The sequence below is a fragment of the Oryx dammah genome, unplaced genomic scaffold, assembly GCF_014754425.2.
Source record: "Oryx dammah isolate SB20612 unplaced genomic scaffold, SCBI_Odam_1.1 HiC_scaffold_11, whole genome shotgun sequence".
Lineage (NCBI taxonomy): Eukaryota > Metazoa > Chordata > Mammalia > Artiodactyla > Bovidae > Oryx > Oryx dammah.
In genome coordinates this window covers 16890252-16962340 of record NW_024070195.1, presented here as the reverse complement: position 1 = coordinate 16962340, position 72089 = coordinate 16890252, and the positions used below count along the sequence as shown (strand labels likewise).

At 39.5% G+C, this 72089-nt stretch overlaps 2 non-coding genes and 1 pseudogene across 2 annotated transcripts; 2 read left to right on the top strand and 1 right to left on the bottom strand.

The window, feature by feature from the left end:
* The first annotated feature begins 1909 nt into the window (after positions 1-1909).
* LOC120870646 lies at positions 1910-2016 on the top strand. The gene has a single exon (XR_005722846.1). It is a non-coding gene; the product is annotated as a U6 spliceosomal RNA (small nuclear RNA).
* A 42507-nt stretch (positions 2017-44523) lies between these two features.
* Positions 44524-61925, bottom strand: LOC120870253 (annotated as a pseudogene).
* Positions 52090-52196, top strand: LOC120870670. The gene has a single exon (XR_005722869.1). It is a non-coding gene; the product is annotated as a U6 spliceosomal RNA (small nuclear RNA).
* Positions 61926-72089: the final 10164 nt, after the last annotated feature.

Below are 72089 nucleotides of genomic sequence, written 5' to 3'. Positions count from 1 at the left end.
AGTTAAGGTTTTGTCCAGTTGTCAGTTTATCCAAAATACCAGAGGCTGGGTATTTGCTTTTAATTATAATATTTACCTCAGAAAGAACAAATGACTGGCTCAATAAATAGTAACTTCAGGACATTTGGCATACCCTTGTAGCCCCAATGGAACTGAATGAAAGGAGTGGGAATTGGTGTTGTTCAGATAATTAACCATAATGTAAGTCAGAAAGTGGTGAGTGAGATAAAAATGGTGAGAATGACATTAAGAAGCCATAAGGAGGAAGATGGCACTTTCTTCTAGGAAAAGTAGGTAACGATTCATTAATGAGGTAAATTTCTTTTGAACCTTCAAAGAGAGATTAGGTATTTGTGTATAATGTAAGAATATTTAATTTGTAGGCTCTGCTTAAAGTATTTTTATCTGTCATGATCAGAGAGTACAGCTAAGAAACTGAACTCCTCTAGTGAAGGTGAGAATCCTATGGTAAAAAGGAGACTCAAGTGGCAGGTTCAGAACACTGTCTCTAGTTCTGTCTTATTCAGCATTTTAGTCAGTGACTCGATTATCACGTTATCTTAGCACATGAACTGCAAGGGCTAGTGTATGTGGAATAAAAGACTGAACATCCAGGGTTTTCCATCTAATAGGGTAACAATTAAAAGCAAATGCTTCCACGGTTCTGTAAAAATGAAAGTCACTCAGTCGTGTCTCACTCTTTGTGATCCCATGGACTATAGAGTCCACAGAATTCTCCAGGCCAGAATACTGGAGTTGGTAGCCCTTCCCTTCTCCAAGGAATCTTCCCAACCCAGGGATCAAACCTACACTTCCCACATTGCAGGTGGATTTTTCACCAGCTGAGCCACAAGGGAAGACCCCACAGTTCTAGTTCTGTAATTATGTCCAAATAATCAGAGTATGAGGGTTTGGATGGGGAGAGACGTCCTAAATGGTTTTAGTTCACTGTATGCCATGATAGCAGCAACAAAAATTCATTGAAATTTTATTCTGCATGAATAAAAGTGTTTCATTAAATAAATACCTAAAGGAAGACCTGCTGGATGCAAAGAATGGACAGCAGTGAAGAGCACACATGTGGACTTGGTGAACTAGGACTTAAATTTTAATAGAAAAACAGAAAGAGGTAAATTTCAAAATTAAATGTTGCACCACAGCTGGGACATGAGTTGAGAGGGAAAAGCACAGAATGCCATATGTCCACATAACAAGGAGACCTGAGCTGTGTCAGAGTCAGGAATGGCTGCTTTGTGGAAGTGGTTTTTACTGAGATCTGAAAGATGTCAGGGAAGTCATGAGGTAAAAGAGAGAGGGTCTTCCAGGGAGAAGGAATGGCATGTATAAAGAGCTTTAGCCATATGAGAGAATAAAAATTGAGAAGAACAGACATGCCAGGATTGAACCTTCAAGGAATTTAATTTACTTGGTAAACTTATGCTAACTGGACAATGAATATAAGTCAGAATATGATCAGTCTGTGAAAGAGATAAGAATCAAGTTTTGCAGCGCATAGGAGATATATCCATTTGCCGGGTAATTTGGTTAAGATTCACTTAAACTTAGGAAATGTGGTTTCTATCGCTACTTTTGCATCGAGTTTTATAAGTTTAGATAAGCGACTTAATCATTCTTGGATCATATATCTTTAATATGGGAGGATTGTCTAGATAATTTCCATAGTTTCTTCCTTTTCTAACACCCAGTGAATCCCATTGGTTATTATCTGGAATTAGAAAAAACCTTTTACATACCAAGAGTAATGGCTGAAATATCTACAATATTATATTAAAAAGCACTGAAATTCTTGTTTTTTTTTCTTTTTTCATTTTTTCAAAATATAATTTCCAGATAAAATGGCAAGATATTTAAAGTATACACAATAGCACTGTTTATAATAGCCAGGATAGTGCTCACTTCGGCAGCACATTTACTAAAATTGGAATGATACAGAGAAGATTAGTGCGGCCCCTGCGCAAGGATGACATGCTAATTCATGAAGCGTTCCATAGTTTTTTGAAAATGGAAACACAACAACCCAAAACCTGTGGGACACTGTAAAAGCAGTGCTAAGAGGAAAGTTCATAGCCTTACAGGCATACCTCAAGAAACAAGAAAAAAGTCAAATAAATAACCTAACTCTACACCTAAAGCAACTAGAAAAGGAAGAAATGGAGAACCCCAGGTTTAATAGAAGGAAAGAAATCTTAAAAATTAGGGCAGAAATAAATGCAAAAGAAACAAAAGAGACCATAGCAAAAATCAACAAAGCCAAAAGCTGGTTCTTTGAAAGGATAAATAAAATTGACAAACCATTAGCCAGACTCATCAAGAAACAAAGGGAGAAAAATCAAATCAATAAAATTAGAAATGAAAATGGAGAGATCACGACAGACAACACAGAAATACAAAGGATCATAAGAGACTACTATCAGCAATTATATGCCAATAAAATGGACAACGTGGAAGAAATGGACAAATTCTTAGAAAAGTACAACTTTCCAAAACTGAACCAGGAAGAAATAGAAAATCTTAACAGACCCATCACAAGCATGGAAATTGAAACTGTAATCAGAAATCTTCCAGCAAACAAAAGCCCAGGTCCAGACAGCTTCACAGCTGAATTCTACCAATAATTTAGAGAACAGCTAACACCGATCCTACTAAACTCTTCCAGAAAATTGCAGAGGAAGGTAAACTTCCAAACTCATTCTATGAGGCCACCATCACTCTAATACCAAAACCTGACAAAGATGCCACACACACACACACACACACAAAAAAAAAAAAAAAAAAACTACAGGCCAATATCACTGATGAACATAGATGCAAAAAATCCTTAACAAAATTCTAGCAATCAGAATCCAACAACACATTAAAAAGATCATACACCATGACCAAGTGGGCTTTATCCCAGGGATGCAAGGATTCTTCAATATCTACAAATCAATCAATGTAATTCATCACATTAACAAATTGAAAAATAAAAGCCATATGATAATCTCAATAGATGCAGAGAAAGCCTTTGACAAAATTCAACATCCATTTATGATTAAAAAAAAAAAAAACTCTCCAGAAAGCAGGAATAGAAGGAAAATACCTCAACATAATTAAAGCTATATATGTCAAACCCACAGCAAACATTATCCCCAACTGTGAAAAATTGAAAGCATTTCCCCTAAAGTCAGCAACAAGACAACGGTGACAACTTTGACCACTGCTATTGAACATAGTTGTGGAAGTTTTGGCCACAGCAATCAGAGCATAAAAAGAAATAAAAGGAATCCAAATTGGAAAAGAAGAAGTAAAACTCTCACTGTTTGCAGATGACATGAACCTCTACATAGAAAATCCTAAAGACTCCACCAGAAAATTACTGGAGCTAATCAATGAATATAGTAAAGTTGCAGAATATAAAATCAACACACAGAAATCCCTTGCGTTCCTATACACTAATAATGAGAAAGTAGAAAAAGAAATTAAGGAAAAATTCCATTCACCATTGCAAAGAAAAGAATAAAATACTTAGGAATATATCTACCTAAAGAAACTAAAGACCTATATATCAAAAACTATAAAACACTGGTGAAAGAAATCAAAGAGGAAACTAATAGATGGAGAAATATACCATGTTTATGGATTGGAAGAATCAATATAGTGAAAATGAGTATACCACCCAAAGCAATCTACAGATTCAATGCAATCCCTATCATGCTACCAGCAGTATTTTTCACAGAACTAGAACAAATAATTTCACAATTTGTATGGAAATACAAAAAAACCTCGAATAGCCAAAGCAATCTTGAGAAAGAAGAATGGAACTGGAGGAATCAACCTGCCTGACTTCAGGCTCTACTACAAAGCCACAGTCATCAAGACAGTATGGTACTGGCACAAAGACAGAAATATAGGTCAATGGAACAAAATAGAAAGCCCAGAGATAAATCCACACACCTATGGACACCTTATCTTCAACAAAGGAGGCAAGAATATACAATGGATTAAAGACAGTCTCTTTAACAAGTGGTGCTGGGAAAACTGGTCAACCACTTGTAAAAGAATGAAACTAAAACACTTTATAACACCATACACAAAAATAAACTCAAAATGGATTAAAGATCTAAATGTAAGACCAGAAACTATAAAACTCCTAGAAGAGAACATAGGCAAAACACTCTCCGACATAAATCACAGCAGGATCCTTTATGACCCACCTCCCAGAATACTGGAAATAAAAGCAAAAATAAACAAATGAGACCTAATTAAAATTAAAAGCTTCTGCACAACAAAGGAAACTATAAGCAAGGTGAAAAGACAGCCTTTGGAATGGGAGAAAATAATAGCAAATGAAGCAACTGACAAACAACTAATCTCAAAAATATATAAGCAACTTATGCAGCTCAAGTCCAGAAAAATAAACGACCCAATCAAAAAATGGGACAAAGAACTAAATAGACATTTCTCCAAAGAAGACATACAGATGGCTAACAAACACATGAAAAGATGCTCAACATCACTCATTATCAGAGAAATGCAAATCAAGACCACAATGAGGTACCATTTCACACAAGTCAGAATGGCTGCCATCCAAAAGTCTATAAGCAATAAATGTTGGAGAGGGTGTGGAGAAAAGGGAACCCTCTTACACTGTTGGTGGGAATGCAAACTAGTACAGCCACTATGGAGAACAGTGTGGAGATTCCTTAAAAAACTGGAAATAGAGCTGCCTTATGACCCAGCAATCCCACTGCTGGGCATACACACCAAGGAAACTGGAATTGAAAGAGACACGTGTACCCCAGTGTTCATCGCAGCACTGTTTATAATAGCCAGGACATGGAAGCAACCTAGATGTCCATCAGCAGATGAATGGATAAGAAAGCTGTGGTACATATACACAATGGAGTATTATTCCAGCATTAAAAAGAATGCATTTCAATCAGTTCTAATGAGATGGATGAAACTGGAGCCGATTATACAGAGTGAAGTAAGCCAGAAAGAAAAACACCAATACAGTATACTAACACAAATATATGGAATTTAGAAAGATGGTAACAATAACCCTGTATGCAAGACAGCAAAAGAGACGCAGATGTACAGAACAGACTTTTTGACTCTATGGGAGAGGGAGAGGGCGGGATGATTTAGGAGAATGGCATTGAAACATATATAATATCATATAAGAAATGAATCATCAGTCTAGGTTTGATGCAGGATACAGGATGCTTGGGGCTGGTGCACTGGGATAACCCGGAGGGATGATATGGGGAGGGAGGTGGGAGGGGGGTTCAGGAGTGGGAAATTATGTACACTTGTGGTGGATTCATGTTTATATATGGCAAACCAATACAATATTATAAAGGAAAATAAAATAAAATTAAATTAAATTAAAAAAAATAGCCAGGACATGGAAGCAACCTAGATGCCCATCAGCAGATGAATGGATAAGAAAGCTGTGGTACATATACACAATGGAATATTACTTTGCCATTAAAAAGAATACATTTGAATCAATTCTAATGAGGTGGATGAAACTGGAGCCTATTATACAGAGTAAAGTAAGCCAGAAAGAAAAACAACAATGCAGTATACTAACGCATATATATGGAATTTAGAAAGATGGTAAATATAACCCTGTATGTGAGACAGCAAAAGAGACACAGATGTATATAGAAGAGTCTTTTGGACTCTGTTGGAGAGGGAAAGGGTGGGATGACTTGGGAGAATGGCATTGAAACATGTATAATATCATATATGAAACAAATCACCAGTCCAGGTTCGATGCAGGATGCAGGATGCTTGGGGCTGATGCACTGGGATGAACCAGAGGGATGGTACGGGGAGGGAGGGGGGAGGGGGGTTCAGGATGGGGAATAAGTGTACACCCGTGGAGGATTAATGTTGATGTATGGCAAAACCAATACAATATTGTAAAGTAATTAGCCTCCAATTAAAATAAATGTTTATATTTCAAATAAATACATAAATTGGTAAACATGATAAATGGATTCCTTCATTGATTTAATTAACACATCTATTAATATCACCTCACATCTTTACCTTTAAAGATCTTTTTGGTGAGAACTTATAAGTTTTCTTCTCTTACATCTGTGCTAACTGACTTCAATCATGTCCAACTCTTTGTGATCCCATGGACTTTATAGCCTGCCAGGCTCCTCTGTCCATGGGGATTCTCCAGGAAAGAATACTAGAGTGGGTTGCCATGCCCTCCTCCAGGGGATCTTCCTGACCCAGGGATTCAACCCATGTCTCTCATGCATCCTGCACTGGCAGGAGGGGTCTTTACCATTAACACCACCTGGGAAGCCCCACAAATCTCAATAGCACATTACAAACCATAATCACATTACACATTAGATTCTCAGACCTTATTCATCATCTTACAGCTTAAAATTTTCAATGTATGGCAAAACCAATACAGAATTGTAAAGTAAAATAAAAAATAAAATAAAAATAATAATAATAAATAAAAATTCATTCTTAAATCATTGATTTCTCAGCACTTATTTTTACATGACCTGTGACATATTCTTGTATTTATGGTTTTGGAGTCAGGAAAAAAAGATGTCCCCCTCCTGTTGTAAGCATTTTAGCATTAGATCTTTGAGGGACAATATTTATCTAGCAGCTCCATCTCCCTATCATTGTCAGAAATCAAGATGATTTATACAGATAAGGATAATAGGGAAAAGTGGTTTCCCTGGTATCTCAGATGGTAGAGAATTGCCTGCAATGTGGGAGACCTGAGTTGCACCCTTGGTTCAGGGAAGACCCATGCAGAAGGAATTCGATACCCACTCCAGTATTCTTGTCTGAAGAATTCTTTGGACAGAGATGCCTGGTAGGGCTACAGTCCATGGGGTTCACAAAAAGTCAGACATGCCTGAGTGACTAACACACAATGAACTTAAGGATTTGGAAGTTGTATCAGCACTAAGGATAGCTTAAAAGGAAGAGCAAAACTCTTTGAGACAGGCAAGAACAGGGGTACATAAACACTTTTAGGCCCACATGGCAAAGAAGACAATGGATATTGCAGTCTCTAAAGAGTCTTGTACATAGCTACAGCTAAAAGTGAGGGCCTGTGACTAGAGCTCTGGGCTCAGTGGAGAAACTTGACCACTTCCCAGCAAGAAAGGAGCCAGAGGAAATAATCAATCGACTAATCTCTTTCTCCATTGACTCACCAAGCTCTTTTGGCCATCCCTGGCCAAACTCAAGCAGAAGTCAGAGGCCAGAAGAGCTGGAGGTATAAAATCTGGTCTTCTCAGCCTCCAAAGGTTCATAACATAAGAGAAAAGGATCAACAGGGTTCCTGAGGGGCATATAAAGAATATCAAACACACCCAACATTTCTATGTAGTAGATATGTTTTCTTTATCTTATGAATCTTGTTGTAGTTATCTTGCTAGACATTTAGGATGACTGGGTAGGATTAACTTTAATGGGAGAGTTCAGTTTCTGATTTGACCTAGACTCGAGTATTTGTCATTGTATTTGTGATATCATAATATTATTACTGGAACCATAACTGACTATATCCTTGATTCACTTAAACCCTTTGGAGAGATAGGTAATGGGACCAGACTTAGGAAGGGACCAGAAACTATCAAGAGATATTTTTATACATTGTTGAATTCATTTGGTTGATTTGTATGTGTGAGAGTGAAAACTTTTAATTCCAAATTTGTGAGAGACGTTAGTCTGAAATTTCCTTTTGAACTGCCTTTGTTTGATTTTGATATAGAGCAATATTGGCCCCATCTCATTAGTAGGGAGTGGTTTCCTACTCTTTCATTTTCTTGAAGAGATTATGTCAAATTGATCTTAATTTTTTAACTATTTGTTAGAATTCTCTGGTCAAACTATCTTGGATTGATGATTTCTTTTTCAAAAGTTTTATCTCACAGTTTCAATCTCATTAAAGTTTATAGGAGAATTCAGATGATGTATCTATTTTTGCTTCAAGTATTTTGAGATTATGTTGTTTGATGTATACATATTTAGGATTATTATGTATTCCTGCTGGATTGACTCTTTTTTCCTTATGTAATGTCCTTGTCTTCCTTTGTCTTTCAAAATTTTCTTTGTTCTAAAATCCACTTTATCAATTATTAATATATGTTTTTATCCTTTTATTTTCCAAATATCCATGCCATTATTGAGTTTCTTGGGCTTTCCTGGTGGCTCAGACAGTAAGGAATCCACTTGCCTTGTGAAGACCTGAATTCAATCCCTGGGTTGCGAAGATCCCCTGGAGGAGGTAATGGGAATCCATATTCTTGCCTGGAGAATTCCATGGACAGAGGAACCTGGTGGGCTACATTGCATGGGGTCACAAAGAGTCAGGCACAGCTTAGCAACTAAACCACCACCTGGTGTTCTTTCACATGTATTCCTTGGGAGGAACAGCCCTACTCAGGCTGCCTTCTGATCTAGGTTGGAGGTCAGGAATGCTGGGCCTGGCTTGTCTTCTGTCAGATGCTGCTGTGTTGCTCTTCCATCCTTCAGGCCCTAATCTAGTTCACCTTCTTTTTGCCAACTATAAAATGTCTCCTTTAGTGGTCTCTTTTTTCCAAAACAAACAGAGGAGTGGGTGCAAGGAGATTAATGCTGTCTTGCCTGAACCAGAAGCCCAAGGTGTGTTTTATAACCTGGGGAAGAGATTTCATGGAGGGAAGTTGAGGAGGAAAGTGGCAAGGAATCCACAGTAGGCTGTAGATGAAAGTCATGGAGTCCCCTTCTTTAGAAGTCATCAGAAGCAGAGAAAGTATTTTTTCTAGGTGATATGTATATTCAGCTCTGAGTGAGTACACTTTCTGTTTCAGCAGACTGTAAGTCTTCTGTATTATTTCTTTAATTTTCTTTACAAATGCATATATATAATGATATTCATATGACATTTCGTTTATTCTTCTAGGCCATTGCTCCACTTTATTATGACTTGAGATTTAAACCCTTGAAAAAAAGAAACCTATTGTATAGTTTGGATTTTTTACCAGTAGATGAATTGAAGGAATAACAAAAGAACTAAAGATGATTACTTAATTGAGTTCACAAAATTTTATATATGCATATGAAGTGAGTTTTTCACATATAATTTATTCTTGGCCCCTTGTGATATTCTGAGAACTTTGATTGAAGCTATATGTTAAAGAAATTACTTTATTATGATAGTTAAATAACTGGTATAATTATGTGTGTACATTCAGAATCCATTAGTCCAGTGGCCAAAAAATGAGTGTCTTCATCACCTGGGGAAGAAAATGTTACCATTTCCATTTCTATTTATTATTATCTCACTGTCATTTAGTATATATTTTGTGTATATTTTTAAAATGTCATAATATATTAGAATAGCAATGCATATATAATATTTTACATAATATAATTAGGTCACTGACAGTGTGTTGAAAAATGGAAAATAACTTGGAGATTAGTTCTTCAAGAAACAGAAAATTATCAAAATTTGCTGCATATAAAGTTACTTAATTTGGGAGAGTTTACCAAAAATTTTTTAAGAAACCAGTTCAACTGAAGATGCAGAATGTTCAGAACATCCATGTTTGCTTGAGTTTGCATAGAGCCTCAGAGACAGAAACATTTTTGAAGTTGGGTAGAAGACGAAGAGACCTGCCTGCACAGGGGAAAACTTGAATCTTGAATGCAACAGAGCATGTTTGCTCCCCTCAGTTTATTCTAAGTTGTTTTTCTCTAAATCACCTCCCTTGCTTCACCTTTATTCCCCAAACCCCATCCTCTGATTACTATTTCTTTTCCCATAGTATAGATAACCTGTTAACATACTATATAATGTACTTGGATTCAGGTTTATTGCAGATTATCTGTCTTCCCCCAGATGCAATATCAGTCACATCAGAATAAATGTCTGCCTGCTTTGTTTATTGATGTAAACTAAGCACCTATAAGAGTTTCTGAGTCAGGGAGGAATTAAGTCAATGATCAGTTGGTTAAATGACCAATAGCAGAATACTGGGCAGGCTATAGGTTTCAAAATTTTGTGGTTTCAATTAACTATTGTAAATAAGCTGTTCTGCAGTTAATGTTACAAGGCTAAGACACATTTCTGTTTCTTTTATCAGCATAAACATAAACAACATTTGAAGATAAGGTTTAGACCCAAAATGATAGCTAAAATGCACAGTTGGAAAACAAAGTTATACTCTATTTGTTTTCTTTTCCAAAATATAATCATATTCCACTTCAAAAACTTTTCCTTACATAGGTGTGTGTACATATATGTTTATATATATAAATAAAATTCTATCTAGTCAAAGCTGTGGTTTTTCCAGTAGTTATGTATGGATGTGAGAACTGGACCATAAGGAAGTTGAGCACTGAGGAACTGATGCTTTTGAACTGCGATATTGGAGAAGACTCTTGAAAGTCCCTTGGACTGCAAGGAGATCAAACCGGTGAATACTAAAGGAAATCAGCCCTGAATATTCATTGAAAGGACTGATACTGAAGCTAAAGCTTGAATACTTTTCCCACCTGATGCAAAATACTAACTCATTGGAAAACACCCTGATGCTGGGAAAGATTGAAGGCAGGAGGAGAAGGAGATAGAAGAAGATGAGATGGTTGGATGGCATCACCAACTCGATAGACATGAGTTTGAGCAAGCTCTAGGAGATGGTGGAAGACACGGGAGCCTGATGTGCTGCATTCCATGGGGTCTCAAAGAGTTGGATATGACTGAGTGACTGAACTTAACTGAAGGTATGCATATGTGTTATGTATATAACATAATGATTATATGATCATTATACATAGGTCACATTTACATATAATGCTATTTTAATTTCAGGTATCATTATACATAGATAATATTGAATATAATGTTATTTTGGTTTCAGGTGTACAATATAATTATTTGATATATATTGCAAAATGATCACCACAGTTAAGTCTGGTGAACATCTGTCACTAGAAATAGTTACAATTTTCTTCATGTGATGAGAAATTTTTTTTAAGATCTCTTAGCAGTGCTCAACAGAGAAGGCAATGGCACCCCACTCCAGTACTTTTGCCTGGAAAATCCCATGGATGGAGGAGCCTGGTGGGCTGCAGTCTATGGGGTCGTGACTGAGCGACTTCACTTTCACTTTTCACTTTGAGGCATTGGAGAAAGAAATGGCAACCCACTCCAGTGTTCTTGCCTGGAGAATCCTAGGGACAGGGGAGCCTGGTGGGCTGCCGTCTATGGGGTCTCACAGAGTCAGACACGACTGAAGCAATGCAGCAGCAGCAGCAGCAGTGTTCAAATAGGCAGTAAGTATATTCCCTTTTTGACTTAGTGCAGTTAAATGAGACAAGTGGCTTTGAGTCTTAGAATCAAAGAATCATGTTGAAACAGTTGAGTTGAATCAAACTTCTCAGTGCCAACTCATATAGAGCTTTCTTGAAAAATCCATCCCTCTCTAGGCCCACCTGGCTCCCATCACAAATGGTATGGTGTACAGGCAGAGATCTGTGTTTAAGGCTTACGGTATCTTTTCCACTTGTCCATGCATTTCTTTCTTGACATCTTTCAGTGTCTCATCCATCTCCTGTCTTCACTATCCAAACAGGTTATAATTACAGCAGAAGACATCTAAGTAGCTAGACTCGGAATTGCTGCCCACTGGGCATTTTGGAAAGAGGCAGGGAAGGAGTCCTTCCAGTTTTAGAGTTTTACTTTCAAGGGATTAGAAAGCCTTTCAGTTTGAAGAGTCCATCAACACAAATATCTATCAGGAGTGAACACTGTTTGATTATTCATTTGATTAGAGATTAGCTGATGATCTGCTTAGAGTAAGGCAATGAAAGGTTAGTAAACAAGGGAAGATTCAGACAAAAGGATGAGAACCTCTTGGAGAAAGTGGACACATGATTAAGGAGACCATTACCTCTAGTTTGTTTGGAAGGAATGATACTGAAGCTGAAACTCCAGTACTTTGAAAAGGAATGATACTGAAGCTGAAACTCCAGTACTTTGGCCACCTCATGCGAAGAGTTGACTCACTGGAAAAGACTCTGATGCTGGGAGGTATTAGGGGCAGGAGAAGGGGACGACCGAGGATGAGATGGCTGGATGGCATCACTGACTCGATGGACGTGAGTCTGAGTGAACTCCGGGAGTTGGTGATGGACAGGGAGGCCTGGCGTGGTGTGATTCATGGGGTTGCAGAGAGTCGAACACGACTGAGCAACTGAACTGAACTGAACTGAACTAGGTATTGTTTAGGCTGGCTCTGTAAAGGAATGAGTTGTTTCCATTTTATTTCCATTCATCCTCTTTGCTTTACAATGTATGTGTTATTTAAGTGTTGAAAGTGACTAGTGACTTGCTGCTTGTTATCACTGGGTAGTCGTGCTTTGGTTCTGGTATTCCATAGGGTCTAGCAGAAGCTCCATAGAATACTTATTTCCATCATTTGCTGCAGAACCTTAACATTTTTTGGTGATTTCTGGTACTAAGTTGGTGAAATACAGGAAAATAGAGCTCAGATGCTTTTGGATAAAACCTTAATTTATCTCTTCCCTTCTCTCTGACTTTTCAATTATTTATTTACTCAACTCATTCCATATTGTTGGATGTCTTTTTGACTCTTATGTCTGCCTCATTCCTTGCATGTGGTCAAGGTCTATTTCATTTCCTGTATCTCTCACATGCTTTGCATCTTTTCACTTGGCAGAGCCCTCTTTGATTTTTAGTGTCATAATATTCCCAGCTCTTTCTTATCTCTTTCTCTTTCTCTACCAGCCCCAACAGCCACAATTCCTCAATCCACATTAAAGTTTCTCTTTTCTAATTCTGGACATTCTGCTCTCTTGGACTAAATATTCTTGGTTTCCTGCTGTTTTGTAGAATAAAGACAAACTCTCCAAATTGGCATATATGATTCCCTCTAGTGCATAAAAATCCATACAAATATTTCTCCATTCTAGCCCTACAATAATATTTACAGTATATCATGCAAGCATAATCATGAGAGATACAACATGAATGGTAAGAAATGAACATTTCTCGTGTTTTTGTCAGACTTGATTATTCACTGATACCTTATAATGCTATACATATTAATATCTCAATTGCCTTAATCTAGGATGTCAGAGATCCTTACTTCATAAGATAATCCTAATTGTGCTGACAGATATACTGTTTTCCTATTTTTTGCACTCAGCATCTCATCAACTTTTCAAAACTCCATCATGAAACCATCCCATTTGCGTCACTCCTATGACACACTCAGATGGCTCCTAGCTTTACTTCAATCTAGTGTAGCACAATGTTGACCTCACATCTTATTCTTCTTCAGTCTACCGTGTAATATAGCAATTTGTGCGTTTCTATCACCTTCTCCTTCTCCACAACATGAGGGCCTATTTCTGGAAAATAAAGATTTTTTTAAACCTCAGTTTAAGTCTTCACTGTATCCATGACATGTGATTTACTAATCAATAAGGTCAGTGAACTTCAAAGGTTCTTCATTTGTTCTTCATTCGGTGACCACTGCTACTATTTTTATATAGCAGGGCCATTTCTTCAAATGTAATCTTACATGGAAATCTGTAAAAGACGAGGAAATGGATGCTTTCTGGATGGCAAGGGAGTGATTGTTAAATCCTGGCCAAATATCCCCACTTTGGCTATCCCTGATTGACTCTATAGAATATCTATGGCTCTGTTTAATATTGTCTGAAACCTACAGTATTCAATTTATATGTCACAGTCAAGCAAGGAGAGAGCTCTCAGTGTCACCACCTCTGTTCTTGTTGTAAAGTCCTAAATAAATGGTTGAAATAAATTCTCTGAGACAAATACATGAAGATGTATGTGATCTATTGGTGAGTGTATGTTTCCTCAAATTGCATTTTCCCCATTATTGCCAAATGTTCCCTCTAATAAATACCTCTTCTGCTGGAAATATCTAGACATTGAAGGAAAGAAAGTTAAGCAAGTAACAAAATTAAATTAGATGTTTTGGGCAGTAAATGACTTAGAAAGTGCTTACAGAGTTTTTTCATGTTCTTTACCTTCTGGAAGAAGAAAGTGAAAATGCAAGAAAGCTGACACTTTACATGCATGAAGGAGCCTAAGGAGGGATTGATAGATTGCTTTGGGGCAGAGTATTCTGTGATGTTCTGAAAGGTTTGGGTCATCCCACGTAGAGGCAGGGGCAGGACTCAGGCAAGAATAACCCTGGCTATGAGGGAAGAGATTGGTTTTGCTGGACAGTGTTCCTGTATGTGGGTGAAAGGTGTCCTTGCCTAAAAGAAGATAATTTGGCTGGATTCTGCCCAAAAGAGTTGTCAAGCTTTGTTCATCTCTAGAACTATGCCCTTTAGTACAAACAAATAAATACTCCTAATATAAAGAACAATTTCAGAAAAAAGAAGAGAGAAGGGAAAATGGAAATAAAAGGGAATATGAGATATTTGCTCTTAAGATAATAATAAAGCATTGATAGGATACCAAAAGAGGAACTCCCCAGGTCATTAGGTGCCCAATATGCTACTGGAGATCAGTGGAGAAATAACTCCAGAAAGAATGAAGGGATGGAGCCAAAGCAAAAACAATACCCAGTTGTGGATGTGACTGGTGATAAAAGCAAGATCTGATGCTGTAAAGAGCAATATTGCATAGGAACCTTGAATGTCAGGTCCATGAATCAAGGCAAATTGGAAGTGGTCAAACAAGAGATGGCAAGGGTGAATGTCAACATTCTAGGAATCAGTGAACTAAAATGGACTGGAATGGGTGAATTTAACTCAGATGACCATAATATCTACTACTGCGGGCAGGAATCCCTCAGAAGAAATGGAGTAGCCATCATGGTCAACAAAAGAGTCCGAAATGTAGTACTTGGATGCAATCTCAAAAATGACAGAATGATCCCTGTTCATCTCCAAGGCAAACCATTCAATATCACAGTTATCCAAGTCTATGCCCCAACCAGTAATGCTGAAGAAACTGAAGTTGAACAGTTCTATGAAGACCACAAGACCTTTTAGAACTAACACCCAAAAAAGATGTCCTTTTCATTCTAGGGGACTGGAATGCAAAAGTAGGAAGACAAGAAATACCTGGAATAACAGGCAAATTTGGCCTTGGAATGCAGAATGAAGCAGGGCAAAGACTAACAGTTTTGCCAAGAAAATGCATGGGTCATAGCAAACACCCTCTTCCAACAACACAAGAGAAGACTCTACACATGGACATCACCAGATGGTCAACACCAAAATCAGATTCATTATTTTCTTTGCAGCTAAAGATGAAGAAGCTCTATACAGTCAACAAAAACAAGACCAGGAGCTGACTGTGGCTCAGATCATAAACTCCTTACTACCAAATTCAGACTCAAATTGAAGAAAGTAGGGAAAACTACTAGACCATTCAGGTATGACCTAAATCAAATCACTTATGAATATACAGTGGAAGTGAGAAATAGATTTAAGGGCCTAGATCTGAGAGATAGAATGCCTGATGAACTATGGATGGAGGTTTGACACATTGTACAGGAGACAGGGATCAAGACCATCCCCAAGAAAAATAAATGCCAAAAAGCAAAATGGATCTCTGAGGAGGCCTTAAAAATAGCTGTGAAAAGAAGAGAGGCAAAAGCAAAGGTGAAAAGGAAAGATATAAGCATCTGAATGCAGAGTTCCAAAGAATAGTAAGAAGAGATAAGAAAGCCTTCTTCAGTGATCAATGCAAAGAAATAGAGGAAAACAACAGAATGGGAAAGACTAGAGATCTCTTCAAGAAAACTAGAGATACCAAAGGAATATTTCATGCAAACATGGGCTCAATAAAGGACAGAAATGCTATGGACCTAACAGAAGCAGAAGATATTAAGATGAGGTGGCAAGAATACATGGAAGAACTGTACAAAAAAGATCTTCACGACCCAGATAATCATGATGATGTGATCTAGAGCCAGACATCTTGGAATGTGAAGTCAAGTGGGCCTTAGAAAGCATCACTATGAACAAAGCTAGTGGAGGTGATGGAATTCCAGTTGAGCTGTTTCAAATCCTGAAAGATGATGCTGTGAAAGTGTTGCACTCAATATGCAAGCAAAATTGGAAAACTCAGCAGTGGCCACAGGACTGGAAAAGCTCAGTTTTCATTCTGATTCTAAAGAAAGGCAATGCAAAAGAATGCTCAAACTACCTCACAATTGCACTCATCTCACATGCTAGTAAAGTAATGCTCAAATTTCTCACATATTGCTTCAGCAATATGTGAACTGTGAACTTCCAGATATTCAAGCTGGTTTTAGAAAAGGCAGAGGAACCAGGGATTAAATTGCCAACATCCGCTGGATCATGGAAAAAGAAAGAAAGTTCCAGAAAAACATTTATTTCTGCTTTATTGACTATGCCAAAACCTTTGACTGTGTGGATCACAGTAAACTGTGGAAAATTCTGAAAGAGATGGGAATACCAGACCACCTAACCTGCCTCTTGAGAAATCTGTAAGCAGGTCAGGAAGCAACAGTTAGAACTGGACATAGAACAACAGACTGGTTCCAAATAGGAAAAGGAGGACATCAAGGCTGTATATTGTCATCCTGCTTATTTAACTTCTATGCAGAGTACATCATGAGAAATGCTGGACTGGAAGAAACACAAGCTGGAACCAAGATTGCCAAGAGAAATATCAATAACCTCAGATACGCAGATGACACCACCCTTATGGCAGAAAGTGAAGAGGAACTAAAAAGCCTCTTGGTGAAAGTGGAAGAGGAGAGCGAAAAAGTTGGCTTAAAGCTCAACATTCAGAAAACGAAGATCATGGCATCCAGTCCCATCACTTCATGAGAAATAGACGGGGAAACAGTAGAAACAGTGTCAGACTTTATTTTGGGGGGCTCCAAAATCACTGCAGATGGTGACTGCAGCCATGAAATTAAAAGAGGCTTACTCCTTGGAAGAAAAGTTATGACCAACCTAGATAGCATATTCAAAACAGAGACATTACTTTGCTGACTAAGATCCGTCTAGTCAAGGCTATGGTTTCTCCTGTGGTCATGTATGGATGTGAGAGTTGGACTATGAAGAAGGCTGAGTGCTGAAGAATTGATGCTTTTGAACTGTGGTGTTGAAGAAGACTCTTGAGAGTCCCTTGGACTGCAAGGAGATCCAATCAGTCCATTCTGAAGGAGATCAGCCCTGGGATTTCTTTGGAAGGAATGATGCTAAAGCTGAAGCTCCAGTACTTTGGCCACCTCATGTGAAGAGTTGACTCATTGGAAAAGACTGATGCTGGGAGGGATTAGGGGCAGGAGGAAAAGGGGATGACCCAGGATGAGATGGCTGGATGGCATCACGGACTCGACGGATGTAAGTCCGAGTGAACTCTGGGAGATGGTGATGGACAGGGAGGCCTGGGCTGCTGTGATTCATGGGGTCGCAAAGAGTCGGATATGACTGAGTGACTGAACTGAACTGTACAGAATTGAACTGACTAACAGCATTTCATTCTTCACTACCCAAGTCCTGTACTCACTTTCCCTTTGCTGCTTTTCCTTCCTTCTGTCTTTCACTTCCTTCTCTCTTATTCATCCCCCTTTCCCTTCTACCTTCTAATTTCCTATTTTCTGTTTACCAAGAATTACTGCTAGAGCCCTAAAGATGCTGCAACACCAGCCCAGCCACATCACTGACTTCTTAGGAGAGCCAGTCAAGAGATTGGCCCACATCCCAGGTTGTTTGGAGGCTGTTGAACAAGCTGAACAACCCTAATACAGTCACATTGCTCCAGTCTCAGTAGAGACTCAGTCTATTTGGAGGATTTCATAATCAGGGACCTACTAGGGCATGTTTGTAAGGCCATATAATTAATGACAAGGATAGTTACTCTAAAAGGAAGAGAAAATGGTATCTCACTTCTCAGATTCATGTGTTTTTAAATACAGCTTTCTGATCTACTCGATGTCTATGTGATCAGTTGGACAATTGTCCAGAGGCTCCATGTGGGGGACAGATGCACACCAGTATTTCTGCCATTCAATTGTTCAGAGTGTTTATGATACATGGCTTTCCTGTGGGTCAGCTAGTAGGCAGCTCACTGTGGGCTGCTTAATTTTCTCCAGATGGTGCTTGCAGAGTGAAGGAAACAGAGAGGCTCTGGTGACTACTGCAGGTGGGGAGCTGTGGACTCCAGAACATTTCCCCTGATTAAAAAGTAAACTATAAAATTGGGGATCCCCAACTTGTGAATATCCTGGAAAATCACCGGGATACCCCTCAAGCAAAATGCTTGTCAGTCAGGGGGAATTTCAGATCAGTCCATCTGGACCAAGAGAAGGCTACAACAGCACCATGTAAATCAGTGATATCAAAACTTTCCCATCTTGTTACCATCTACCTTGTTCCAACATGGCCCAAGGAATGAAGATCCAGAGAGGGAGAGCGAAGGAGCCTTGCAGAAATGGACACATTTGCACTTCCTGGTAGGTCCCCTGGGCCTCAGCAGGGGAGAGGGAAACATTGGATAGCCTGAATATGAGGTGGAGCTGACACTTGACTGATCTGGACTTGGGAAACCCAGAGTAATAGAATGTATGGAATGGCTGCAAGGTGATGCAGAAAATCAGGGTGCAGTGGAGTGTGGGTGAAGTCAGCCACTGGAGAAGGATGGAGCCAGTTCACATTTGTATCTTCTATGGTCTCAACATTTGTGTCCCCCAGAAAATTCATATGATGTAATTCTGACTCCCATGGTTATGGCATCCATAGGTGGTGCATTTGTGAGGTGATGGAGTTATAAGAATGGAGCCTCTTCAATGAGATGAGTGCTTTTATATATAAGAGACACTCAGAGCTCCTGAGCCCTTCCCCCACGTGAGGATACAGTAAGAAGTGTGTGACCAGAAAGGACTCTGCATGACCATACTGTGGAAATCCATTTCCATTGTTTTTAAGCCTGTGATATTTTGTTATAGCAACCCAGAAGGACTATGACAGCATCCTAACAATCTTTAGACAGTTCAGTAAACCTCATGCTATTTATATAAAGCTGCAAAGCACTTATATTTTCTGGTGTAACACGGTGATAGTTGGCTGACAGTTTGTGGCTGGCTTTCATAAAGAATCCTGAGTATTCAGTCTTCTTGGTGGCATGACCAGAACCATGAACAATTGTCTAAATCTTTGATTCTAATAATTTGACCCAGAATAATTGGCTGTGATTCTTACATAATCTCTTTATGGTCTCTTTGAAATACCAGGTTCTGCTATTAGTGACTAACTTTAATAGGAGCTTCATTCTCTCAATTGTAGGGGTGGATTTTCTTTTACTTTTCTATTAAATGAAGATAAGAAATGTTAACAAATTGCCCTCTAGATTTTGACATCTCTACAGAGTCTGTGTTTATTTTTTTAAGAGGAGACCCATTTCACAGAGCATGCATTAAAAAGCTGTAAATTTCAAAGAAGCTTGCTATGGGTTAGATCATTATGACCACCTCAGAGCTGGATGGGATGGATGTGGATTTAGCATGTGTTGGTGATTCGGCACATCAGGATCTTGGTGTAAATGTCAATTTTACATGTAGCCCCTTACAGGCACCAGAACATGATATAAAACAGAAAAGGATGCCTTTCTTCATTTCTGAAATTCAGGATTGGAAGTTTTGCCCAGCAAGTGCAAGCTTCCAACATCTTTCACTTGACTGGAAAAATAACCTGAATACCCAATAGATAATGATCTCTTAATGCATTTTATAAGTATTTGCTTATTTTTGTCCCTTCTAATTATCAAATTAAAATTTGGGGAAGACATATGAATAATTAAACTCTCTAGATATGGATTTTGGAGCAGTCTATGAGAAAAGTATTAGGAATCTAAAAAGTAGAAACATAACTCAAGTTTAGTTTTAACTTTCTCTTTTCTTCCTTCCCACTCCCATCCGTTGATTTGAGGAGAACAGAGAAAGAAGACAAGTGGAACTTCAATAGCATACGTCCTGGGATACTTTGAAGAAAATGCTGATCTTGGAAATTCTGTTCTCTAGTTCTCTTACTCTTGAAAACATTTCAACCACCTGTGCCAAGGAAGAGACAAGCTTTTGGTGGAATTATGTGCAATTCAGGGAAGGCTGCCCATGTCAAAAATTGCAGTGAAATTTTGATTCCTTTACAATAGAATCTATCACTATGAATGACTAGGCTCTGGCTTTATGTAGTAGCAGTCTAGCATATAGAAGTCATGAATTGTTTTCTTACACAATTCGATATTTCCAAACTCCTTACGCATTACAGAGGTCACCTCTTTCATTCATAAACAAATCAAGAAAGCCCTCTGCAGCATGCTCACCTGCCTGAATTGCCTCTTTAGGAGTGTTTAAAGTTTTTATGATTTTTTAATATTGTCTCTGGTGCTTCATAGAATAACATCTGAGACATCTTTCATACTCCACAGTATCGTGACTAGATGATACACAGGTCTATGCCAGGAGTACAGTAACATGAGTATCCAGTTACTAAGGTCTTCATTCTAAGGAACCATAAGAAACGGTCTCATTAAAATAATCATAATTCAGTGGTTTTGGTAACGTAATCTTTGCTCAGAGCAGCTGACCCAAAAAAATTTTGGTTATATCTATGTGTATGCAGAGATTTTTGAAGGTAGTAAAATTTGCAAAAGTATAAAATGTAAGCTATTAGTTCACACTTTGCTAAATTATTGAAAATCTGGGTTACTTTAGGGACTAATTCTTCTGATGAGTTCTAATTATAATATGAAGAATTTTCTTTTTTCCTCTGAAATTTTACCACCCTCTCAGTGAGTCCTTTTATGTTGTATATTTGCGTGAGAGAAATCTAAGTATTTTAGGCAAGTCAGTATGTGCCTGCAGTGCCTGACCCAGGAAAGAGGGATTCCACCTGTGCCCACATCATTGTCACCCAGTGATTCATTCGTATTAATGAATCAGGTGAGTCATTTGTATTGATTTTTGATCAGTAATATGTTTTATGACATTACAACAAAGAGACAATGAAAAGACATGACATTCCTAAACAGGCTTCTCTCTTCAGCTGATCCCACACCAGCCCCCTGCTGACATCAGAAGAGTCTGTTTTGTTGATATGTGTCCGGGCAGAAAATGGCACAGCGTTGTCTTTAGTAACAGCATCAGTGGGATTCACAATAGAGGGTTTCCCCCCTAGTTCATTACTACTAGCAGAATTGAGCCTGAAAATCCCAAGGGCTGAAAATCTATAGTTAATATGCTTGATTTTTTATAGCCATGAACTGTTTTAGTGGTAAAGAACAGAGAACTGAGTAGGATTAAATATAATAATGCACATAAAGTGCTTAGTAAAATGTATGGCCATGTAGTAACTCTCAATAAACTTTAAATTTAAGCTTATTGAAAAATCCATCCTCCTCCTCCTTTTTGACCTTATCCTCATTACTAATGAGCTTAACAGAGGAAAGGAATGCTGGTATTGTTAAGAAAGTTGTAGAGAGAGAAGAGAGTATTTTAATGGGGGATGCATGTGAAAATATTTTAAATAATGTTAGGACGAAGGATAATGCAGGAAATCAGAAAGGAGACATTATAATGGTGAAAATTCAGAGGTAAATGATTGAGGCTTGATATATAAACTGTGTTGTCCTCAAAGCAGAGGCAATTGTTGTGGCCATGAGAAGCAAAGTGATGTTTTATAGGCCATTGTGGGAGAGACTTACAAGTTAAGAACAAAAGGTGACAGAAGAATCATTGAGAATGACAAATGAGAATGACAAATGAAGGAGGTGTCAAAGAAGTAGAAGCAGAATGAGGAGAGTCTTTAGAGGCAGATGCAGTGGCTCAGGTGGTGCAATATAGGACTCCCAGGTTGCAGTCACTAGTAACAGGGAGTACTCAAAACTGGGGTGTGTTTCTTACATATTCATGAATTTTGCAATCTTATATTTTACACATGGTAGTTCCTATTCACTCTTGTTTTTGTACAGTATAATGGCTGCAATCCTGTGTCTAATGCTTTGGTTGAACTAAAGTTGTCTGCATGGACAATTTATAGATCTGTTATTTATGTTGCTACTATAGATCTTTAGTCATCCCTTGATTTTGCTCATGCTTCATCAATTGCATAATTTCTCTTCAACTGCTTACAGATCTTCCACTTTTTTCTGCATGTACAGTTACCATTACCTCTAATAATCTGAAGCCTGGTAAACTACATACTGTCTCATTTGATCTGGTGAAAAATCCAGGTGAAAGACTCACGTTCATCTGTTGTATTTTTTTCTCTTTTTTCAAGAGTTTGGAGGGAATTGGTGTGGCAGTTGTTGGTTGCAATGATATACTCCGGTTTGCCCTGGGCATATTTTTCATCCTGAAAGTGATCAGGAAATTAGTTAGGGTTGTTGGGTATTCAGTAGATGAACCCATCACCAGAACATTAACATGTTTGATAGACTGGAATTTTTTTAACGGGGTTGAGGGGGGAGCATCACAAAATTTGAAAGTCATTCTTTTCCTACTTTTTCTATACATTGTCTCTATAAAAATGATTTTACATCCAGCTTTTCTAAGTTCAACCTTTTCCCTTCTCTATTTAATCATTATCTTTTTTTAAATTTTTTTGTATTTGAATCAAATATAGTACATTTGTACCAATACTTGGTGCTTCCCAGGGGACAGTAGTGGTAAAGAATATTCCTGCCAATGCAGGAGATATAAGAAGACTCAGGTTTGATCCCTAGGTGAGGAGCATCCCTTGCAAGAGGGTAGAGCAGCATACTCCAGTATTCTTGCCTGGCCAAACCTATGGACAGAGTAGCCTGTTGGGCTACAGTCAGTAGGGTTGCAAAAAGTTGGACACAACTGAAGTGACTTAGAATGCATGCATGCACCTATATTTAACCATTTAGTCTCTTGTTTACTGTGGGTTAGACCCAATATATTGCCTTATAAGGAGTAATACAGTTATGACTCTGACTTATCTCTAAATCCACACACCAAAAATCTTAGTGTTCATCCCAGGTACAGAATACAATCTTGTTTATGGTGGGAAAATGGTATGTCAGAAAAACATGGTATAAAGTTATAGGAAGTACTAAGCAACGGACTGAGAATAATAAGAGTAGAAAAATCTAGCTAACACATTGATAGAGAAAAACTAATCTTTAGTGAAAGTTATGAACATTTCAAGAGATTCCTTGGAAGAGTTGGAAAAAAAATGGGCAGTCAAAAATGGAGGATGAAGCAAAAACTAGTGAGTAAAAAGAACTATGTGAATTTAATAGAAACCTTCAGCACCACTTTTTATTAGCTGTCTGCTCTACCACGTGCTTCTTGATTGATCTAAAAGAATTAACATACAACTTTCAAATATTTTCCTCAGAAAGAGAATAATTGTTTCCAATTAGCATACTGTATTGGTGTTTTTGTTTCTGGAGTACTTTACTCTGTATAATAGGCTCCAGTTTCATCCACCTCATTAGAACTGATTCACATGTATTCTTTTTAATGGTTGAGTAATACTTCATTGTGTATATGTACCAGAGCTTTCTTGTCCATTCGTCTGCTGACGGGCATCTATGTTGCGTCCACGTCCTGGCTATTATAAACAGTGCTGAGAAAAACACTGGGGTGCACGTGTTTCTTTCAGTTCAGGTTTTCTCAGTGTGTATGCCCAGCTGTGGGAATGCTGGGTCATATGGCAGTTCTATTTCGAGTTTTTACTGAATCTCCACCCTGTTCTCCACAGTGACTCTATTACTATTTTAATAAATATCAACCTAGTATACCAGAGAATTAAAGGGAATAAAATTACAATAGTATTAGTAATAATACATTCCCCCAAATTATAATCCAGTAATGCTTCCAGTTTTAACTGACTTTCTATCCATGTGTCTTTCTATCCATGTGTAATTGAGGGAGGTCCCCTACTCATTTTTCTTTATTAGGTGTTTCAATTTTGAAATAGAATGTAGAAAAAAATGGAGTGGAATATTTTGAAAATCACCTTGGATTTTAGATACCTCAAGATTAAATATGTAATTATTAGTTATTTACAGTTAGTAGGGCTATTCTTCAGAGAAGGCAATGGCAACTCACTCCAGTACTCTTGCCTGGAAAATCCCATGGACAGAGGAGCCTGGTGGCTACAGTCCATGGGGTGGCGAAGAGTCGGAGACGCCTGAGCAACTTCACTTTCACTTTTCACTTTCATGCACTGGAGAAGGAAATGGCAACCCACTCCAGTTTTCTTGCCTGGAGAATCCCAGGGACAAGAGCCTGGTGGGCTGCCGTCTATGGTGTTGCACAGAGTTGGACACAACTGACATGACTTGGCAGTAGCAGCAGGGCTATTCTTAGCACATGTACCTCAGTGTAGGGTGATTGCTATTGAGTGAAGGATGTATACTGTGAACTGCAATCACCAAACAGATGATTGGAGATTAAGAATGCAATGCCAGGAAGACACAGGCTTCTGTTCTGGAAGGAAAAACTTACAGTGTCTGTCATCTACAGTCTAATCTTCAGATTTTTCAAACACTTACTCTTCCTTTGCTCATTTAATACTTTGGATTGCTTGATTTTTTTTTCCTACTGAGTTGCATGAGTCTCTTATATAAACTTGGATATGAAACCCTTGCCACATATGTGAATTGCAAATATCTTTTTTTCATTCCATATGTTGCCATTTCATTTTATTGATGGCTTCTTTTACTATGCAGGTTTTGAGTTTGATGTGGTCTCACTAGTATATTTTTGCAGTTCTTGCCTTTGCTTTTGATGACTGAGTTGTTTGAGATGCTTGTATTTTGGAAAGCAATCCTTTATCAGTTGTTTTATTTGCTATTATCTTCTCCCATTCTTACCAAAAGACACAGACTGGCTGAATGGATACAAAAACAAGACCCATATATACGCTGTCTACAAGAGACCCACTTCAGTCCTAGAGACACATACAGACTGAAAGTGAGAGGATGGAAAAAGATATTCCATGCAAATGGAAATCAAAAGAAAGCTGAATTAGCAATTCTTATATCAGAAAAAAATAGACCTTAATTTCAAAACTATTATAAGAGATAAAGAAGGACACTACCAAATGATCAAGGGATCACTCCAAGAAAAAGACATAACAATTTTAACTATTTATGTACCCAACATAGAGGCACCTCAATACATAAGGTAAACAATAACTGACTCAAAAGGGGAAATTGATAGTAACACAATAATAGTAGGGCATGTTAACACCGCACCTATACCAATGGACTGATCAACAGAACAGAAAGTTAATAAGGAAACATAAGCCTAAAAGGAAATATTACAGCAAACAGACCTAATTGATATCTAGAGCACATTCCATCCAAATGCAGAATATATTTTCTTCTCAAGTGCACATAGAACATTTTCCTCATCTTGAGTCACAAATCAAACCTCAGTAAATTTAAGGAAATTGAAATTATTTCAAGCATTTTCTCTGACCACAACACTATGAGACTAGATAGCGATTATAGGAAAAAAACACTTTAACGAACACAAACACGTGGTGACTAAACAACACATTTCTAAATAATGAAAAGGTTACTGAAGAAATAAGGGAAATCAAAACATTCCTAGAAACAAAGAACAATGAAAATATGATGATCTAAAACCCATAGGATGCAACAAAAGCAGTTCTAAGAAGGAAGTTTAAAGTAATAGAAATCCTACCTCAAGAAACACATTGAACAGACAACCTAACTTTACATATCTTTAACTCTTTTTAAATTTCTCTTATCAATGTCTTAAAGGTTTTGCATAACATCTTTCAACACCTTGCTTGTTTATTTCTAAATGTTTTATCATTTTTTGATACAATAGTAAACAGGATTGTTTTCTTTACTCCCCTTTCTGATAGTTCATTGTTGATATATAGTTCGGCAACTGAGTTTCGTATATTGGAATATAGTAAACATAATGTTTGCTACGTCTTTAAAGAATAGACATTTTCCCACAAATAAGACATATAGATGATCAACCAGTATATGACAAGATGCTTAGCATCACTAATAATCAAAGGAAATGCAGATCAAAAGCACAAGGGATATCACCTCATACTTATTTGAACGGCAGGTACCAAAAATGTAAGAAATGACAGATGTTATTGAGGATGTGGAGAAAAAGGAGTGCTTAGGCACTGTTGGTGGGGATGTATACCGGTGCAACTCCCATGGAAACATATTGTGGAGGTTCCTCAAGAAATTTAGAAGAGAACTGTTATGTGATGCATTATCCCACTTCTGGATATGTAGTCAAAGGAAATGAAATCATTGTCTCAAAGAGAGATCTGTATTCCCGTGTTCATTGCAGCATTATTCACAGTAGCCTTGGTAGAGGCACAACCTGGGTATCTTTCAAGAGGTGAATGGATTAAAACAATGTGATGTGACATATATTGGTAAATATTATTTATCCATTAGAAAAAAAGAGAAATCCTTCCATTTGTGGCAACATGGATGAAAGTAGAGGGCATTAAGCTAAATAAACTAAGTCAGAGAAAGACAAATACCACAAGATCTCAATTATAAGGAGTCTCAAAAAAAAAAAAATCTCTGAGAGAGTGGACATTATCTCGTGGCATACCAGCTCAATGGACATGAGTTTGAGTAAGCTCTGGGAGTTGGAGTGGACAGGGAAGCCCGGCATGCTGCAGTCCATTGGGTCTCAAAGAGTTGGACGCTACAGAATGACAAACTCAACTGAAGAGAGTGGAACTTACCTGTGTTCTCCTCAAAAAGCAAAAGTTAAACATGTGTGATGATGGCAAGGCTACTTAATAGAAAGGGAAACTCATTTCTAATACATGCACAAATGGGGGTGGACAAGATGATGGAGGGGTAGGTGGCAGTGGGGTACACCTCTCTCCACCCATGCATCAAGAACGTCTAAAGACGCAGCAGTTCTCACAGAAGACCAGGTGAATACTGGCAGGACTCCCTGACTGCTGAGAAGGAATATCTGGATCCATACAGAACTCGGTAGGACAAAGGGAAGAAGGGACAAGGAGGAAGGGGAAAGAAGGAGGAGAGCAAGAGAGACCAGCCTGCACCTCGGGGAGAGGGAGCTGAAGCACAGGAGAGAGACCCCACATCCATGGCTGTCCACTGGGACGGGGGAGACATTTGAAGCTGTTGGGGAGTGAACTAACTAGTCTGTGACAGTCCGAACAGAGTGAGAACCACATAGACAAGCCATGCTGCATCCTTTCATACCTTGGACAGGGTTGTAAGTCCACTGGTGTCCACGGATGCTGGGAGCTGGAGCCATGCGGATTGCATAATGATCCCAGGATGAGGACTCTTATGGACCAAAGGGAGTCAGCCCAATGGGATGGGATGGAGGAAATCTGCTGCATGGAATGCTTCTTAAGGAAAACTATGAGGCCATAAAATTAGGGTTCCACTGCCTGTGGAGTAGAGCTATCTCTTTCTCGATGCTGGTACCTGTAGGTTGAGCAATAGAGAAAGACTTCAGTGAGGGTGGTCCTTGAGTACCTGATGCACTAAGCAATGGAGAATTTTGAATGTCTATATACCCTGCTGCTGCTGCTGCTGCTGCTAAGACATTTCAGTCTTGTCTGACTTTGCGCAACCCCATAAATGGCGGCCCACCTGGCTCCCCCATCCCTGGGATTTTCAAGGCATGAACACTGGAGTGGGTTGCCATTTCCTTCTCAAATGCATGAAAGTGAAGTCATTCAGTCGTGTCTGACTCCTTGCGACCCCATGGACTGCAGCCTACCAGGCTCCTCTATCCATGGGATTTCCCAGGCAAGAGTACTGGAGTAGGGTGCCATTGCCATCCCTACCCTATTCAACTACCACACAATTGGACTCATCTCACATGCTAGTAAATTAATGCTCAAAATTCTGAAGCCAGGCTTCAGCAACACATGAACCATGAAGTTTCAGATGTTCAAGCTGGTTTTAGAAAAGGCAGAGGAACCACAGATCAAATTGCCAACATCTGCTGGATCATCGAAAAAGGAAGAGAGTTCCAGGAAAACCTCTATTTCTGCTTTATTGACTATGCCAAAGCCTTTGACTGTGTGGATCACAATAGACTGTGGAAAATTATGAAAGAGATGGGAATACCAGACCACCTGACCTATCTCTTGAGGAACCTATATGTAGGTCAGGAGGCAACAGTTAGAACTGGACATGGAACAACATACTGGTTCCAAATAGGAAAAGGAGTATGTCAAGGCTGTATACTGTCACCCTGCTTATTTAACTTATATGCAGGGTACATCATGAGAAACGCTGGGCTAGAAGAATCACAAGGTGGAATCAAGATTGCTGGGAGAAATATCAATAACCTCAGATATGCAGATGACACCACTCTTATGGCAGAAAGTGAAGAGGACCTAAAAAGCCTCTTGATGAAAGTGAAAGAGGAGAGTGAAAATGTTAGCTTAAAGCTCAACATTCAGAAAACTAAGATCATGGCATCCGGTCCCATCACCTCATGGGAAATATATGGGAAACAGTGGAAACAGTGTCAGACTTTATTTTGGGGGGCTCCGAAATCACTGCAGATGGTGATTGCAGCCATGAAATTAAAAGAAGCTTACTCCTTGGAAGGAAAGTTATGACCAACCTAGATAGCATATTCAAAAGCAGATATATTACTTTGCCACCAAAGGTCCATCTAGTCAAGGCTATGCTTTTTCCACTGGTCATGTATGGATGTGATAGTTGGACTGAGAAGAAAACTGAATGCCAAAGAATTGATGCTTTTGAACTGTGGTGTTGGAGAAGACTCTTAAGAGTCCCTTGGACTGCAAGGAGATCCAAGCATTCCATCCTAAAGGAGATCAGTCGTGAGTGTTCATTGGAAGGACTGATGTTGAAGTTGAAACTGCAATACTTTGGCCTCCTTATGGGAAAAGTTGACTCACTGGAAAAGACCCTGATGCTGGGAGTGACTGGGGGAAGGAGGAGATGGGGATGACAGAGGATGAGATGGCTGGCTGGCATCACCGACTCAATGGACATGAGTTTGGGTAAACTCCAGGAGTTGGTGATGGACAGGGAGGCCTGGCATGCTACAGTTCATGGGGTCACAAAGAGTCAGACATGAATGAGTGACTGAACTGAAAAATAAAGTATGAATTAAAAATAAATCAAAGATCTGGAATAAACCATAACCACATGTATAACAGCTTTCAGTGAGCTCTTGGAGTTCTAACTGATTATGGAACCTAAGAATGGTCTTGGGAGATCCCCAAACTTGTAATTGCTGTCTGAAGTGAATGAAGTCTTGAGGACTTTCCATAATGAAATTTGCATCCCTCTAAGGCCCTTCTTTTCATATGCATAACCATGATGTTTCCATGTTGTTCAACTGGTACTTTGTCTAAGAAATCAGTAATTAACTCATACTTCAAATAAGAACATGTGTAGGAGGGAGGGGATTGCTCAATGACTGATAACCAAGGAAGACTCAAGTTACTCATATACTGTTGTGAAATCCATCAAAGAGTTTGCCATCTCAGACCCTCCACATGGGGCTGCTGGTCCTTATTCAGCTTCCTTAGTCATTGGCTTCCTATCAGCACCACAGAGCATTCAGTATGGATGAAGCTTTGAGCTACCTTAGACAAGTCAGTCTCCTCGTTGGGTGCCACGGTCTAAATGCTTGTGTTCTCCCAAAATTCATATGTTGAAAATTTAATCCCCAAAGTGATGATGTTAGGAGGGAGGACCATCGAAAAATGATTAGGTCATGAGACAGAGCCCACATGAATGAGATTAGGGCTCTTGTGAAAGAGGCCTGAAATACTTGCTCATCCCTTTTATTTAAGGATATGTCCTGGAAGAAGCCCTCACATTCAACTATGCTGGCACCCTGATCTTGGACTTCTAGCCTCCAGAACTGTGATAAATAACATGGTTTATAAACCACCCAGCCTCTGGCATTTTGTAATAGCAACATGCATGCACTAAAACACTGGATATGATTAAGCAGGGGAAAAAAATTGTCAATCTTCCAAGGTCATGAATGTGGAACAGGTAACATAGATATAAATAATTCCAAATAAACTGGCACAGTATAACATACTTCATAGAATTGTACATTTCTTTCCAATTCTAGTTCCCTGACATGCCCACTTGGGAAGATATTTTCTTAGAGGTAATTAACATTTAAACCAATAGACTGGATTTTATACAATCAGTTGAAGACCTTAAGTGCAAAGATAGAGGTTTCCCAAAATCAAACAATTCAGCCTGAAGATGGCACCATTATCTGGTACCCCAATCTCCAGCCTGTCAGCCTAAAGATGAAGCAACTGGACCCTAAGGCCTGTCACTGGGCTCTCATCAGAATCTTAACATAACTGCTCTTTGACTTTGAAACTTATCTTCACTTCTCTAGGCCTTGGTTTTCTCACCTGACAAAGGAAAATTAGAGTAGAAAATCCTTTACATTTCAAATATTATACAAGTCTCTGTATAAAACAGGATTCCAAACTGAGGTTTTATTCTTTTTCCTAAAAAGAAAATTATTGATTGGTTGTGCAGCTTCCCTGTTTGGATCTCTTATACTTCTCATTATCTGCTCTATCCCACAGTGTATTTCTCTAGCTTAGCTTTAAGAAAAAATCCTTGATAGAAATAATTACTTGACTGTTATGGAATATTACTTTTATCTTTGATCTTCCATTGAAAAGCAGGAGTTGTAGTTAAGCACACCAGTGAGAGAAACTGTCTCTAAATGTCAGGATGTCACCTTGAGAAGTTTGCTGTGTGTAGTTGCTGAGTCGTGTCCAACACTTTACAACCCCTGGACTGACTACCCTTTGGACTATAGCCTGCCAGGCTCCGCAGTCCATGGGAATTCTCTAGGCAAGAATACTGGAGTGGTTTGACATGCCCTCTTCCAGGGAACTTCCTGACCAGGGACAGAACCCAGTTCTCCTGTACTGCAGGCAGATACTTTACTGTCTGAGATGCCAGCTCCCAATAAAATGGGTCTTGAAGTATACAGAAGATGTGTGATTTGTCTACTTTTGTATCCTGCAACAGTGTTTTCTTTTTTTTTTCTAATTAAGTTATCAGTCCCATTCCTATTTACTTGAACGTTATCTAGAATGAGGCTCTTTCTAAAAGAAAAACAGTTAACACAAAAGGAACTTTTATCTGGAATAGCAGTTAAGGTTTTGTCCCGTTGTCAATTTATCCAAAATACCGGAGGCTGGGTATTTGCTTTTACTTATAATATTTACCTCAGAAAGAACAAATGGCTGGCCAGTTTCTGCCATGTTTGATACTCAATAAATAGTAACTTCAGGGCAGTTGGCATACCCCTGTAGCCCCAGTGGAACTCAACGAAAGGAGTGGGAATTGGTGTTGTTCAGATAATTAACCATAAGTCAGAAAGTGGTGAGTGAGTTGAAAATGGTGAGAATGACATTAAGAAGCCATAAGGAGGAAGATGGCACTTTCATCTAGGAAAGGTAGGTAACAATTCATCAAGGAAGTGAATTTCTTTTGAACCTTCAAAGAGAGATTAGGTGTTTGTATACAATGTAAGAATATTTGATTTATAGGCTCTGCTTAAAGTATTTTTATCTGTCATGATCAGACAGTACAGCTAAGAAATTGAATTCCTCTAGTGAAGTTGAGAATCCTATGGTAAAAAGTAGACTCAAGTGGCAGGTTCCGAGCACTGTCTCTGCTGCTGCTGCTGCTACTAAGTCACTTCAGTCCTCTCCGACTGTGCGACCCCACAGACCCCAGCCCACCAGGCTCCTCTGTCCCTGGGATTCTCCAGGCAAGAATACTGGACTGGGTTGCCATTTCCTTCTCCAATGCCTGAAAGTGAAAAGTGAAACAAGTCGCACAATCGTGTCCAACAGTTCGCGACCCCATGGACTGCGGCCTACCAGGCTCCTCCGTCCATGGCACTTTCCAGGCAAGAGTACTGGAGCGGGGTGCTGTCACCTTCTCTGGCACTGTGTCTAGTTCTGTCCTATTCAGGCTTTTAGTCAGTGATTCGATTATCACATTACCTTAGGACATGAACTGTGAGGGCTAGAGTATGTGGAATAAAAGATCGAACATCCAGTGCTTTCTATCTAACAGGGTAACAATTAAAAGCAAATGCATCCACAGTTCTGTGAAAGTGAAAGTCACTCAGTCGTGTCCGACTCTTTGTGGCCCCTTGGACTGTATAGTCCATGGAATTCTCCAGGCCAGAATACTGGAGTGGGTAGCCCTTCCCTTCTCCAGGGAATCTTCCCAATCCAGGGATCAAACCCAGACCTCCCACATTGCAGGCAGATATTTCACCAGCTGAGCCACAAGGGAAGCCCCCACAGTTCTAGCTCTGTAATTATGTCCAAATAACCAGGATATAAGGGTTTGGGTGGGGAGAGAAGTCCTCCATGGTTTTAGTTCACTGTATGCTGTGAGAGCAGCATCAATAATTCATTGGAATTTTACTCTGCACAAATAAAAATGTTTCATTGAACAAACACCTAACGAAGGCCTGTTGGATGCAAAGAATGGACAGAAGTGAAGAGCAGCACACATGTGGACTTTGTGAATTAGGACTTACATTTTAGAAAAACAGAAAGAGGTAAATTTCAAAGTTAAATGTTGCACCACAATTGGGACACGAGTCAAGAGGGAAAAGTACAGAATGCCATATGTCCACATAACAAGACCTGAGCTCTGTCAGACACATGAAAGGCTGCTTTGTGGAAGTGGTTTTTACTGAGATCTTAAAGATGTCGGGGAAGTCATGAGGTAAAAGAGAGAGGGTCTTCCAAGGAGAAGGAATGGCACTGATGAAGAGCTTTAGCCATATGTGAGAATATAGAGTGAAAGAACAGACATGCCAGGATTGAACCTTGAAGGAATTCAATTTACTTGCTAAAACTTATGCTAACTGGACAATGAATACAGGGTGGAATATGATCAGTTTGTGAAAGAGATAAGAATCAAGTTTTGCAAAGCATGGGAGATATTTCCATTTGCCGGGTAATTCGGTAAAGATTCACCTAAACCTAGGAAACCTGGTTTCTATTGCTACTTTTGCATCAAGTTTTTTAAGTTTAGATAAGTGACTTAATCATTCTTGGATTTACTTATATATCCTTAATATGGGAGGATTGTCTAAATAACTTCCAAGATTTCTTCCTTTTCTGGATATCCAGTGAATCACACTGGTGATTATCTGGAATTAAAAAAAAAAAAAAACCTTCTAAATACCAAGAGTAATGGCTGAAATATCTATAATATTATATAAAAAGCATTGAAATTCTTGGTTTTTCTCCTTTTTCAGTTTGTTAGAATATAATTTCCAGATTAAATGGCAAGATATTTAAAGTATACATGACAATTTAAATAGGCATACATGATTAATGGATTCCCTCATTGATTTAATTAACACATGTATTAATATCACCTCACATATTTACCTTCCAAGATCTTTTGGTGAGAACTTTTAAATTTTCCTCTCTTTCATGTGTGGTAAGTGACTTCAGTCATGTACAGCTCTTTGTGACCCCATGGACTTTATAGCCTGCCAGGCTCCTCTGTCTATGGGGATCCTCCAGGAAAGAATAGTAGAGTGGGTTGCCATGCCCTCCTCCAGGCTATCTTCCGGACCCAGGGATTCAACCCACATCTCTTATGCATCCTACACTGGCAGGAGGATTCTTTACCACTAACACCACCTGGGAAGCTCCACAAATCTCAATAACACATTACAAACCATAATCACCATTTACACATTAGATCCTCAGACCTTATTTATCATCTTACAGCTTAAAGTTTGTGCACTTTTAAAAATTCATTCTTAAATCATTGATTTCTCAGCACTTATTTTTATACGACCTGTGACATGTTCTTGCATTTATGATTTTGGAGTCAGGAAAAAAGATGTCCACCCCTCTCCTGTTGTAAGCACTTTAGCATTAGATCTTTGAGGGACCATCTTTATCTAGCAGCTCCATACCCACCCCTATCGTTGTCAGAAATCAAGATGATTTACACAGATAAGGAAAATAAAGAAAACTGGCTTCCCTGGTGACTCAGATGGTAAAGAATCTGCCTGCAATGTGGGAGACCTGGGTTGCACCCCTGGGTCAGGGAAGATCCATTCATAAGGGAATGGTTACCCACTCTAGCATTCTTGTCTGAAGAATCCTTTGGACAGAGAAGCCTCATAGGCTAAAGTCCATATGGGGATCACAAAAAATCATACATGCCTGAGCGACTAACACACAATGAACATTAAGGATTTGGAAGCTGTATCAGAGCTAAGGATACCTTAAAAGGAAAAGCAAAACTCTTTGAGACACGCCAGAACATGGATGCATGAACACTTTTAGGCCAACAGGGCAAAGGAAGAGAATGGATATTGCAGTCTCTAAAGAGTCTTGTACATAGCTGCAGCTAAAAGTGAGGGCTTCTGACCAGAGCTCTGGGCCTCAGTGGAAAAACTTGGCCACTTCTCATCAAGAAAGGAGTCAGAGGAAAAAATCAATCCACTAATCTCTTACTCCACTGACTCGCCAGGATTATTATGTATTCCTGCTGGATTGACTCTTTTTTCCTTATGTGATGTCCTTGTATTCCTTTGTCATTATTTTATTTTCCAAATATCCATGCCATTATTGAATTTCTTGGGCTTTCCTGGTAGCTCAGACAGTAAGAAACCCACTTGCCTTGTGAAGACCTGGATTCAGTCCCTGGGTTGGGAAGATCCCCTGGAGGAGGTCATGGGAAACCATATTCTTGCTTGGAGAATTCCATGGACAGAGGAACCTGGTAGGCTACAGTCCATGGGGTCAAGAGTAAGATACAGCTTAGCAACTACAGCACCACCTGGTGTTCCTTCACATGTATTCCTTGGGAGGAACAGCCCTACTCAGGCTGCCTTCTGATCTAGGCTGGAGGTCAGGAATGCTGGGCCTGGCTTGTCTTCTGCCAGATGCTGCTGTGTTGCGCTTCCATCCTTCAGGCCCTAATCTAGTTCACCTTCTTGCCAACTATAAATGGCCTCCTTTAGTGGTCTCTTCTTATTTCCAGAACAAACAGAGGAGTGGGCACAAAGAGATCAAGGCCATCTTGTCTTATCAGAAGCCCAAGGTGTGTTTTATAACCTAGGGAAGAGATTTCATGGAGGGAAGTGGAGGAGGGAAGTGGAAAGGATTCCAGTACAGGCTGGCGATGAAAGTCATGGAGTCCCTTTCTTTAGAAGTCATCAGAAGCTGAGAAAGTATTTTTTCTAGGTGAGTGTATATTCAGCTCTAAGTGAGTACACTTTCTGGCTCAGCAAATGGTAAGTCTTCTGTATTTTTTCATTAATTTTCTTTACAAATGCATATATAATGATATCCATAAGACATTTTATTTATTCTTCTAGACCATTTCAGTTCAGTTCAGTTCATTTCAGTTGCTCAGGCATGTCCGACTCATTGTGATCCCATGAACTGCAGCAGGCCAGGACTCCCTGTCCATCACCAACTCCCGCAGTCCAAACCCATGTCCATTGAGTCGCTGATCCCATCCAACCATCTCATCCTCTGTTGTCCCCTTCTCCTCCTGTCCTCAATCTTTATCAGCATCGGGGTCTTTTCAAAAGAATCAGCTGGCCAAATACATCAGGTGGCCAAAGTATTGGAGTTTCAGCTTCAACATCAGTCCTTCCAACGAAGACCAAGGATTGATCTCCTTTAGGAGGGACTGGTTGGATCTCCTTGCAGTCCAAGGGACTGTCAAGAGTCTTCTCCAACACCACAGTTCAAAAGCTTCAATTCTTTGGTGCTGACTCAGCTTTCTTTATAGTCCAACTCTCACACCCATACATGATCACTGGACAGAATTTTTTGACAAAGTAATGTCGTTGCTTTAATATGCTGTCTAGGTTGATCATAACTTTCCTTCCAAGGAGTAAGCGTCTTTTAATTTCATGACTGCAATCACTACCTGCACTGATCTTCAGTTCAGTTCAGTTGCTCAGTCGTGTCCGATTCTTTGCAACCCCATGAATCACAGCACGCCAGGCCTCCCTGTCCATCATCAACTCCCAGAGTTCACTCAGACTCACATCCATGGAGTCAGTGATGCCATCCAGCGATCTCATCCTCTGTCGTCCCCTTTTCCTCCTGCCCCCAATCGCTCCCAGCATCAGAGTCTTTTCCAATGAGTCAACTCTTTGCATGAGGTGGCCAAAGTACTGCAGTTTCAGCACTGATTTTAGAGCCCAGAAAAAAATGTCAGCCACTGTCTCCTCATGTATTTGCCATGAAATTATGGGAATGCATGCCATGATTTTAGTTTTCTGAATGATGAGCTTTAAGCCAACTTTTTCACTAGTCCATTTTTCTCAAAGCCATTGCTCTGCTTTTATTAGGATTTGAGATTTAAACCCTGAAAAAAAGAAATATATTGTAGATTTGAATTCTTTAAATTATTTACCAGTAGATGAATTGATGATATACAAAAGAACTAAAGATGTTTACTTTATTGAGCTCACAAAATTTTATATATGCATATGAAGAGAGTTATTCACATATAATTTTATTCTTGGCCCCTTGTGGTATTCTGAGAACTTTGACTGAAGCTATATATAAAAGAAATTACTTTATTATGATAGTTAAATAACTGGTATAATTATATGTGTACATTCAAAATCCATAGGCCAGTGGCCATAAAGATGAGTATTTTCATCACCTAGGGAAGAGAATGATAGCAATTCCATTTCTATTTATTTTTATCTCACTGTCATTTAATTTCTACTTTGTGTATATTTTTAAATGTCATAATATATTAGAATAGCAATGCATACATAATATTTTTACATAATATAATTAGGTCACTGACAGTGTATTGAAAATGGAAAATACTTTGGAGATTAGTTCTTTAGGAAACAGAAAATTATCAAAATTTGCTGCAAAAAATGTTACTTAATTTGGGGGAGTTTACCAATAAATTTTTATGAAACCAGTTCAACTGAAGATGCAGAATGTTCAGAACATCCATGTTTGCATGAGTTTGCATAGAGCCTCAGATACGGAAATATTTTTGAAGTTGGGTACAAGACCAAGAGACCTGACTGGACAGGGGAAAACTTGAATCTTGAATGCAACAGAGCATGTTTGCTCCCCTCAGTGTGGTCTAAGGTGTTTTTCTTTAAATCACCTCCCTTTCTTCACCTTCATTCCCTAAACCCTGTCCTCTGCTTTACTATTTCTTTTCCCATAGTACAGACCACCTGTTAACATATAATATAATATACTTGGATTCATGTTTATTGCAGATTATCTGTCTTCCCCCCTCCCCCGAAATATCAGTTCCATGAGGATAAGCGTCTGCCTGCTTAGTTTATTAATGTAGACTAAGCACCTATAAGAGTATCTGAGTCAGGGAGAAATTAAGTCAATGATCAGTTGGTTAAATGACCAATAGCAGAGTACTGGGCAGGCTATAGGTTTCAAAATTATTTGATTTTAATTAGCTATTATAAATAAGCTGTTCTACAGTTAATGTCACAAGGTTAAGAAGCTTTTCTGTATCTTTTATCAGCATAAACATAAAACTACATTTGAAGATAAGGTTTTAGACCCAACATGATTGCTAAAATGCACATTTGGAAAATATATATGTACTAGTTGAACTGTTTTCTTTATCCAAAATATAATTATATTCCTTTTCAAAACTGTTTCTTACATAGGTGTGTGTACATATATGTTTATACATATAAATAAAATTCCATATAGTCAAAGCTATGGTTTTTCCATTAGTCAGTATGGATGTGAGAGCTGGACCATAAGGAAACTGAGCAAGGAGGAATTGATGCTTTTGAACTGAGGTGTTGGAGAAGATTCTTGAGAGTCCCTTGGACTGCAAGGAGATCAAACCAGTCAATACTAAAAGAAATCAGCCCTGAATATTCATTGAAAGGACTGATACTGAAGCTGAAGCTCCAATACTTTTTCCATCTGATGCAAAGAACTGACTAATTGGAAAAGACCCTGATGTGGGAAAGATTGAAGGCAGAAGGAAAGGAGATGGCAGAGGATGAAATGGTTGGATGGTATCACTGACTCGATGGACATGAGTTTGAGCAAGCTCCAGGAGATGGTGAAGAACAGGGGAACCTGATGTGGTGAGTCCATGGGGTCTCAAAGAGTTGGATATGACTGAGTGACTGAACTTTACTGAAGGTATGCGTATGTGTTATGTATACAACATAATGATTATATGATCATTATACATTGGTCACATTGACAAATAATGCTATTTTAGTTTCAGGTATCATTACACATAGATAATATTGACATATAATGAAACTTTGGTTTCAGGTGTACAATGTAATTATTTGATGTATATTGCAAAATGATCACCACAATAAGTCTGGTAAACACCTGTTACTAGAAATAGTTACAATTTTCTTCTTGTGATGAGAACTTGAAAGATTTTTTCAGTTCAGTTCAGTTCAGTCACTCAGTCTTGTCTACTCTTTGCAACACCATGAATTGCAGCATGCCAGGTATCCCTGTCCATCACCAACTCCTGGAATTTATCCAAACTCATGTCCATCGAGTCAGTGATGCCAGACAGCCATCTCATCTTCTGTCATCCCCATCTCCTCCTTCCACCAATCCCTCCCAGCATCAGGGTCTTTTCCAATGAGTCTACTCTTTGCATGAGGTGGCCAAAGTATTGGAGTTTCAGCTTCAGCATCAGTCCTTCCGATGAACACCCAGGACTGATCTCCTTTAGGATGGGATGCTTGGATCTCCTTGCAGTCCAAAGGACTCTCAAGAGTCTTCTCCAACACCACAGTTCAAAAGCATCAATTCCTTGGCGCTCAGCTTTCTTCACAGTCCAACTCTCTCATCCATACATGACCACTGGAAAAAACATAGCCTTGACTAGACGGACCTTTGGTGGTAAAGTTAATATCTGCCTTTGAATATGCTATCTAGGTTGGTCATAACTTTCCTTCCAAGGAGTAAGCCTCTTTTAATTTCATGGCTGCAATCACCATCTGCAATGATTTTGGAGCCCAGAAAAATAAAGTCTGACACTGTTTCTACTGTTTCCCCATCTATTTCCCATGAAGTGATGGGACCGGATGCCATGATCTTAGTTTTCTGAATATTGAGCTTTAAGCCAACTTTTTCACTCTCCTCTTTCACTTTCACCAAGAGGCTTTTTAGTTCCTCTTCACTTTCTGCCATAAGGATGATGTCATCTGCATATCTGAGGTTATTGATATTTCTCCCAGCAATCTTGATTCCACCTTGTGCTTCTTCCAGCCCAGGGTTTCTCATGATGTACTCTGCATAGAAGTTAAATAAGCAGGGTGACAATATACAGCCTTGACATACTCCTTTTCCTATTTGGAACTAGTCTGTTGTTCCATGTCCAGTTCTAACTGGTGCTTCCTGACCTGCATATAGGTTTCTCAAGAGGCAGATTAGGTGGTCGGGTAGTCCCATCTCTTTCAGAATTTTCCTCAGTTTATTGTGATCCACACAGTCAAAGGCTTTGGCATAGGCAATAAAGAAGAAATAGATGTTTTTCTGGAACTCTCTTGTTTTTTCAATGATCCAGTGGATGTTGGCAATTTGATCTCTGGTTCCTCTGCCTTTTCTAAAACCACCTTGAACGTGTAGAAGTTCATGGTTCACGTATTGCTGAAGCCTGGCTTGGAGAATTTTGAGCATTACTTTACTAGTGTGTGAGATGAGTGCAATTGTGCGGCTCCTTAGAGTACTTATTTCTATCATTTGCTGCAGAACCTTAACATTTTTTGGTCATTTCTGGGACTAAGTTGATGAAATACAGGAAAATAGAGCTCAGATGCTTTTGTATAAAACCTTAATTTATCTCCTCCCTTCTCTCTGACTTTTCAGTCATTTATTGACTCAACTAGTCCCATATTGTTGGATGTCTTTTTTGACTCATGTCTGCCTCATTCCTTGCGTGTGGTCAGGTCCATTTCATTTCCTTTACCTCCAAATCCTTAGAGTCTTTTCACTTGGCAGAGCCCTCTTCGACTTTTAGTGTCATAATATTCCCAGCTCTTTCTCGTCTCTTTTTCTTTCTCTACCAGCCCCAACAGCCACAACTTCTCAATCCACATTAAAGTTTCTCTTTTCTAATTCTGGGCATTCTGCTCTCTTGGACTAAATTTTCTTGGTTTCCTGTTTCTTTGTAGAGTAAAGACAAACTCTCCAAACTGGCATGATTCTCCCTAATGCATAAAAATCCATGCAAGTATTTCTCCATTCTAACCCTACAATAATATATACAGTATATCATGGGAGCATAACCATGAGAGATACAACATGTATGGTAAAAAATAAACATTTCTTGTGTTTTTGTCAGACATGATTATTCACTGATACCTTATAATGATATACATATTAATATCTCAGTTGCCTTGATATAGGATGTCAGACATCTTTACTTCATAAAATGATCCTAAATGAATTGACAGATATACTGTTTTACTCTTTTTGCACATCAATATCCCATCAACCTTTCAAAACTCCATCATAAAGCCAACTTATTTGTGTCACTCCTATGATTATTCAGATGGCTCCTAGTTTTACTTCAATCTGCTGTAGCACCATGTTGTCATAACATCTTATTCTTCTTCATGCTACCATGCAATATAGTAATTTGTGTGTTTATATCACCCTCTCCTCCACAACATGAGGGCCTACTTCTGGACAATAGACTTTTTTAAACCTCAGTTAATTGCTCTTTGTATCCATGACATGTGACTTACTAATCTATAAGGTCAGTGAACTTCAAAGGTTCTTCATTTGTTTGTTACGATTCACTAACCACTGCTACTGTTCTTGATATAGCATAGCCATTTCTTCAAATGTAATCTTACAAGGAAATCTGTAAAAGAGAGGAAAATGGATACTTTCTGGATGGCAAGGGAGTGATTGTTAAATCCTGGCCAAATATCCCCACTTTGGCTATCCCTGATTGACTCTATAGAATATCTATGGCTCTGTTCAATATTGTCTGAAATCTACAGTATTCAATTTATATGTCACAGTCAAGCATGAGAGCACTCTCAGTGTCCCCACCTCTGTTCTTGATCTAAAGTCCTAAATTTATGCTTGAAATAAATTTTATGAGACAAATACATGAAGCTTTGTGTGGTCTGTTGGTGAATGTATGTTTTCTCCAACTGCATTGTCTCTCTTATTCCCAATTTTCCTTCTAATAAATACCATCCTCTCTGCTAGAAATATCTAGACATTAAAGGAAAGAAGGTTAAGCAAGTAACAAAATAGTATGGATGGATTCTGCCCTGAAGAGTTGTGAATTGTTGTTCATCTATAGAACTATGGCCTTCAGTAACAACAAAAGAATACTCCTAATATAAAGGACAATTTCTGAAAAGAAAGGAGAGAAAAGAAAATGGAAGTAAAAGGGAATATAAGATATTTGCTCTTCAGTTCAGTTCAAGCACTCAGTCTTGTCCCACTCTTTGTGACACCATGAATGGCAGCACACCAGGTATCCCTGTCCATCACCAAATTCCAGTGTTCACCCAAACTCACCTCCATCAAGTCAGGGATGCCATCCATCCATCTCATCCTCTGTCGTCCCCATCTCCTCCTTCCCCCAATCCCTCCTAGCATCAGGGTCTTTTTCCAAAGAGTCAGCTTTTCCCATGAGATGGCCAAAGTATTGCAGTTTCAGCTTTAGCATCATTCCTTCCAAAGAACACCCAGGACTGATCTCCTTTAGAATGAACTGGTTGGATCTCCTTGCAGTCCAAGGGACTCTCAAGAGTCTTCTCCAACACCACAGTTCAAAAGCATCAATTCTTTGGCACTCAGCTTTTTTCACAGTCCAACTCTCACATCCGTACATGACTACTGGAAAAACCATAGCCTTGACTAGATGAACATTTGTTGGCAAAGTAATGCCTCTGCTTTTGAATATACTATCTAGGTTGGTCATAACTTTCCTTCCAAGGAGTAGGCGTCTTTTAATTTCATGGCTGCAATCACCAACTGCAGTGATTTGGGGGCCCAAAAAAATAAAGTCTGACACTGTTTCCACTGTTTCCCCATCTATTTCCCATGAAGTGATGCAACCAGATGCCATGATCTTCATTTTCTGAATGTTGAGCTTTAAGCCAACTTTTTCACTCTCCTCTTTCACTTTCATCAAGAGGCTTTTTAGTTCCCTTCACTTTCTGCCATAAAGGTGGTGTCATCTGCATATCTGAGGTTATTGATATTTCTCCCAGCAATCTTGATTCCAGCTTGTGCTTCTTCCAGCCCAGCATTTCTCACGATGTACTCTGCATATAAGTTAAATGAGCAGGGTGACAATATACAGCCTTGACGTACTCCTTTTCTTATTTGGAACCAGTCTGTTTTTAGGATATTTTAAAAAGCATGTATATTTGGGTCCTTAAAAATAAAGTGTTCTAACAGCATTTCATCCTTCACTACCCAAGTCGTAGACTCACTTTCCCTTTGCTGCTTTTCCTTCCTTCTGTCTTTCACTTCCTTCTCTCTTATTCATCTCCCTTTCCCTTCTACCTTCTGATTTCCCATTTTCTGTTTACTGCAGTCACTGCTAGAGCCCTAAAGATGCTGCAAAACCAGCCCAGCAACATCACTGACTTCTTAGGAGAGCCAGTCAAGAGATTGGCCTGCATCCCAGGTTGTTTGGAGGCTGTTGAACAAGCTGAGCAACACTAATCCAGTCACATTGATCCAGTCTCAGTAGAGACGGGGTCTATTTGGAGGATTTTATAATTCAGGGACCTACTAGAGCATGTTTGTAAGGTCATATAATTAATGACAAGGATCGTTACTCTAAAAGGAAGAGAGAATGGTATCTTACTTCTCAGATAAATGTGTATTTAAATTGGGCTTTGTGATCTACATCTACTCGGTGTCTATGTGACCAGTTGGACAATTTTTCAGAGGCCCCAGGCGGTGGACAGATGCACACCAGTATTCCTGCCATTCAATTTTTCAGAGTGTTTATGATATATAGGTTTCCTGTGGGTCAGCTAGTAGGCAGCTCACTGTGGGCTGCTTACTTTTCTCCAGATGGTGCTTGCAGAGTGAAGGAAACAGAGAGGCTCTGGTGACTATTGCAGGTGGGGAGCTGTGGGTTCCAGAACATTTCCCCTGATTAAAGGAAACTATGAATTTGGGGATCCCCAACTTGTGAATATCCTGGAAAATCAAAAGGATACTCCACAAGGGAAACACTTATCAGTCAGGGGGAATTTCAAATCAGTCCATCTGGACCAAGAGAAGGCTACAACAGCACCATGTAAGTCAGTGATGTCAGAACTTTCCCATCTCGTTACCATCTACCCTGTTCCAACATGGCCCAAGGAATGAAGATCCAGAGAGGGAGAGAGAAGGAACCTTGCAGAAATGGACACATCTGCACTTCCTGGTAGGTCCCTTGGGCCTCAGCAGGGGAGAGAGAAACATTGAATAGGCTGAATATGAGATGGAGCTGACACTTGACTGACCAGGACTTGTGAAACCCAGAGTGATAGAATGTGAGGAATGGCTGCAAGGTGATGCAGGAAATGAGGATGCAGTGGAGTGTGGGTGATGACAGCCCCTGGAGGAGGATGAGCCAGTTCACCTTTGTAACTGCTATGGTCTCAACCTTTGTGTCCCCCAGAAATTTCATATGATGAAATCCTGATCCCCATGATTTTGGTAACCCTATAGGGGTTACCCTAGGTGGTGCCTTTGTGAGGTGATAGAGTTATAAGGATGAAGCCTCTTCAATGAGATGAGTGTTTTTATATATAAGAGATGCACAGAGCTCCCGAGCCCTCCCCCCATGTGAGGATACAGTAAGAAGTGTGTGACCAGAAAGGACCCTGCATGACCAAACTGTGGAAATCCATTTCCATTGTTTTTAAGTGATGTTTTGTTATAGCAACCCAGAAAGACTAAGACAGCATCGTAACAATCTTTAGACAGTTCAGTAAACCTCAGGCTATTTATACAAAGCTGCAAAGCACTTATCTTGTCAGGTGAAACATTGTGATAGTTGGCTGACAATTCGTGGCTGGCTTTCATAAAGAATCCTGAGAATTCAGTCTTCTTGGTAGCATGACCAGAACCATGAACAATTATCTAATTCTTTGATTCTAATAACTTGACCCAAATAATTGGCTGTGATTCTTACAGAATCTCTTTATAGTCTTCTTTGTAATGCCAGCTTCTGCTATTTTTGACTAATTTTAATAGGAGCTTCATTCTCTCAATCGTAGGGGTGGATTTTCTTTTGATTTTCTATTAAATGAAAATAAGAAATGTTAACAAATTGCCCTCTTAGATTTTGACATCTCTACAGAGTCTGTGTTTATTTTTTTAAGAGAAGACCCATTTCACAGAGCATGCATTAAAAAGCTGTAAATTTCAAAGAAGCTTGCTATGGGTTAGATCATTATGACCACCTCAGAGCTGGATGGGATGGCTGTGGATTTAGTACGTTTTGCGAATTCGCCACACCAGGATCTTTGTGTACATTTCAAGTTTATGTGAATCCCTGTGCAGGCATTTGAACAGGTTATCAAATGCAGAATGACTCACATCTTCATCTCTGGACATCAGGAATGGGAGTCCTGACCAGTAAATGCGAACCTTGTACATCTTCCGCCTTACTGGAAAAATAATCTGAATACCCAAAAGATAATGACTTCTTCTGTGTTTTATTAGTATTTGCTTATGTTTTTCACTTCTAATTATCAAATTAAGATTTGGGGAATACACACCAATATAAAACTCTCTAGATACGGATTTTGGAGCCAGCCTATGAGAAAACTATTAGGAATCTAAAAAGTAGAAACATAAGTCAAGTTTACTTTTAACTTTCTCTTTTCTTCCTTCCCACTCTCATCCATTGATTTGAGAACACAGAAAGAAGACAAGTGGAACTTCAATAGCAAATATCCTGTAATACTTGAAGAAAATTCTGATCTTGGAATTTCTGTTTTCTAGTTCTCTTATTGTTGAAAATATTTCAAACACCTGTGCCAGGAAGAGGCAAGCTTTTGGTGGAATTGTGTGGAATGCAGGGAAGGCTGCCCATGTCAAAAATTGCATTGAAACCTTCTCCATATGAATGCCTAGGCTCCTGCTTTATGTAGTTGCAGTCTAGAATATAGAAACCATGAATCTGTTTCTTACAAAATGAGATAATTCCAAACACCTTACGCATTACAGTGGTCACCTTTTTCATTCATGAAGAAAGCGAGAAAGCCCTCTGCTGCATGCTCACCTGCCTGAATTGCCTCTCTATGAGTGCACGAAGTTTGTATGACTTTTTAATATTGTCTCTGGTGCTTCATAGAATAGCATCTGAGACATCTTTCATACTCCACTGTATCATAACTAGATGATACACAGGTCTATGCCAGGAGTACAATAACATGAGTATCCACTTACTAAGGTCTTCATTCTAAGCAACCATAACAAACGGTTTCATTAAAATAATCATAATTCAGTGGTTTTGGTAACATGTGATCTTTGCTCAGAGCAGCGGATCTAAAAAACGTTTGGTTATTCCTATGCGTATACAGAGATTTTTGAAGGTAGTAAAAGTTGCAAAAGTATAAAATGTAAGCTATTAGTTCACACTTCACAGAATTATCAAAAATCTAGGTTATTTTAGGAACTAATTCTTCTGATGAGTTATAATTTATAACATGAAGAATTTTCTTTTTTCCTCTGAAATTCTACCACCACTCAGTGAGTTCTTTTATCTTTGTATATTTGTATGACAGAATCTAATTATTTATGGCAAGTCAGTATGTGCCTGCAGTGCCTGACCTAGGAAAGAGGGATTCCACCTGTGCCCACATCATTGTCACCCAGTGATTCATTTGTATTAATGAATCAGTTGAGTCATTCATATTGATTTTTTATATTTGTGATATTTTTTATATTTTGATATTTGTTTTATGATATTACAACAAAGAGACAAGGAAGAAGACATGACATTTCTAACAGGCATTCTTTCCTCAGTTGATCCCACACCAGTCTCCTGCTGATCTCAGAAAAGTCTGTTTTGTTGACATGTGTCCGGGCAGAAAATGGCACAGCGTTGTCTTTAGTAACAGCATCAGTGGGATTCACAATGGAGGGTTTTTCCCCCTAGTTCACTACTACTAGCAGAATTGAGCCTGAAAATCCCAGGGGCTGAAGATCTCTAGCTAATATGCTTGATTTCTTTATAATCATGAACGGTTTTTATGGTAAAGAACAGAAAACTGAGTAGGATTAAATATAGTAATGCACATAAGTCCTTAGTAAAATGTGACGCCATGTAGTAACTCTCAATAAACTTTAAATTTAAGCTTATTGAAAAACCCTCCTCCTCTTCCTCTTTGGCCTTTTTCCTTTACTTGATCATCCTCAATATTAATGAGCTTAACAGAGGAAAAGAATGCTGGTATCGTTAAGAAAGTTGTAGAGAGAGAAGAAAGTGTTTTAATGGGGGATGCATATGAATATATTTTAAATAATGTTAGGATGAAGGATAAGGCAGGAAATCAGAAATGAGAGATCATAATGATGAAAATTTGTAGCTGCCATAAGGATTGAAGCTTGATATGCAAACTGTGTTACCCTCAGAACAGAGGTAATTGTTGCGGCCATGAGAAGCAAAGCAATGTTAGATAGGTCATTGTGGGGGAGACACAAATTAAGAATAAAAGGTGACAGAAGAGTCATTGAGAATGATGAATGAAGGAGGAGTCAGAGAAGTAGAAGCAGAATCGAGAGCCTTGAAAGGCAGATGCGGTGGCTCGGGTGGTGCAGTATAGGATTCCAAAGTAGGAGTCACTAGTAACAGGGAGTACTCAAAACTGGGGTGTGTTTCTTACATATTCATGAATTTTGCAATATTATATTTTATACATGGAAGTTCCCATTCATTTCCTGTTTTCTTACAGAATAGTGTCTAACACATTGGTTGAACTAAAGTTGTCTGCATGGACGATCTATAGATCCGTTATTTATGTTGCTACTACAAATCTTTAGTCATCCCTTGATATTGCTCATGCTTCATCAAGTGCATAATATAATTTTTCTTCAATTGCTTATGGTTCCTCCACCTTTTTCTGCATGTACAGTTACCATTACCTCTAATGATCTGAAGCTTGGTAAGCTACATACTGTTTCATCTGATACTGTCTCATCTATATACTGTCTCATCTCATATTCATCTATTTGGCTTTTTCTCTTTCTTCGGGAGTATGGAAGGAATTGGTGTGGCAGCTCTTGGTGGCATTGATATAGTACTGTTTTCCCTGGGCAACTTGTTCATCCTGAAAGTGATCAGGCAATTAGTTAGGGTTGTTGGACATTCAGTAGATGAACCTGTTACCAGAACATTAACCTGTGTGATAGACATGTAATTTTTTTGATGGGGAGCACCACAAAATTTGAAAGTCATTTGTTTCCTACTTTTTATATACATTGTCTCTATAAAAATGATTTAACATCTAACTTTTCTCAGTTCAACCTTTTCCCTTCTCTATTTAATCATCTTTTTTTTTTCATTTTTTAGTATTTGAACAAAATATAGTACTTTTGTACCAATACTTGGTGCTTCCCAGGTGACAGCAGTGGTAAAGAACATTTCTGCCAATGCAGGAGATATAACAAGACTCAGGTTTGATCCCTAGGTGAGAAGCATCCCTTGCAAGAGGGTATATTAGCATACTCCAGTATTCTTGCCTGGCCAATCCTATGGACAGAGGAGCCTGTTGGGCTACAGTCAATAGGGTTGCAAAGAGTTGGACACAACTGAAGTGACTTAGAATGCATGCATGAACCTGTATTTAATCATTTAATCTCTTGTTTACTGTGGGTTAGAGCCAATATATTCCCTTATAAGGAGTAATACAGTTATGACTCTGACTTATCTCTGAATCTGCCCACCAAAATCCTTAGTGTTCATCCCAGGTGCAGAATACAATGTTGTTTATGGAGACAAAATAGTGCGGCAGAAAAACATGACATAAACTTATAGGAAATACTAAGCAATGGACTGAGAATAGTAAGAGTAGAAAAATCTAACTAACACATTGATAGAGAAAAACTAATCTTTAGCGAAAGTTATGCACATTTCAAGAGATTCCTTGGGAGAGCTGGAAAAAAATGGACAGTCAAAAATGGAGGATGAAACAAAAACTAGTGATTAAAAAGAACTATGTGAATTGAACAGAAACCTCTAGCACCGCTTTTTATTAGCTGTCTGCTCTACTGTGTGCTCCTTGATTGACCTAAAAGAATTAACATACAACTTATAAATACCTTCCTTAGAAAGAGAATAATTGTTTCCAATTTTAAACACCCCTTCTACTGTAGCTCTAAAGTTATTCATTCACTGCAAATCTTAAAACAACAATTTGTGGCATTAAAAAACTACCATTATTTGTTTTTGTGACCAGGATTCAGCTTTGTTTAACATGTTCCATCCACACAGTTCACTGCAGAGCAGTTCTCATTTATTGGCTATTTGCTCTGAGCCTGGAGCAGAAAGCCCAAAGAGAATTGAAGGACCAGAAAATTAGCATGCTTCCTTTTCCCTGGTCCCACCTAAAAGTGCTTTGTGTCAGGTAGTATTGTGGGCTGAATGCGTGTTCTTCAAGTTCATGTGTTAGAGCCCTAGCTGCCAAAGTACTGTGTTTTGAAAAGGGTTGCAACTTTTTGGGATCTCATGGACTGTGGCCCACCAGACTCTTCTGTCCATGGGATTTCTCAGGCAAGAATACTGGAGTGGCTTGCCATTCCCTTCTCCAGGGAATCTTCCAGACCCAGGGACAGAACCCAGGTCTCTCACATTATAGGAAGATTTTTTACCATCTGAGCCACCAGTGAAGCCCCTTAAGGTTAAATCAGCCCTTAGGGTGGAACACTGATCCAATAGGTTTAGTGTCTTCATGAAGAGAAACACCAGAGAATTACCTGTGTCTCTGTGTCTTTTCCTCTATCTCTTCCCTCCCCCTCACCCCGTGAGGACGCACAGAGAATCCAGCCTGGAAGGAAAGAATTTTTACCAGAACCACACCTTCCTGGTGCCTTATTCTGGGACTTCTTGCCCCCAGAACTGTAAGGAAGTAAATTTCTGTTGTTGATTCCACTGAGTCTATTGTGTTCTTTTATGGCATTCTTGGCTGACAAATACAAAATAATTTATTTTGGAAATTTACAAAAGGAAATGAATGAATGGAAATTGAAAAAGTTATCCTACTTCTTAGAAATCTTAAAGATTTCACAAAACTGATCTTTTCTTCGATTTCCACATCTTATGAGCTGACACCTTCTTTGACCTAGAGACTCTGCTATTTGAAATTTGGCTAATGCAGCCTTCTTGTTTGAAGTATAGTATAGCCCAGTCAGTTAAGCGAAGGTACCTTCTGGGAGTCTGGTGGGCTACACAGTCCATGGGGTCACAAGAGTTGGACACGACTTAGCAACTAAACCACCAACACCACAGTACTTACAAACTCATGGAACATTATGGTGGAAGGGTTATGGAAGTCGTGGGACAGCCTGGCGGCATTGATAAACAGGTCTGTAATTTACCCAGAGTTGTTTTTTTTTTTCTTCAATAATTGTTATATGAGGAAGGGTTAATGAGTTGATACAGAGAAGGCAATGGCACCCCACTCCAGCACTCTTGCCTGGAAAATCCCATGGACAGAGGAGCCTGGTAGGCTATAGTCCATGGGGTCCCTAAGTCGGACATGACTGAGCAACTTCACTTTCACTTTTCACTTTAATGCTTTGGAGAAGGAAATGGCAACCCACTCCAGTGTTCTTGCCTGAAGAATCCCAGGGACGGGGTAGCCTGGTGGGCTGCCGTCTATGGGGTTGCACAGAGTCGGACATAACTGAAGTGACTTAGCAGCAGCAAGGGATTCCAGGGGGATGTCAAACACGTCAGAACAGCAGAACAGGCATGAGTTGCCTGGCACAACAGCAGATTTGACATGACCAGCAAATGGAGCAGGCACGACCCTGCTAAAATAAAAAACATGAGCCATTCTGAGATGATCTAGTCACCTGAGGTTATCAAATCCATCCTGTGGAGGGAAGCCTTCTCTTTCCCTATAGCTCATAGCAGGAGTTGGTGCTGTAGTAGCTGGGGTGGGAAAGGAGCGTCTTCTGTGTAAATTTAAATGGATGATGATATTTGCACAGATAGACAGTTGGAGAATTAGGTTACTCCCTGTAATTTTATATTGCTTCCAGAAGTACTTCTGTGCTCTGCAAACATTTGGCACTTAATTCTGAGCCAGAGTGTCTAGGCCATTTTTTTTTAAACAGTTTAATGTTAGGACTCTGCAGACTCTGGCAGCAAGGCCATGTAGGAGTTTGTAATTTTTTCACTCTACATTGACTAATGCTTGCATTTTAGACACTGAAATGACAAGAAAAGTCCAGTTGATCTGTGTGGTTTACCATCACGCTGGGGTAAGAGTAAACATATAACTGACTGATCACTACTTTTGAGTACAAAGAGAATACTAAGAGAAAAAGGATACTGTACCTTGGATCTGCTCACTCACCTTAGTAACCCCATGCATGTCTTTGATACTTTCCCAAAAGCTTTAAAACATCTTAAAATTTGTGTTTCACAGGAACCCTGTGAGATAGCCTTAATCTTCACTATGATCATCAAGTTCTGTTAATGATGTGATGACTTGGAAAGGGCAAGTAATTTTCCCCAGGTTCCATTATTAGCAGATGCAGGTGACTGGGCACCAGTACAGTCATTTGTTCACTTCCTGATGTCACATCACACATGCCCGTGGGCTCTTGGTCTGCATGTGTGTAACTGGGACCACATCCGGAGCTGTGATGACTCTGCTTAAAGAGAAAAATATTTTGTCTTTGACTGCAAAATAAAGTGACCCTAGAACATTGGTTTTATCCACTTGTTCTGCTCTGTCTATAAAACACTCACTGTTACAGTCTCTGACAATTATCAGTGTGGTTGGCTAGCCTCTCTTCTAGGCACCTTGGCAGCTCTTCTACTTTTATGCAACTTTAATCTTCTCATTACGTTTGTTTCTTCAAGAAAATAGCAAATATCTCTCCAAATGGTAAAACAAGAATATTACCTGGTCAGCACCCAAGACAACGTCATTGACTCTGAAAACAAGGCCTACCCTTTCCTGACTTGGACTTTTTAGGGACAAAATTTATCTGTCTGATGTGGAGTACATCCTGACAACCCATAGAGCTTAGTTTTTGAACAATCTCCAAACATCTCCTCTTTGATAGTAGAACTAGACCTTCATGCTTCCGTGATGTATTGTAATATTTCCGAAATTACTCCTGGCCTTACCTTTGGCCAACAGAAGCATAAAATCATAGACTCTTGCATGCATGATTTTAATATTACTCTTCCTGTCCATCCTTTGTAAGTAAGCAGAATTTAAGACTAAAGTGAGCAAAATTGAGTTTGGACAAGAGAACTGATAAAATAGAGATTTTATCTTCCTGAATGAGATCTGAACGTGATTATTTTTCCAATATACCAGAAGAGTGGTAATTTAATTAAGGATAAGATATCAACAGTTAGTAGATTTTCTCTGTTCTTATTTAGTTTAAAGGGGCATCGTATCTAAGAATAAAATGGTTATTTAAAACTGGGTGATGAAAATAAAAGAAGTGGTTTTCAAAATGAAGACATATAAGTTGGAGAAATTTGGGACTATCTCTCTCATCAACTAAAGAGCTTATTGTGACAGGCAAGGAGAATAATAGCTTGTATAACATAGACGTATTTGTGTGCATATATTTCTGTGCATTTATACATGTCTTATGCCTAAATATATGCTTAATTCCTTCATGGAACTTGGACATTATAAAATTCAATTTCAAAAAAAAAATAAAAAAAAAATAAAATAAAATAAAATTCAATTTCATAAGAGGCAGTAAATATAGCAGAATACCCTAATTCTAATGTGATTGATCTTCTGTTGGTAGATGACTGACTATATGATTTTTTTCTGTTAAATTGTTATTCGTGTGTTTGCTTTGGTAGCACATATATTAAAAAAATTGGAATAATACTGAGATTAGCATGGCCCCTGCCCAAGGATGACACACAAATTTGTGAAACCTTCCATATTTTTCCGTAACAACTTTGAGGGGTGGGATGGAAAGGAAGGTGGCAAGGAGATTCAAAAGCGGGGGGCACATAGGTATACCTATGGCTGATTCATGCTGATGCTTCACTGAAAGCAGTACAGTATTGTAAAGTAATTACCCTTCAATTAAACATCAATAAATTTAATTATTAAAACTTTTATTGAGGATCATATAACAGGTTCAGATATTCATTGTATGACTAAAGAGGATCTGACTGGAAACTGATGGTGTCAATTATCATTGGTTAGTGATTCATTAACTTTATAGTTGAATGAGAAAATAAACTAACAAACACTACTCTCTTGATTCAGTGCCATAGCAAGCTATAATCCTTGTCTGTGTTCGCTTTTAGGTGGTACAGTGCCCAAACTTTGAAACTGAGGCTGTTCCCAGAAGCACACAGTCGTGAGTCCTGCCCAGGGGGTTTGTTCCTGATGCTGAAGGCTTCTGTTCGCTGGTCACTAAGGACAAAATTTTCTCTGCTGACCATTCTCTGGGTCTATCACGTGCAGGAGTCTTTATATTTTGGTTTTCTAATTTGATTCTCTTATTCTTTTGATCAGACTACTAAGTCTCTTTGCAATTTATTTTTCAGACCCTTTTGTGCTTTGATTTTTCTGATGCTCATTCATATATTTGCTTCCATGTCTACCTCTCTGAGTAGTTTTCAGCATCTACATAAACCCTATCCTATTCTCTTACTGCCTGGATTTTGGTGTTTAGCATCAGCATATTTCATGAACTTCATTTTCCTTCTGGTGCAGTTTCTGGTACACAGTTTAAGCTGGCTGGCTCCCATCTGGCTTGTTCGTGTTGTCTCCAAAAATTAGAGAACTCTGCTTTCTTTTGAGGTAGTACTGCCCCTTGTTTTGATACCATTGCTAATTTTCTATGTTTTCACTTCCTGCCTCATAGGCTTTGTCTCTCTCAGTCTACTGTAACTTGAGTACTATGTGTCTCTATGTTGGTATTAATATTTTAAATAAATATCAGCCTAGCATACCTGAGAAGTAAAGGGAATAAAATTACAATAGTATTAGTAATAATACATTCCCCCAAATAATAATCCAGTAATGCTCCCAGTTTTAACTGACTTTCTATCCATGTATTGTTGATGTCCCCTACTCATTTTTCCTTACTAGGTGTTTCAATTTTGAAATAGAATGTAGAAAACAATGGAGTGGAAAATCCTAAAAATCATATGGGGTCGCACAGAGTCGGACACGACTGTAGCAACTTAGCAGCAGTAGCAGGAGCAAGATTAAATATGTCTTATTAGTTTTTTATATTTGTAGGGTATTTTTAGCACATATAGCTCACTGTAGGGTGATTGCTATCGAGTGAAGGATGTATACTGTGAACTCCAATCACCAAACAGGTGATTGGAGATAAAGAATCCAATGCCAGGAAGACACAGGCTTCTGTTCTGGAAGGAAAACCTAACAGTATCTCTCATCTACAGTCTACTCTAAGATTTTTCAAAACACTAACTCTTCCTTTGCTCATTTAATGATTTGGGTTGTTTGATTTCTTTTCCTACTGAGTTGCATGAGTCTCATATGTACTTGGATATGAAGCAAAAACCAAATATGTGACTTGCAAATATCTTTTGATTCAATAGGTTGTCATTTCATTTTATTGATGGCTTCTTAAACTATGTAGAAGGTTTTGAGTTTGATGTGGTCTCACTAGTTTATTTTTGCAGCTCTTGACTATGCTTTTGGTGACTGAGTTGTTTGAGATGCTTGTATTTCGGAAAGCAATCCTTTATCAGTTGTTTTATTTGCTATTATCTTCTCCCATTCTTACCAAAAGACACAGACTAGCTGAATGGATACAAAAACAAGACCCATATATATGCTGTCTACAAGAGACCCACTTCAGTCCTAGAGACACATACAGACTGAAAGTGAGAGGATGGAAAAAGATGTTCCATGCAAATGGAAATCAAAAGAAAGCCGGATTGGCAATTCTCATATCAGAAAAAATAGACCTTAAAATCAAAACTATCATAAGAGATAAAGAAGGACACTACCAAATGATCAAGGGATCAGTCCAAGAAAAAGACATAACAACTTTAACTATTTATGTACCCTCATAAGAACACCTCAATACATAAGGTAAACACTGACAAAAAAGGGGAAATTGACCGTCCTATACCAATGGACAGATCAACAGAACAGAGAATTAATAAGGAAACATAAGCCCAAAAGGAAATATTAGAGCAAATAGAACTAATTGATATCTTTAGCACATTCCATCCAAATGCAGAAGAATACACATCCTTCTCAAGTGTACATGGAACATTTTCTTCATCTTGGGTCACTAATCAAACCTCAGTAAATTTAAGGAAATTGAAATTATATCAAGCATTTTCTCTGACCACATTATGAGACTAGATATCAATAATAGGAAAGAATAAAATTAAAGAACACAAACACATGGTGATTAAACAACACATTTCTAAATAATGAACAGGTTACTGAAGAAATAAGGGAAATAAAAACATTCCTAGAAACAAAGAACAATGAAAACATGATGATCTAAAACCTATAGGATGCAACAAAAGCAGTTCTAAGAGGGAATTTATAGTAATACAAATCCTACCTCAAGAAACACATTGAATTGAAAACCTAGCTTTACATATCTTTAACTCTTTTTAAATTTCTCTTATGAATGTCTTAAAGGTTTTGCATAAAATTTTTCAACACCTTGCTTAAGTTTATTTCTAAGTGTTGTATCTCTTTTTTTTTGATGAAATAGTAAATGGGACTATTTTCTTTATTCCGTTTTCTAATATTTCATTCCTTATGATTATACAGTGGAAGTGAGAAATAGATTTAAGGGACTAGATCTGATAGATACAGTGCCTGATGAACTATGGACGGAGATTTATGACATTGTACAGGAGACAGGGATCAAGACCATCCCCATGGAAAAGAAATGCAAAAAAGCAAAATGGCTGTCTGGGGAGGCCTTACAAATAGCTGTGAAGAGAAGTTAAAAGCAAAGGAGAAAAGGAAAGATATAAGCATCTGATTGCAGAGTTCCAAAGAATAGCAAGGAGAGATAAGAAAGCTTTCCTCAGCGATCAATGCAAAGAAGTAGAGGAAAACAACAGAATAGAAAAGACTAGAGATCTCTTCAAGAAAATTAGAGATACCAAGGGAATATTTCATGCAAAGATGGGCTCAATAAAGGATAGAAATGGTATGGACCTAATAGAAGCAGAAGATATTAAGAAGAGGGGGCAAGAATACACAGAACTGTACAAAAAGATCTTCATGACCAAGATAATCATGATGGTCTGATCACTCAGCTAGAGCCAGACATCCTGGAATGTCATAAAATCCAGTGGGCCTTAGAAAGCATCAGTACAAACAAAGCTCAAGGAGGTTATGGAATTCCAGTTGAGCTATTTCAAATCCCGAAAGATGATGCTGTGAAAGTGTTGCACTCAATATGCCAGCAAATGTGGAAAACTCAGCAGTGGCCACAGGACTGGAAAAGGTCAATTTTCATTCCAATCCCAAAGAAAGGCAATGCCAAAGAATGCTCTAACTACTGCACAATTACACTCATCTCACACACTAGAAGGTAATGCTCAAAATTCTCCAAACCAAGCTTCAGTAAGATGTGAACCTTGAACTTCCTGATGTTCAAGCTGGTTTTAGAAAAGGCAGAGAAACCAGAGATCAAATTGCCAGCATCCGATGGATCATCAAAAAAGCCAGAGAGTTCCAGAAAAACATCTATTTCTGCTTTATTGACTATGCCAATGCCTTTGACTGTGTGGATCACAATAAACTATGGAAAATTCTGAAAGAGATGGGAATACCAGACCACCTAACCTGCCTCTTGAGAAACCTATATGCAGGTCAGGAAGCAACAGTTAGAACTGGACATGGAACAACAGACTGATTCCAAATAGGAAAAGGAGGTCATCAAGGCTGTATATTGTCACTCTGCTCATTTAACTTATATGCAGAGTACATCATGAGAAATACTGTGCTGGATGAAGCACAAGCTGGATTCAAGAATGCCAGGATAAATATCAGTAACCTCAGATATGCAGGTGACACCACCCTTATGGCAGAAAGTGAAGAGGAACTAAAAAGCCTCTTGATGAAAGTAAAAGTGGAGAGTGAAAAAAGTTGGCTTAAAGCTCAACATTCAGAAAACAAAGATCATGGCATCTGGTCCCATCACTTTATAGGAAATAGATGGGGAAACAGTGGAAACAGTGTCAGACTTTATTTTAGGGGCTCCAAAATCACTGTAGATGGTGATTGCAGCCATGAAATTAAAAGAGGCTTACTCCTTGAAAGAAAAGTTATGACCAACCTAGACAGCATATTTAAAAGCAGAGACATTACTTTGCCAACAAAGGTCCATCTAGTCAAACGCTATGGTTTTTCCAGTGGTCATGTATGGATGTGAGAGTTGGACTGTGAAGAAACCTGAGCGCCAAAGAATTGATGCTTTTGAACTGTGGTGTTAGAGAAGACTCATGAGAGTCTCTTGGACTGCGAGGAGATTCAACCAATCCATTCTAAAGGAGATCAGTCTTGGGTATTCTTTGGAAGGACTGATGCTAAAGCTGAAACTCCAATACTTTGGCCACCTCATGTGAAGATTTTACTCATTGGAAAAGACTCTGGTGCTGGAGGGATTGGGGGCAGGAGGAGAAGGGGATGACAGAGGATAAGATGGCTGGATGGCATCACTGACTCGATGGACAAGAGTTTGGGTGAACTCTGGCAGATGGTGATGAACAGGGAGGCCTGGTTGCTGCAATTCATGGGATTTCAAAGAGTCAGACACGACTGAGTGACTGAAGTGAACTGAACTAAACTGAATAGTTCATTGTTGATATATAGTTCGGCAACTGAGTTTCATATATTGGAATATAGTAAACATAATGTATGCTACATCTTTAAAGAACAGGTATTTTCCCACAAATGAGACATATAGATGGTCAACAGGTATATGACAAGATGCTCAGCATCACTAATGATCAAAGGAAATTCAGATCAAAAGCACAAGAGATATCACTTCATACCTGTTTGAAAAGCTAGTACCAAAAATGTAAGAAATGACAAATGTTATTGACGATGTGGAGAAAAAGGAGTGCTTATGCACTGTTGGTATGGATGTATACCAGTGCAACTACCATGGAAAAATACTGTGGAGGATCCTTAAGAAATTTAAAAGAGAACGGTTATGTGATCCATTATCCCACTTCTGGATATGTAGTCAAAGGAAATGAAATCATTGTCTCAAAGAGAGATCTGTATTCCTGTTTATTGCAGCATTATTCACAGTAGCCTTGGTATAGAAACAACAGTCTTTCAACAGGTGAATGGATAAAACAATGTGATGTGACATATATAGGTAAATATTATAAAGCCACTAGAAAAAGAAAGAAATCATTCCATTTGTGGCAACATGGATGAAACCTGAGGGCATTACGCTAAATAGACTAAGTCAGAGAAAGACAAATGCCATTTGATCTTAATTATAAGGAGTTTCCAAAAAAAAAAAAAAATGATGGAACTCAGACTAGAGAAATGATTGTCCAAGACTGGAAGGTAGGACCAATAGGGAGAGATTTTTAAAGGTTAAATATTTTCATGTATAAAAAATTTATAAGGTCTGAGTATCTAGGTTTGAGCTTCATGATCTAATCAGGAGATCTAATCATGAGATTAGGAGTTGGTTATGGACAGGGAAGCCTGTGTTGCCGCAATCCATGGGGTCACAAAGAGTCGGACACCACTGAATGACTAAACTGAAGAGAGTGGAACTTACCTCCTACTGCTAAGTCGCTTCAGTTATGTCTGACTCTGTGCAACCGCATAGATGGCAGTCTACCAGACTCTCCCATCTCTGGGATTCTCCAGGCAAGAATATTGGAGTGGGTTGCCATTTCCTTCTCCAATGCATGGAAGAGATAAGTGAAAGTGAAGTCGTTCAGTCATGTCCGACTCTTAGCAAACCCTTGGACTGCAGCCTACCAGGCTCCTCCGTCCATGGGATTTTCCAGGCAAGAGTACTGGAGTGGGGTGCCATTGCCTTTTCCAAACTTACCTGTGTTCTCCTCAAAAAGCCAAAGATAAACATGTGTGCTACTGTTGCTGCTGCAGCTAGGTCGCTTCAGTCATGTCCGACTCTGTGCGAACCCATAGATGGCAGCCTACCAGGCTCCCCTGTCCCTGGCATTCTCCAGGCAAGAACACTGGAGTGGGTTGCCATTTTCTTCTCCAATGCATGAAAGTGAAAAGTGAAAGTAAAGTCACTCAGTCATGTCCGACTCTTAGTGACCCCATGGACTGCAGCCCACCATGCTCCTCCATCCATGGGATTTTCCAGGCAAGAATATTGGAGTAGGGTGCCATTGCCTTCTCCGACTTAACAGAAAGGGAAACTCATTTCTAATACATGCAAAAATGGGGGTGGACAAGATGACAAAGGGGTAGGTGGAAGTGGGGTACACCATCTGCACCCATGCATCAAGAAAGTCTAAAGATGCAGCAGTTCCCACAGAAGAACAGGTGAATGCTGGCAGGACTCCCTGACTACTGAGAAGGAATATCTGGATCCATACAGAACTCAGTAGGACAAAGAAAGATGGGACAAGGAGGAAGGGGAAAGAAGGAGCAGAGCAAATGGGACCAGCCTGCACTTGGGAGAGAAGGAGCTAAACCTCAGGGGAGAGATCCCTGCCTCCATGGCCATCCACTGGGACGGGGGAGGCATTTGAAGCAGTTGGGAAGTGAACTCACTAATCTGTGACAGTCTCAACGGAGTGAGAACCACACAGACAAGCCATGCTGCAGCCTTGCATACCTCGGACACGGTTGTAAGTCCACTGGTGTTCAAGAAGCTGGGAGCTGGACCCAGGGGGATTGCGGAATGATCCCTGGGTGAGGACTCCTGCTGACCATGGGCAGTTAGCCAGATGGGATGGGATGGTGGAAATCTGTTTCATGGAATGCTTCTTAAAGCCATGAGGCCATAAAAGTAGGGTTCAACTGCCTGTGGAGTAGAGCTATCTCTTTCTCAATGCTGGTACCTGTAGGTTGAGCAATAGAGAAAGATTTCAGTGAGGGTGGTCCTTGAGTGCATGAGGCACTAAGCAATGGAGAATTTTGAATGTTTATATACCCTACCCTATACTATTCTCTGTCTAAATTTGGGGTTTTAGCATTGTAATATTTTTATGAACTTAAATTTCTTCTGGTAGGGTTTCTGGTTTACAAATTAAGCTAATTCCTCACATCTGGTTCGTTCTTGGTGTTTCAAGAAACTTTGAGAACCTTCCTTCAGGTCAAGGCAATACTGCCCTTTACTACCATTGCTGACTTGCTATACTTTGACTTCTTGCCTAATATATTCTATGTATTTCTCTATTCACTATAACTTTAGTAGTATGTGTCCATGTGTTGCTATTAATATTTATAATAAATTATTAACCTGATGCAGTAGAGAATCAAAATGACTACAGTTAGAACAGTAGTAATAAATTACCCCCAAATTATAATCCATCAATGCTCCCATTTAAAACTGATTTTCTATCTATATATTATTGAGGTCTCTTAACTCATTTTCCTTACTAGGTGGCTCAATTTTGAAATGAAATATCAAATATAGAAATATATTTGATATATAGAATAGAATATATTTGATATATTATATTATATATTAATTATATAATTAATACATTATATATTATATGATAAATTATAGTATAATATATTGATATATTATTATATATTATATATTTGATATATATTATGTGATAAATATATTTGATATGTTGTATAGAATATTATATGGAATATAGAAAACAATGGAGTGGTAAACTCTAGAAATTACCTTCCTTTTGATACGTCTCATTAGTAAATATGCAAATATTAGGGTATTTTTGCCCCCAGTGGGGCTCTTCTTAGTACCTATTATAGCTCACTGTGGGAAGATTGCTATTGACTGAAGAACGTACACTGTGAACTGTAATTGTAAAACAAGTAAGTGTGTTATGCCCAGTGTCCGAGTCCCCAAAACTGAGAGAATAAGACGTTCACAGCAATGCAAAAGCATAAAGGGGTTTATTGCTAGCTCAAGCTAGGGCCCAGGTCTCATCCAGCACAGTGGAATCTTGATGAGAGCCCCGAGCTCTGAATCACAGCTGCTTATATACAGGTGGTCTTTTGTCTCAGCAATAGTGTAGTTGGCATGTGGTGATTGACTCGACCTTGGGTCATCATGGTGATTGACTTAACCTTGGCATCATCGGGGGGTGGAGCTTGGTGTCATCAGGGACCTTGGTGTCATCAGGGACCTTGGTGTCATCGGGGACTTTGGTGGGGCTTCCCGGAATTATGACTCATGCTTACAAGAACCTGAGGCTTAGGCCTAGTGTGGCCTGTTGAGCATGTCATGGCTCAGGTCAGGTCCTAACATTCCCCCCTGTCTTTTGATCATACAGAGGAATCTTCCTCTATGTTTTGGGGCAAGGCCTGGTATTGTTGCCTGAATACGAGTAGTTGGACTGTATTAATATGTTCTTTTACAAAAGTTACAAGCTTGTTCAGGATACATGGGCCAAAAGTGAGTATTAATAATATCACCATAAGAGGTCCTACCACCCCTTTTTAGGTCAAAGTACAGATCTGGCCACCAGGTGTTCGGGGGATGTGTTTCTGAGGTTAAGTTAAGCACCTCTCACGTCAGTCCGTTTTAAAGTTTCCAGGTGATCTTGGCCGGCTGGTGCAGGTTTCCACTGGTGGTTCCCGGGTCGTGGAGGATGGTCACCAACAGGAGGGTCAGGGTGATTTGTCTGGGTCCTGTCGACAGGTGAGCTTCATTTTTAAAGGGTTGGAGGGATGTGGTGCACACACTGGTGGGCACCCCCCCCCATAAACAATTTTAAAGGGGGTTAGGTTTAACTTGTAGGGGGTATTATGCTCTTGGAAGAGAGCGAAGGGAAGGAGAGTCACCCAGTCCCCACCAGTCTCTATTGCCAGTTTTGCCAAAGTTTCTTTTAGAGTCCAATTCATTCTTTCTACCTGTCCTGAGCTCTGGGGATTGTATTCGCAATGTAGTTTCCATTTGGTCCCCAGAGCTAAGGCCAGACCCTGAACAATTTGACTTACAAAAGCAGGTCCATTATCGGAGCCAATGGTTACCGGCAGCCCAAACCTAGGCACTATCTCTTCTAGGATTTTTTCTTAGCTACCATTGTTGCTATTTCCCTCTTAGTGGGATATGCTTCCACCCACCCAGAGAAAGTATCAACCAGAACTAACAGATAACGGTACCCATACTTGCCTGGCCTTACCTCTGTAAAATCTATCTCCCAGTGTTGTCCTGGCCTTTCTCCCTGGTACCTTATAGCTGTGTGCTGTCCTTTTCTTTGGTCTCATCATCTGGCATGCCTTACAGGCATGGACTATGTCTTGTATAGTTGCCTTTTGTCGGGGAAACCACAGACACGCTGTCTGTAAGAGTGCTAGAGTCTTTTTTTTTTTTTTTTCCAGATGGGCGGTCTGATGTAGGTGCATGCAAAGGTGTCGACCCAAGTTAGCCGGAAGCAACAAGTTGTCATTTTGGTCTCGATACCATCCGTCCTTGCCCTCCAGACAGTTGGCATTCTCTTGAATCCAACTTAGATCGGAAGAGGAATACTTGAGGGTCGGGGGCAGGGTTCCCATTTCCGGGGGTGGCAATCCCACAGTCAATATGGGGGTTTTATAGTCTCCGAGGGCTGCTTGAGAATTCCTTCAATGGCATGGGGAGTGTAGACCAGGAGCTGTTGTCCATACGTTAACTTGTCGGCATCATGGACCAGGAGAGCAGTGGCTGCGATGATTCAGAGGCAGGGTGGCCACCCTGCGGCCACTGGGTCCAATCTTTTAGAGAGGTAGGCTACAGGTCGCTTCCAAGGCCCCCATTGCTATGTTGAGGCTCCCTTTCTTACTCCCTGTTTTTCATCCACAAACAGTTGGAAGGGCTTAGACGGGTTAGGGAGAGCAAGGGCCGGGGCTTTCAGCAAAGCCTGCCAAAGTTCTTGAAATGCCTGTCTCATTGGCTCAGTCCAAGTCCAGTTTTTACTTTCCTTGCTCCCTTCATGTAACGGCTGGGACTTTTTAGCAAACCCCAAAATCCATACCCTGCAATACCCAACAGTCCCAAGAAATTCTCTCACTTGACGAGGAGTAAGGACTGAGTATTGGGCTCCATGTCCACCATGAAGCCGACTGGTTTCCCCTCCACATGTATAGTTACCCAGGACTCGGGGAGGGGGGCTGAGCCTTGTCCCCCCCAATTGTTATCATCTCCTGCATATAAGACGTGGGCCCCTGGGGAAGGTACCTTTTTTTGTGGGCTTTCCCCCCAGTTTTCTTTTAGGGCACTCTCTTCTCCAGTGTCCTCGCTTTTGACAATATGCACATTGGTCCTTTCTTAGTCTCTGTCTAACTTGCTTTTCTTCGACTCTTGGCCTGACTTTACTAGTTCCCTGAGAATTAGCTCCCTGTCTCACCCTGCAAAGAATATCTGGGCTAATTTTTTCTGATTCCTGCGGTTTTCCTCGGCCTTGAACTTTCTCTTACCGTCTAACACATTCTTTTCTTTTCTCTGGAGTTTTTTTATGGTTAAAAACCCTCTCTGTTGCCCTCACCAGGTCTTGTATGGATTGTTCCCCTAACCTCTCTATTTTTGCAGTGTTTTTTTGCAGTTTTCTCCTGCTATCTGGGGCTGCCTGATTTACAAATACTAGCATAACTGCTGCGCATGACTCATTGGCCTGTGGGTCATGGGGGTGTACTGCCTAAAAGCTTCCATTAATCTCTCAAGGAAGGCTGCCGAGCTCTCTTCTGGCTCCTGTCTAACCAGATTTACCTTAGCCAAATTTATTGGTTTCCTGGCTTTTAGAGTCTTGCGGTACACTCGGAGACGCTCCCTACCTTTAGCGCGCTTGAAGTCCCATCAGGGCCACGTCAGGGGGAATCTCTCATCAATCAGATTAGGTTGCGTTGTAGGTCTCCCATCTACCCCTGGAACATTTTTCTGTGCTTCCGACAATATCCGTTTGCGTTCCTCTGTGGTGAAAGCACTTGTAATAGCTGCTGACAATCATAGTGGAAAAGGGCCAGTATTGGTACGTTCGTTCCCAATCCGGGCTGGCTGGCCCCGCCCGAACAGGAAGTGCCCAGACCGTGGAGGTGGGGGCTTCCAGGCTGTCCTCATCTGCCACATTTAGGGCTCCCCTAGTTCTTTCTCGAGTTCCCTGGGTGGGGCCCCCCTCCTGGGTTGGGGCCGAGGGTTCGGTATCCCTTCCTGTTCTTCCGGATGAAATCTGAGGTACCTGAGGGGGCAAAGGCAGATGCACATAGTGGGGTGGGGAGAGATCGATTTCTAGGTCAATTAGGTTAGGATATAGTGAGGATTCCTGGAATACCAGCTTTACCCAGCTGTTGCTCTCTTTGTATTTTTTTTTTCCTTTGGATGTTTTCATAACAAGTACCTGTGGGATAGACGAAGTGGGGGAAGGGGAAGTAAAGGGCCAGGGAATAAAAGGTCTCAGCCAAGCCGGTGGATTTTCTACCAAATCTTGTCAGACCAAAATATAGGGAGTTTGGTCTGGGTGTCCAGAAGGGCCAGGAGCGAGCACTTTTTCTCTAATTGCTTGAATAATTGGCAGGCTAAAGATTCCTTCTTGCGGCCAGCTGACATCAAAGGCAGGCCACTCAGCGGAACAAAAAATCATTAGTTTTTTTTTTTTTTTTCACCAACACAGATAGATTTTGTGCTCTAGACTTAAAATCAGAAAAGTGGTCAGTCATAAGGGACAAAGGAGTAGAAGTTGCTTGTCCCATGATTACAGAGAAGAACATAAGAGACAAAATAAACACACAAAGAGCAGAGACAATGCCGGCACTCACACAGACATGACAAACAGATAACAAATACATATCGGCTGAGAACACAGCACTAGGTCTTCCTGGGCCCCCCCTGAAATTTCTTTTCCCTTGAGGTTATCTTACCAACCAGGTGTCCACAGAGCTAGCCGCCTTCCCAGCACAATGTTGGGCCTTGGCCTTATTCCAGCTAGGTTTACTCCCTTTACAGAGCCAGCCGCCTCCCCAGCACGTATGCTGGGCCTCGGCCTTATGCTGGACTCAACCAGACTTAACACCGGTGTTCAGATATCTTTCCTCCTAGTGAGGAAACCCCTTCTACCGGGAGAGTGTTATTCTTCCCAGTTAAAGGGATCCCGGATGAGCCCCCAAATGTTATGCCCAGTGTCCGAGTCCCCAAAACTGAGAGAATAAGACATCCACAGCAATGCAAAAGCATAAAGGGGTTTATTGCTAGCTCGAGCTAGGGCCCAAGTCTCATCCAGTGCAGTGGAATCTTGACGAGAGCCCCAAGTTCTGAATCACAGCTACTTATATACAGGTGGTCTTTTGTTTCAGCAATAGTGTAGTTGGTGTATGGTGATTGACTCAACCTTGGGTCATCGTGGTGATTGACTTAACCTTGGCGTCATCAGGGGGGACTTTGGTGTCATCAGGGACCTTGGTGGGGCTTCCCGGAATTATGACTCATGCTTATAAGAACCTGAGGCTTAGGCCTAGCGTGGCCTGTTGAGCCTCTCATGGCTCAGGTCAGGTCCTAACAAGTGGAGATGAAGAAAGTAATGCCAGGAAGGCACAGGCTTTTGTTGTTCTAGAAAGAAAACCTTGCTGTACCTCTCATCTACAGTCTAATCTTCAGATTTAGTGAAAGTGTTACTTTTCTTATGCTCCATTAAAAATTTGGATTATTTGGGCATTTTTGCCCTTGAATTGTATGTCTCATGTATTTTTGGATATTAAGCTCTTATCAAATATATGACTTGGAAATATCTTCTGTCAATCTGTAAATTACAATTTGATTTTGTTGATGTTTTTTTGTTTGGAGTTGGATGTGGTCCCACTTGTTTGTTTTTGCAGATGTTGCTTTTGTTTTGGTTTGAAACCCAAAAACTCATTGCAAAGACTGATGGCAAGAAGATTACCTCAATGTATTCTTCTAGGGGTTTAATCGCTTAAAGTCTTATGTTCAACTTTTTAATCCCTTTTTAGCTGATTTTTGTGTATGGTAAAAGACAGGGGCACAGTTTCATTTTTTCATAGGACTCTCCAGTTTTCCCAGGGCCATTTTGGAAAAGCTTGTCCTTTCCCCACTGGGTATTCTTGGCTCCTTTTTCATAAGCTAACCCACAATATATGGGTGTGCTTTTGTTTCTAGCTTCTCGGTTCTGCTCTGTTGATCAATGTATCTGTTTTAATGCCAGAAGCAAATCATTCTGTTTTGATTACTATAGCTTTCTAATACAATTTGAAATCAGCAACCCTAGTCTCAAACTTTGTTCTTCTTTCCCAAGATCACTTTGACTCTTTGCTGTTTTGCAATTTAATACAGCAGAATAAACCAAGAAGAGATGGAAAAGGTACACAGAACAAATATACAAAACAATATCTTAATGACCCGGATAATGACAATGGTGTAGTTTCTCCCTCAGAGCCAGACAATCTGCAATGTGAAGTCAAGTGGATCTTAAGAAGCACAGATGCCCATAACCTAGTGGAGGTGATAGAAGGCCAGCAAAGCTATTTAAATTCCTAAAAGATGATGCTAAGAAAGTACAGCACACAATGTGTCAGAAAATTTGGAAAAGCCAGCAGTTGCCAGAAGACAGGAAGAGGTCAATCCTTGTCCCAGTTCCCAAGAAGGGCAGTACTAAAAAATGCTCAAGCCACTGAACAGTTGCACTCATCTCCCATGCTAGTACGATTATGCTCAATTCCTCCAGGCTATGCTTCAGCATTACGTGAACCCAGAAATTTCAGATGTTCATGCTGCATTCAGAAAAGGCAGAGGAACCAGAGATCAAATTGCCAACATTTGCTGGAACATAGACAAAGCAAGGGAATTCCAGATAAACATCTGCTTCATTGATCTCACTAAACTGTGTCGATCACAACAAAGTGGAAAATTCTTTAGAAGATGGGCATACCAGACCAACCTTACCCATTTTCAGAGAAACTTGTATGCAGTTCAAAAAGCAACAGTTTAGAAGCAGACAATGAACAATAAACTGGTTCAGAATTAGTGAAGGAGTCCATCAAGGCTGAATATTGTCACCCTGCTTATTTAACTTATATGCAGACCATGTCATGAGAAATGCTGGACTCGATGAGTACTAAAGGCTGGAATCAAGATTGCTGGGAGAAATATCAACAACCTCAGATATGTGAATGATACAACTATAATGGCAGAAAGTGAAGAGGAACTAAAGAGCCTCTTGATGAGGGTGAAAAAGGAGAATAAAAAAGCTGGCTTAAAACTCAATATCAAAAAATCTAAGATCATGGCCTCTGGTCCTATCACTTACATGCAAATAGAAGGGGAAAAGGTGGAAGCAGTGACAGATTTCCTCTTCTTAGGCTCTAAAATCACTGCAGATGGTGACTGCAGCCATGAAATTAGAAGACGATTGCATCTTGGCAGGAAAGCTATGACAAACCTAAACAGTGTGTTAAAAGCAAAAACATCACTTTGCTGACAGAGGTCTGTATAGTCAAGGCTATGCTCTTTCCAGTAGTCATGTACGCATGTAAAAGCTGGACAGACAATAAAGAAGGCAGAGTGCTGAAGAACTGATGTTTTTGAACTGTGGTGCTGTAGAAGACTCTTGAGAGTCCCTGGGCACCAAGGAGATCAAACCAGTCAACCTTAAAGGAAATCAACCCTATATATTCTTTGGAAGGACTGATGCTAAAGCTGAATCTCCAATACTTTGGCCACGTAATGTGAATAGCTGTCTGATTGGAAAAGACCTTGATGCTGAGATAGATTGAGGCAGAAGAAAAAGAGGGTGACAGAGGATGAGATGGTTGGACGGCATCACCAATTCAATGGGCATGAACTTGGGCAAATTCTAGGACATGGTAAGGGACAGGGAAGTCTGGCGTGTTATAGTCTGTGGAGTCACAAAGAGTCAGACATGACCTGGCAACTGAACAACAACAACATGTTTATACAAGTTGTAGAATTTTTTTTTTCTGTTTTGTGAAAAATGCCTTGGAATTTTGAAAGAGACTGAACTGAATATGTAAATAGCTTTGGGTAGTATGGATGTATTAACAATATTAATTCTTCCAGTCAATAAATATGAAATATGTTTCCTTTTGTGTCTTTTAAACATTTCTTTCATGTGTGCCTTGAATGTTTTCATACATAGATCCTTCAACACCTTGCTTAAATATATTTATAAGTATTTTATTTTTTTCTGCAATTCTAGATGGGATTATTTGTGTTTCTGTAATTTGTTTTGGTGTATGGATAGGTAACTGAGTTTTGTATATTCAAATACAGCATACAAAATGCATGCTATTTTTTACAGAATAGACAAATTTTCCCCCCCAATAAGACATACAGAATGCCTAAGAATTATATGAGAAAATGCTCAACATCACTATCAGGGAAGTGGAAATCAAAAGTACAACATACACCACCTCATTCCTGTTTAAATGGCTTTTACCAAAAAGTAAGAAATAAGTGTGGTTGAGGATGTGTAGAAAATGGAGGTCTTAATGGACTGGAAAAGGTCAGTTTTCATTCCAATCCCAAAAAAGGCAATGCCAAAGAATGCTTGAACTACTACACAACTGCACTCATCTCACACACTAGTAAACTAATGATCAATATTCTCCAAGCCAGGCTTCAGCAATACGTGAACCATGAACTTCCAGATGTTCAAGCTGGTTTTAGAAAAGGCAGAGGAACCAGAGATCAAATTGCCAACATCCGCTGGCAATCATCGAAAAAGCAAGAGAGTTTCAGAAAAACATCTATTTCTGCTTTATTGACTATGCCACAGCCTTTGACTGTATGGATCACAATAAACTGGAAAATTCTGAAAGAGATGGGAATACCAGACCACCTGACCTGACTCTTGAGAAATCTGTATGCAGGTCAGGAAGCAACAGTTAGAACTGGACATGGAACAACAGACTGGTTCCAAATAGGAAAAGGAGAACATCAAGACTGTATATTGTCACCCTGCTTATTTAACTTCTATGCAGAGTACATCATGAGAAACGCTGGGCTGGAAGAAGCACAAGCTGGAATCAAGATTGCTGGGAGAAATATCAATAACCTCAGATATGCAGATGACACGACCCTTATGGCAGAAAGTGAAGAGGAACAAAAAAGCCTCTTGATGAAAGTGAGAGGAGAGTGAAAAAGTTGGCTTAAAGCTCAACATTCAGAAAGCTAACATCATGGCATCTGGTCCCATCAGTTCATGGGAAATAGATGGGGAAACAATGGAAACAGTGTCAGACTTTATATTGGGGGGGCTCCAAAATCACTGCAGATGGTGATTGCAGCCATGAAATTAAAAGACACTTACTCATTGGAAGGAAAGTTATGACCAACCTAGATAGCATATTAAAAAACAGAGACATTACTTTGTCAACAAAGGTCCATCTAGTCAAGGCTATGGTTTTTCCAGTGGTCATGTATGGATGTGAGAGTTGGAGTGAGAAGAAAGCTGAGCACTAAAGAATTGATGCTTTTGAACTCTTCTGTTGGAGCAGACTCTTGAGATTCTCTTGGACTGCAAGGAGATCCAAACAATCCATTCTAAAGGAAATCAGTCCTGGGTGTTCTTTGGAAGGACTGATGCTAAAGCTGAAACTCCAGTACTTTGGCCATCTCATGTGAAGAGTTGACTCACTGGAAAAGACCCTGATGCTGGGAGGGATTGGGGGCAGGAGGAGAAGGGGATGACAGAGGATGAGATGGCTGGATGGCATCATTGACTCGATGGACATGAGTTTGGGTGAACTCTGGGAGTTGGTGATGGACAGGGAGGCCTGGCGTGCTGCAGTTCATGAGATCATAAAGAGTGGGACATGACTGAGAGAATGAAGTGAACTGAACTGAATGGATTATTGGTAGGAATGTAAATTGATGCAACTCCCATGGAATACTTTCTGGAATTTTCTCACGAAATTTCACAAAGAACTGTTATGCAGCCATTAATCCCGCTTCTGGATATCTATTCATTTCTGTATTTATATTTGAAGGAAATGAAATAATCATCTCCAAGAGAAATCTGTACTCCCATGTTCATTGCATCAGTATTCACAGTACCCTAGAAACAACCTATTGTGTGAACAGTCTAAGTATCTGTCAGGAGGTGAAGAGATTAAAACAATACATTGTGATATATATATATATATATGTAAATTTTATTTAGCCATTAAAAAAGAAAGAAAATCTTCAATTTGTGGCAGCATGGATGAAATTAGAGGGCCTAATGCTAAGTGAAACATGTTAGAGAAAGACAGTTACTGTATGATCTCAATTGTAAGGAATCTAAAAAAGAAAAAGTGGAACTCAGAAAGAGTGTAGTTAAGTGATTGCCAAGGCTTGGAGAGTGGGGGAAATAGGTACGGGTTCATAAAAGGTTATACATTTTAACATATGAAAATTATAAACTCTGAGGATCTAATGAATAACATGATGACTATAACTGATAAAATTGTGTTATACAATTAATGCTGTCTAAGAGAGTGGAACTTACCTGTGTTCTCTTCAAAAAATAAAAGGTAAACATGTCAGATGACAGGAGTGTTACTTAATAAAAAGGGAAAATATTTTCTAATATATATGTAAATGAGGGTCAGCACTATGGCAGAGGGGTAGGTGGAAATGGCAAGTATACTGGAGTGGGTTGCCATTTCCTCCTCCAAGGAGCTTCCCGACCTAGGGATTGAACCATCTCCTGTGACTCCTGCATTGCAGGCAGATTCTTTAGCTGCTGAGCCATCAGGGAAATCCTAACAAAACTACCATATATCCTAGAAATTCTACTATTGGGCATATACCCTGAGAAAACCATAATTTAAAAAGACACATGTACCCCAAAATTCATTGTAACCGTGTTTATAATAGCCAGGACATGAAAGTAATCTAGATGTGCATTGAGAGAGGAATGGATAAAGAAGTTGTGGTACATTTATGCCAGGGAATTTTAATTAACCTTAAAAAGAAGTGAATTTGGGTCACTTGAGCTGAGGTGGATGACCCTACAGCCTGTTATATAGAGTGAAGTAAATCAGAAAGAGAAAACCAAATATTGTATATTAATGTATATATGGAATCTAGAAAAATGGCACTGGTTAACCTATTTTCAGGGCAGGAAGAGAGAGACAGGTAATGAACATGTTTGTGGACACAACAGGGGAAGGAGAGGGCAAGTTGAATTGAGAGAGTAGCGTTAACATATAGTACATTCAGTTCAGTTCAGTTCAGTTCAGTTCATTCGCTCAGTCATGTCCGATTCTTTGCGACCCCATGAATCGCAGCACGGCAGGCCTCCCTGTTCCTCACCATCTCCTGGAGTTCACTCAGACTCACGTCCATCGAGTCCGTGATGCCATCCAGCCATCTCATCTTCGGTTGTCCCTTTCTCCTCCTGCCCTCAATCCCTCCCAGCATCAGAGTCTTTTCCAATGAGTCAAATCTTCACGTGAGGTGGCCAAAGTACTGGAGTTTCAGCTTTAGCACCATTGCTTCCAAAGAAATCCCAGGGCGGATCTCCTTCAGAATGGACTGGTTGGATCTCCTTGCAGTCCAAGGGACTCTCAAGGGTCTTCTCCAACACGACAGTTCAAACTCATCAATTCTTCAGAGCTCAGCCTTCTTCACAGTCCAACACTCACATCCATACATGACTACTGGAAAAACCATAGCCTTGACTAGACGGACCTTAGTCGGCACAGTAATATCTCTGCTTTTGAATATGCTATCTAGGTTGGTCATAGCTTTTCTTCCAAAGCTGTAGATTGTCACCCTGCTTATTTAACTTATATGTAGAGTACATCATGAGAAACACTGGACTGGAAGAAACAGAAGCTGGAATCAAGATTGCTGGGAGAAATATCAATAACCTCAGATATGCAGATGACACCACCCTTATGGCAGAAAGTGAAGAGGAACTAAAAAGCCTCTTGATGAAAGTGAAAGTGGAGAGTGAAAAAGTTGGCTTAAAGCTCAACATTCAGAAAACGAAGATCATGGCATCCGGTCCCATCACTTCATGGGAAATAGATGGGGAAACAATGGAAACAGTGTCAGACTTTATTTTGGGGGGCTCCAAAATCACTGCAGATGGTGACTGCAGCCATGAAATTAAAAGACGCTTACTCCTTGGAAGAAAAGTTATGACCAGCCTAGATAGCATATTCAAAAGCAGAGATGTTACTTTGCCGACTACATTACCGTATGTAAAATATTAATAGATAGCTAGTGGGAAGTGGCTGTGGGACACAGGAAGCTTACCCAGTGCTCTCTGGCAACCAAGAGAAATGGGATGGGGTGTGTGGTGGGGGGATTCATGAGGGAGGGGATACATGTATACTTATGGCTGATTCACATCATTGTACAGCAGAAACCAACACATTGTAAAGAAATTATACTCCAATTAAAAGTAAATTTAAAAAATAATATATACATATATCAAATCATCATGTTATATACTTTAAATATCTTACAGTTTTATTTGCCAATTCTGTCTCAAAAAATACTCTGCTTGCATTAGTCAATGTCTACATAGGAAAAAGAAAAACTTTGCAGTATCTACTGAGAAAGGCAAAATGGAGACTTTTTCGATGCTTAAATATCACTTAAGCAAAAGGATTAATAATTAAGTAGTTATCAGTGGACGAATAGCCCCTCAACCTCTAGCCTCACTTTTAACTGGACCCTCTTCTCCTCTTTCTAGTGCTTTGGTAAGTTCCTTATCTTTGAGGGCA